Source organism: Crinia signifera, chromosome 2, assembly GCF_055691185.1.
Source record: "Crinia signifera chromosome 2, ASM5569118v1, whole genome shotgun sequence".
In the NCBI taxonomy this organism is placed as follows: Eukaryota; Metazoa; Chordata; class Amphibia; order Anura; family Myobatrachidae; genus Crinia; species Crinia signifera.
The window spans coordinates 385,146,369-385,218,457 of NC_139218.1; the positions used below are offsets into that span (position 1 = coordinate 385,146,369).

Sequence of the window (72,089 nt, forward strand, 5' to 3'; positions counted from 1 at the left end):
TGTATAATGGGCATCACGGTGTGTGGCATATGTATAATGGAGCATCACGGTGTGTGGCATATGTATAATGGTGCATCACGGTGTGTGGCATATGTATAATAGTGCATCACGGTGTGGCATATGTATAATGGGCATCACGGTGTGCGGCATATGTATAATGGAGCATCACGGTGTGTGGCATATGTATAATGGAGCATCACGGTGTGTGGCATATGTATAATGGTGCATCACGGTGTGCGGCATATGTATAATGGAGCATCACGGTGTGTGGCATATGTATAATGGTGCATCACGGTGTGGGGCATATGTATAATGGTGCATCACGGTGTGGGGCATATGTATAATGGTGCATCACGGTGTGGGGCATATGTATAATGGTGCATCACGGTGTGTGGCATATGTATAATGGTGCATCACGGTGTGGGGCATATGTATAATGGAGCATCACGGTGTGGGGCATATGTATAATGGTGCATCACGGTGTGGGGCATATGTATAATGGAGCATCACGGTGTGTGGCATATGTATAATGGAGCATCACGGTGTGGCATATGTATAATGGAGCATCACGGTGTGGGGCATATGTATAATGGTGCATCACGGTGTGGGGCATATGTATAATGGGCATCACGGTGTGACATATGTATAATGGTGCATCACGGTGTGGGGCATATGTATAATGGTGCATCACGGTGTGTGGAATATGTATAATGGAGCATCACGGTGTGGGGCATATGTATAATGGTGCATCACGGTGTGTGGCATATGTATAATGGGCATCACGGTGTGGGGCATATGTATAATGGAGCATCACGGTGTGGGGCATATGTATAATGGTGCATCACGGTGTGGGGCATATGTATAATGGTGCATCACGGTGTGTGGCATATGTATAATGGGCATCACGGTGTGACATATGTATAATGGTGCATCACGGTGTGGGGCATATGTATAATGGTGCATCACGGTGTGTGGCATATGTATACTGGAGCATCACGGTGTGTGGCATATGTATAATGGTGCATCACGGTGTGGGGCATATGTATAATGGTGCATCACGGTGTGGGGCATATGTATAATGGTGCATCACGGTGTGTGGCATATGTATAATGGTGCATCACGGTGTGAGGCATATGTATAATGGAGCATCACGGTGTGGGGCATATGTATAATGGTGCATCACGGTGTGGGGCATATGTATAATGGAGCATCACGGTGTGTGACATATGTATAATGGTGCATCACGGTGTGTGGCATATGTATAATGGAGCATCACGGTGTGGCATATGTATAATGGAGCATCACGGTGTGGGGCATATGTATAATGGTGCATCACGGTGTGGGGCATATGTATAATGGGCATCACGGTGTGACATATGTATAATGGTGCATCACGGTGTGGGGCATATGTATAATGGTGCATCACGGTGTGTGGCATATGTATAATGGTGCATCACTGTGTGGGGCATATGTATAATGGGCATCACGGTGTGGGGCATATGTATAATGGTGCATCACGGTGTGGGGCATATGTATAATGGTGCATCACGGTGTGTGGCATATGTATAATGGAGCATCACGGTGTGGCATATGTATAATGGAGCATCACGGTGTGGGGCATATGTATAATGGTGCATCACGGTGTGGGGCATATGTATAATGGTGCATCACGGTGTGTGGCATATGTATAATGGGCATCACGGTGTGACATATGTATAATGGTGCATCACGGTGTGGGGCATATGTATAATGGTGCATCACGGTGTGTGGCATATGTATACTGGAGCATCACGGTGTGTGGCATATGTATAATGGGCATCACGGTGTGGGGCATATGTATAATGGTGCATCACGGTGTGTGGCATATGTATAATGGGCATCACGGTGTGACATATGTATAATGGTGCATCACGGTGTGGGGCATATGTATAATGGTGCATCACGGTGTGTGGCATATGTATAATGGTGCATCACTGTGTGGGGCATATGTATAATGGGCATCACGGTGTGGGGCATATGTATAATGGTGCATCACGGTGTGTGGCATATGTATAATGGAGCATCACGGTGTGGCATATGTATAATGGAGCATCACGGTGTGGGGCATATGTATAATGGTGCATCACGGTGTGGGGCATATGTATAATGGTGCATCACGGTGTGTGGCATATGTATAATGGGCATCACGGTGTGACATATGTATAATGGTGCATCACGGTGTGGGGCATATGTATAATGGTGCATCACGGTGTGTGGCATATGTATACTGGAGCATCACGGTGTGTGGCATATGTATAATGGGCATCACGGTGTGTGGCATATGTATACTGGAGCATCACGGTGTGTGACATATGTATAATGGAGCATCACGGTGTGGGGCATATGTATAATGGGCATCACGGTGTGTGGCATATGTATAATGGAGCATCACGGTGTGTGGCATATGTATAATGGAGCATCACGGTGTGTGGCATATGTATAATGGAGCATCACGGTGTGTGGCATATGTATAATGGAGCATCACGGTGTGGGGCATAAGTATAATGGAGCATCACGGTGTGTGGCATATGTATAATGGTGCATCACGGTGTGGGGCATAAGTATAATGGAGCATCACGGTGTGGGGCATATGTATAATGGAGCATCACGGTGTGTGGCATATGTATAATGGTGCATCACGGTGTGCGGCATATGTATAATGGAGCATCACGCTGTGGGGCATATGTATAATGGACATCACGGTGTGTCGCATATGTATAATGGTGCATCACTGTGTGGGGCATATGTATAATGGAGCATCACGGTGTGTGGCATATGTATAATGGAGCATCACGGTGTGTGGCATATGTATAATGGTGCATCACTGTGTGGGGCATATGTATAATGGAGCATCACGGTGTGTGGCATATGTATAATGGTGCATCACGGTGTGTGGCATATGTATAATGGGCATCACGGTGTGTGGCATATGTATAATGGGCATCACGGCGTGTGGCATATGTATAATGGAGCATCACTGTGTGGGGCATATGTATAATGGAGCATCACGGTGTGGGGCATATGTATAATGGTGCATCACTGTGTGGGGCATATGTATAATGGAGCATCACGGTGTGTGGCATATGTATAATGGGCATCAGGTGTGTGGCATATGTATAATGGGCATCACTGTGTGTGGCATATGTATAATGAGCATTGTGCGTGTGGCATATGTATAATGGAGCATCACGGTGTGTGGCATATGTATAATGGGCATCACGGTGTGTGGCATATGTATAATGGGCATCACGGTGTGTGGCATATGTATAATGGAGCATCACGGTGTGTGGCATATGTATAATGGGCATCTCAGTGTGTGGCATATGTATAATGGACATCACGGTGTGTCGCATATGTATAATGGGCATCACAGTGTGGGGCATATGTATAATGGAGCATCACGCTGTGGGGCATATGTATAATGGACATCACGGTGTGTCGCATATGTATAATGGTGCATCACGGTGTGTGGCATATGTATAATGGAGCATCACGGTGTGGGGCATATGTATAATGGAGCATCACGGTGTGTGGCATATGTATAATGGACATCACGGTGTGTCGCATATGTATAATGGTGCATCACTGTGTGGGGCATATGTATAATGGAGCATCACGGTGTGTCGCATATGTATAATGGTGCATCACTGTGTGGGGCATATGTATAATGGAGCATCACGGTGTGTCGCATATGTATAATGGAGCATCACGGTGTGTGGCATATGTATAATGGAGCATCACGGTGTGCGGCATATGTATAATGGAGCATCACGGTGTGTGGCATATGTATAATGGAGCATCACGGTGTGTCGCATATGTATAATGGTGCATCACTGTGTGGGGCATATGTATAATGGAGCATCACGGAGTGGGGCATATGTATAATGGGCATCACTGTGTGCGGCATATGTATAATGGTGCATCACTGTGTGGGGCATATGTATAATGGACATCACGGTGTGTCGCATATGTATAATGGGCATCAGGGTGTGTGGCATATCTATAATGGAGCATCACTGTGTGTGGCATATGTATAATGGAGCATCACGGTGTGTGGCATAATGGAGCATCACGGTGTGGGGCATATGTATAATGGACATCACGGTGTGTCGCATATGTATAATGGTGCATCACTGTGTGGGGCATATGTATAATGGAGCATCACGGTGTGTCGCATATGTATAATGGAGCATCACGGTGTGTGGCATATGTATAATGGTGCATCACGGTGTGTCGCATATGTATAATGGGCATCAGGGTGTGTGGCATATCTATAATGGAGCATCACTGTGTGTGGCATATGTATAATGGAGCATCACGGTGTGTGGCATATGTATAATGGAGCATCACGGTGTGTGGCATATGTATAATGGAGCATCACGGTGTGTCGCATATGTATAATGGGCATCAGGGTGTGTGACATATGTATAATGGAGCATCACTGTGTGTGGCATATGTATAATGGAGCATCACGGTGTGTGGCATATGTATAATGGAGCATCACGGTGTGTCGCATATGTATAATGGAGCATCACGGTGTGTGGCATATGTATAATGGTGCATCACGGTGTGTGGCATATGTATAATGGAGCATCACGGTGTGTGGCATATGTATAATGGAGCATCACGGTGTGTAACATATGTATAATGGGCATCACGGTGTGTGGTATATGTGTAATGGAGCATCACGGTGTGTCGCATATGTATAATGGAGCATCACGGTGTGTCGCATATGTATAATGGAGCATCACGGTGTGTGGCATATGTATAATGGACATCACGGTGTGTCGCATATGTATAATGGTGCATCACTGTGTGGGGCATATGTATAATGGAGCATCACGGTGTGGTGTCACCTTCCTAACCGTCAGGTAAGTTTCTCCTCAGTAGCTGATGACTTGATTCTCTTATCTCCACAGGTATTCACACGTAAGTATAGTATAACAGGTTTTTATTACAGGCATTCAACAATCATAAATATATCATAGTAATTACATTGACAATATGAGTGGCAAATATATGCCCATTAAATGAACAGTTAGATTACAATTCAATCTTTATTTAACCGGAACGTGAATCCAATATCAGGAACCGGATCCTTCTTCTTATTCCGCTACTCTTAACTCCAACAACCTTACCTTAGTGGCTATAATGTATTAATTTGAACAACAATGCAAAAGTTTCAAACAAATATACTTTTATAAGCTCCTGAATTAAGCTCCACCTCTTTCTAACTGTATTATTGCGCAATAATATTGCCCTTATGTAAGTATATAGTAACTTTCTAACCAACGGTATCACTTTCCTTTAGGCTACGGGTACTACACTTCTACTACTCCTTATTAACAGGTAAGCATCAATACCATACAATCTTATTACACTAAACTATTCCTAAATGTACGTAACTGTTCCTGGCGGTATATATGAGTTCCTATTTAAGTCTTGCTGAATACTTCACTGTGCACAGGCTTTATTAGACAGAAAACCAGAATTGTCCTGCAGAGTGAGCTATGACTTAATAGCTTGCTTTACTGGGTGTTCTGGCGGTACTTTCTCTACGATACTGCGAAACTTGGGTCCTCGGTGGGCGTCCCCTGACCCTTGGGTCGGGTTTAGCCCTGGTTCACCTGAGTTTAAGCAGGGATAACACTGTCCTCAATCTGCTGATAGCTAGGCTAGATGATATCACTCCTCACACTGTCTATGCAGACTCTACACTTCCGGTTGGTTACCTCTTGACACCGCAGGGGCGTCCCCTGGCATACGCCGGGTTTAGCCCTGGTGAGTAACTCCTATGATACGGGAATGCGCTATCCCTAACGTTGAAGATTATTAGCGCTACCTCTCCGTACAATTCTTAAGGACTGCCCATTTATAACTAGCGTAGGCTGTCAGCGTAGATCCTAGCTACAATGTGGCACAGTCTGAACAATATGCTGGGCAGCGTATAATGGAGAGGCTGCTTTGTGTGCCTAGTCTTTTACACTTTCTGCCTCCCTGCAGTATGTGCTCTGTGTTAACTCCGTTAGCCTGCCTCTAGGGGTCGCTGTTACTATTTCAATGGCAGGGAGAACTGGGCGGGACTCACCACACTGGAATGTCTGCCTCCATAAGCCTCCGGCCTGTCAGGTCGCTGCTGCGTCACTCCGACTCAGCCCTCAGATATGGATGCCGCCCAACGGTGCTACTGCTGCTGTCTCCGGCCTAGCTCCCGGCTGCCGGTCCCGCCTCCTTGATGACGCCGCGTCGTACTCCGGATTCCTCGGCACCGCTGACCACAGGTATATATGGAAGGAACCGGCGGACTGACCCACGTAGCCGCGGCGGACTCCGAGCCGGTAAATCTGTTCTGCTCCCCGCTCAGCAACGCTATCCAGCTGCGTAGCTCTGCCCGGTAAGTCTTTCTCCGGACCACTGCGCCAGAGCTCTCAACGGCTGCTCCCTTAACCCCTTTCACGCGCACAGTACACCACCGTTGTCCCCTCGCGCTCAGTAACTTTATTGGCCAGTGTCCCCGGCATCACAGCCCATCCTGCGCGCGGGGCAACAGTTCTCTGCAATGTCATTAAATGTCTCTGCTGTAACTGGGACATGTATACCACTCGAGTCTATGGCATTATCAGCACTATAATCACGTACACCAGTTCACCTTAAAACATCTACATATACAAAGCTATATCTACAAGGCACTCCCTAGGGCTGTCACAGTGGCATATGTATAATGGAGTATCACGGTGTGGCATATGTATAATGGAGTATCACGTGTGTGGCATATGTATAACGGAGCATCACGGTGTGTGGCATATGTATAATGGAATGAATATAGATAAGAAAAGAAAATAAGAAGATTAAAATCTGTAAACTGTTGTTTTAATCAGGTTTGCTCTGATAGTTTGGTGATAGCTATCAGTGGTATTGTACCAGTGAGTACTTGTATGGTCAGGGGTATATAGTCACTGAATGTGTGGGTTTATATGTATTCGCAACTATTATTGTTGCTAAAGGACACTGTTGCCTTCCGAAGTAATTATTCTACACTTGTAACAGTAGCTACTGTGCAATTCATGAGAACACTGCTATTAATTACCCCGTCAAGAATATTGCGGCTACAGAAACGGGCTACAGTACATGTGTGCCTGCTGAGTCTGTATGAATATATAATTACCGCTACGACGGTTTAATACTATTGTTTCCGCTACTGATGTAGAGATAGCGTTGCCAATGTGCATGCAGGGTATCTGTGTCAGACCATAAGGTGTGCTTTCATATATATGTGACTTTAAAACACTGATTGTGCTGGTATGGCTGGTTTTAAATATTGCGCTAGTATGGCTTAAGTCCACATATATTATTGCACCTTATAGCAAGCACTGTTTAGTGGTTATGCTTTGATGCATATATCGACAATGTGGGATGCCTGATTATACACATTCACAGTATGTCATCTATTATACATGCATCTGCAGGCTAGCTGATAAGACAGATAAAGTAGTTAGTATAATCCAATAATCCCACCGTACTACTGTTCCCGCAGTATTAATTGTGTGTTTCTGCGTATATGCTCTGCATATCACTCAAATACAGTATTTAATCATGGTAATGTTGTCTCCTATTCCATCCGAGATATAATGGAGTATCACAGCACAATCAGTGTTTTAAAGTCACATATATATGAAAGCACACCTTATGGTCTGACACAGATACCCTGCATGCACATTGGCAACGCTATCTCTACATCAGTAGCGGAAACAATAGTATTAAACCGTCGTAGCGGTAATTATATATTCATACAGACTCAGCAGGCACACATGTACTGTAGCCCGTTTCTGTAGCCGCAATATTCTTGACGGGGTAATTAATAGCAGTGTTCTCATGAATTGCACAGTAGCTACTGTTACAAGTGTAGAATAATTACTTCGGAAGGCAACAGTGTCCTTTAGCAACAATAATAGTTGCGAATACATATAAACCCACACATTCAGTGACTATATACCCCTGACCATACAAGTACTCACTGGTACAATACCACTGATAGCTATCACCAAACTATCAGAGCAAACCTGATTAAAACAACAGTTTACAGATTTTAATCTTCTTATTTTCTTTTCTTATCTATATTCATTACTTTATTTTAATACTTCGCTATCAATATCCCTGCCACAGGGACTCGTTATACCAGGTCACCAGACAATTAATAAAATTGACCAAATGGAATAATAAATGATGGCCTTTTACCTTTAATTGCATACCAATAAAGAACATGTACTAATTTTTTATGTCCCATGGGACAATGTGGATGAGGAGTGCATCCCAGTGAAAACTGATTTCTTTCCTTCTTTTTCTGAACAAGTCAAACGCTAAATCAGTTGAGAGCACCCTAAAACCAAGAGAAACAATATTTATAAAAAGTTTCTTCTTTTTTGAAAAAATCCATCCACAGGGATATATTCCCAAAACATTATTTGGTGCGGGTCATACTGTATGTGTGTATATGTATAATGGAGTATCACGGTGTGGGACATATGTATAATGGAGCATCACGGTGTGTGGCTTATGTATAATGGAGTATCACTGTGGGATATGTATAATGGTGCATCACGGTGTGGGGCATTTGTATAACGGAGTATCACGTTGTTGGGCATATGTATAATGGGCATCGTGTGTGTGTGTGGAAAAAAATGGGGGATGTAGCCTCGCAGGAGTTCCACGGTAGTAGCTGAACCTTCTAATTTTTGGCGCGTGCCTTCGGCAGATGACTCTTCTCCTCTACCTCCAGTGTTGGGAGGTATGTTTTGGGGCATTGCAGTGTGTGGCATAATGTGTCAGGGGCATTACAGTTTGTGGCATTATGTGTAAAGGGCATTTTTTGGGATATTAGGCAGATTTTTTATTTTTTTTTACTTAAGTAGCTCTTCGGGCGGTTTATTTTGTCGCAAGTAGCTCCCGACCCAAAAAAGGTTGGAGACCACTGGTCTAGATGTACTCAGCGCTGCGGTGGTCATTTGGAGAAGGAGGCCACTGCTGGCGTCAGCGGCCCTCCCAATGGCTGGGCAATACCTGCGTTTTCCGGGGCACTTCCAGAAACCACTGGCGTGATGCCCCCAAATGCCCGGGGCGCCTGTCACTCAACTTGCAAACGGCCATCGCTGGCTTTGTTTGCATGGGTGGTTCGTGCATTCACACATGTGCGGTCTTCTGATAATCAACAGGGCTGCAGTGTCTCCACCTTACCGTGGCTGCATGCAGTGACACACCCGCTACACTCTCACAATTCGCCCAAGCTTCTCTTCTTGTGATCCCTTTAGGCCACCTCACGTAGAAAACTTAAAATGTTCCCTCCAAAACGCCTGCCACCTCCTCTAGTATCCTTAATACTTGATTCTCTGAGACGGCGGCCATTTTGGGAGGACGTTTTCAATGGAGGAAGGCGTACCGGGTCTGCAGACAAGTATCTGCAGGTCCCGGCAGGGATGTATCAATAGACCCCCAGCACCCGACCCCAGCTACCCGGCAATTCAAAGCCACCACAGGGTCTGTAGGGGCTCTGAATGAGGCCCAGATAAGTACCAATCTAAAGTGGGAGTGCCGGATTTGTCTTGGGGATATATATATATATATATATATATATATATATATATATATCTATATATATCAGTGAAACAAAATCCTGGAGTATTTTACCCGTTCTGACTTCGTAGACATTCACACCATGGACGTGACATTTAACAGAGAAAAATCATTGAAATAAAAGTTCTAACTACTGTGCCATTATGTGCGAGAACAGTTCTTTCTTTCTGAAGTTTATGAGGGACTTTTAAAATAATGATACAGTCTGAGACAGAATGTCCTAATTATTCATGGAACCGTTATTCATCTCCGAAGGGAGAACTTTTCCTAAAAGTAATTGGTGTCAAAAAGTTTGCTAAATATTTCCCCAATATTAATATATCTTCAGGAGCTCGTGCTTGTACCCTACGTATGAGCCTCGGGGGGACTCACGTAGAGTTGAATGCAAAAGTCATTTGCGCCGTTCTTTTCCACAAGTTGCATGGTTTACTTCAACGAATGCGCAGCTAAAACTCTTCAACTACAGTTCCCATGCCGACGGAGATCCAGGGCCTCATTCAGTTGTGGATGGATTTAGTGCAATGGACACTAGCTATGGAAGCTAAGCCCCTGTATATAACACATGTAACTGTGACAGGGAAGGTGGCCCCTCTAAGCTCTGGCCCCATAGCAGCTGCACTCCCTGCACCTATGGTAGACTACACCCCTGTATATAACATATGTAACTGTGACAGGGAAGGTGGCCCCTCTAAGCTCTGGCCCCATAGCAGCTGCACTCCCTGCACCTATGGTAGACTACACCCCTGTATATAACACATGTAATTGTGACAGGGAAGGTGGCCCCTCTCAGCTCTGGGCCCCTTAGCAGCTGCACTCCCTGCACCTATGATGGCTACACCCCTGTATATAACACATGTAATTGTGACAGGGAAGGTGGCCCCTCTCAGCTCTGGGCCCCATAGCAGCTGCACTCCCTGCACCTATGGTAGTTACACCACTGTATATAACACATGTAACTGTGACAGGGAAAGTGGCCCCTCTCAGCTCTGGGCCCCATAGCAGCTGCACTCCCTGCACCTATGGTAGCTACACCCCTGTATATAACACATGTAACTGTGACAGGGAAGGTGGCCCATCTCAACTCTGGGCCCCATAACAGCTGCACCCCCTGCACCTAAGGTAGCTACACCCCTGTATATAACACATGTAACTGTAACAGGGAAGGTGGCCCCTCCCAGCTCTGGGCCCCATAGCAGCTGCTCTTCCTGCACCTATGGTAGCCATCTTGGTCAGAGAATGAAGCCTCCTTGTTGGAACTACTATGAAGTATGCTCCTACACAAACAGAATTTGTCCTATAGTGAGCAGGTAACAGGTCCCCTTTATTGGCTAATGGCGTATTTAAAGCTATTTATGCTGCCTGTAATACTGTTTAGCCCTAGCTGTAACATTGCTATGAAGTGTGATCATTCATCAAGGCTTTCATGTTTTGGCTTTATTCTTCTGATGTTCTCTTACTCGCGGCAGTTATTATGCTAATAAGCGAACAGCAAATAAATATGTCATCTGAAATAAAATATACAAGGGTCTGTAACAAGATGTGATTTATAATTATGTTTGGAGGACTGTCCCTCATAAACCAAATGTCAAAAGTATATATCAATGTCACTGAACACTCTTGGCTGAGTGGCATCTTTATATTTATGACTGTAGTAACTACAGCATGGAAAATGTAAGCCTTGTGGGGTAATGGGGTCATAATGCTAATTATAATTTACACTTGTTGGGCTGGATGATGAGGATATGACATGAATGTGACATTTTTAATAGTGAATCTACAGTGTGTTCGCCTAATCTTCTCTGTTACTTTCCATCTAGAAGAACCTGTAGAGAAATGGATCTTCTATTTGCATCATACTGTAGTATTAAATACCGGCACATTTACGAAAATGACTTCCTACTGGGAAGTTCCCAAGTAAATATCGGAAAAGAGACGTGGATTGTAGTGTCCAATCAGATGTCTGCTTTTATTCTTTTTGTTTTCAAAATATATCGAACCGGTTAAACGATAAAGAACAATCCAAAAGTAAAAAGCAAATTCTCCCTTCCCCTCTTCCTCCCAGGAATCCCCACAGCTGCCACCCTTCAGGGGCAGTTGAATCAAGAGCTACTGTTGCATCTGACCATGTGTAATAGGTACCTGGAGGTATCATGTGGCTTATCTGGTGCCAGATAGACGGGAACGTGTTCAACAGTAGCAAGGTCAACACAAGTTTTTCATGGGTTTTTTTTTGTTGCTGGTCCAATCGTTCCTACTTTGATATCCACATGGACATAGAGTTAGATTATAATAGTGTGCCAAGCATATCAAGGCACCGTGCCCGAAGCATGTCGAGTGCAACGAGCCATGCAAGGGGACACTGTGCACATATACAATGTCCGTGGAAACCCCTCTGACATTCGGCACCAAAAAAAAACATAAAACTTGTGTTGCCCTTGCTACTGTTCACGTCGATCCTTCACTTGCGTCGATCTAGTGTCACTGTCTTTCTAAATGTGGTCTTCCAAGGTTAGACATCTATCTAGATGCCGTTGACCATAATATTGTTGTTGACCTAAACATGGTTGATCCTCTATCCCGGAACCATCATGTAGACCAGGGTTAGCCAACTCCATTCCTCGAGAGCTACCAACAGTTCACATTTCCAGACCTACTAGCATATGTAATAGATGTAATTATTACTCACTGACACATTTTGAAAGATCCACAGAATGAGCTAATTACTTCACCTTTGAGAGGACCTGTATAATGTTAACTGTTGGTAGTTCTTGATGTGGACCACGGTAGATTTGGCCACTCATCTTAATAGAAAATCTGGAGCTACAGGATAAGTTTCCCACATGTTAAAAAATCATACTATCTTAGACTCCTTTTCCAAGCTCACCTCTACCTAGTCGTTGCGGAACAAAGAGAAAAGCTTGGACCTGCACAAAGATAATGATGGAGATGTTGAAATGAGTTTAACAGTAGCTGGTAAAGGCCAGAGAACACCCGTTCAGCAGTAAAGATCAGATGATCTTCATTGTAGCGCTTGACCTGGAACCAGAACCGTGAAATAAATCTGCATTGTCTTCTTCACACCAGTAGCATGAGTGAGTGGAAGAACATTCCAGAAGGAAACTCCTATGTGGAGATGTGGAAAATTATACACCCAGGGAACAATGTCCAGGAACATTTCAATGAACATAGCCAGTGGGAATCTCTTACAGGAAAACTTCAGTGAAGCCAGAACATCTTCTACCAACAGTGAGGGAAACTATAGTATATAGAAAAAATGGAATGATCCATATTGTCTGGGAGATACTGTAGTCTTTTAAAGGATAAAAGTGTATCTGTGGTTTTTCCAGTGATTAACTATAAACACCTTAATCTCTGCACTATTATAGTGCATGGCCTGAAAAAGGACCACGGGACGACCAGCTAGGTTACATATTTTTCCACAATTTCTGTAAACATTAGTATTTGTGCTCCTATTAGCCAGGCAGCCTATATTAGTAATCTCACCAACCACAGTAGTGTAAAATGGATGTGAGGTCTTTCCATTTCACAATTTGGGATTAATGATGAATGGAAGATATACTATATATAAGTATAATTAAACAATGTTTGTGTGTGTGTGTGAATGTTCCACGATAACTCTCGAACGCTTTAACTAATCGTCTTCAAACTTTGCACACTACTTTATCATCTAAAGAGACAATCTAATTTCAAAGATGGGTTTAATTAGACGAGCCCTTAAGGGTGCTGTCATAAGGGTCCATGCTATTTCTGTTGTTTTCATGCACTGTGATATGTCATTGGAAAGTTTATGAATTTCCGAATACAACACAATGAACAGACTAACTTAATTGGACCCTTAAAGGCCTATACGGATCCATTAAAGAACAACATTTTCACTTTACAAAACTTTTGACAAACTGAAATGAATAAGCGACTCATCGGCAGAGTGGTCTGTGAATCGAACACTGTAGATATCATTGTGAAATCCATGTGAGATCGATCCACAGTCAGTTCTTTTTTCTCTTGATTCATTGAGGGTTTAAGGGATCTTCTGTACTTGCTGCGGCAGTTCCTGCCCTGCTGTTTTGGCAAGGGTAGGTGAATAGTTGGAGACTTGCTCTGGCTGCTGCAGCAGCTTCTGCCCTGTTGTGGATGGGAAGGGTATGTGGATAGTTGGAGACTTGCTCTGGCTGATGCAGCAGCTTCTGCCCTGCTGTGGTTGGCCATGGTAGTTGGATAGTTGGACACCTGCTCTGGCTGATGCAAAAGCTTCTGTCCTGCTGTGGTTGGCAAGGGTATGTGGATAGTTGGAGACTTGCTCTGGCTGATGCAGCAGCTTCTGCCCTGCTGTGGTTGGCCATGGTAGTTGGATAGTTGGACACCTGCTCTGGCTGATGCAAAAGCTTCTGTCCTGCTGTGGTTGGCAAGGGTATGTGGATAGTTGGAGACTTGCTCTGGCTGATGCAGCAGCTTCTGCCCTGCTGAGGTTGGCAAGGGTAGGTGGATAGTTGGACACCTGCTCTGGCTGCTGCAGCAGCTTCTGCCCTGCTGTGGTTGGCAAGGGTAGGTGGATAGTGGATTTTAATAGGGACTTTAATTGAGGTCGGAGAGAAGAGGGATGTGAGAATGGGAGAGAAGAGGGTCCTGCTCCTAGAAGCTTACAGTCTAGGAGGAAGGCAAGATAGACAGACTACATGTGGTGCAGGCAAGGAGGCCTGAAGGCAGTAAGTGAGCGTGGCAGGGATGGTCATGACATGATTCGGCTGGTAGGGAGAGCGGTCTAGGCACTAGGTTATGCGTAAGGGTACGCTTTGCTGAACAGGTGGTTTTTCAGTGCCCGTTTGAAGCTTTGCAAGGTCAGTGAAAGTCTAATAAAGCAAAGGAGCTCATTCCAGTGAAGGCGGGCAGCAAGGAAGAATCTTGTACACGCGCATGGGATACAGTGACCAGAGTAGAAGAGAGGCAACAGTCATTGGCTCACTGCAGAGGGTGGGAGGGAGCATGCTGGGAAATTAGGTTGTAGATGTAGGAAGCAGTTGAGTATTAGAGAGGGCCTTGTACATGAGGGTGAGGAGTTTAATGAGGCCTTATAGACAGCACTAATAAAATGTAGGTAATTATAACAAATGCAACTTAGAAGTCTATTTTTGTATTTCAGTAAGGGAAGAAGCCCAAATGCTGCGCCATGGTAACAAGAACCGGCGTACGGCGTCTGATAAATGCTTCCACTCAGGTTTCTGAGTTCATTTTGGCAAAGTGCTGATCAAACTCTATAATAACTACATGTGTGCCGTAAAGGAAAGCCTTCCTATACGCCCACGTTGTTCGCTGAGCAGCCTGACACGCTGAATAAACACAGTTAATACACGTTACCTGCAGTTTATTCATTATCCCGCTCTAAACGCCGACATTATCATCGTCATCGTCACAGAACCTGCCAAACCGCGAGGAGAGGAGGCAGAAAGTGTTTTGCAAGGGTTTAATCAATTAGGGCTAATAGAATGGAATCTGTAGACAAAGCTCAGTAATCCCCAGTTCCATTCGCGCAGCGGCAGTAATGTTTGCAAAGTCCTGCTTTAAATATATCCAGCGAGGTGTTTGTGACTATTAAAATGCCACCCGTTCGCCTACATGCCAAGGTGAGGTCTGGCAAGGTTAGGGTTTGTAAAAAAGATGTTGATCTCGGGAAAAATATTCTACACCCAGTGTTTCCTACCTGCCCCTCTCCATGAGGGAGAACATGCTCTGCTCCTGGACTTCCCTGGTAATGTAGGATTGCCATCACCTGTAGTGACACCTTTCTTATCAATTACCTAGCTCCCCACAGGTGATGGCAATGGTACATTACCAGGGAAGTCCATGAACAGAGCATGTTCTCCCGCATGGAGAGGGTAGGGATGGCCATCATTCCCTTTGCCATTAATGGTTGCCATCGATGGCAAAATTGAACTGGCCATCGACGATAGTGTATTACTAGACAATGGATGACCATCAACGTTTTTACATAGCGATGGTCATCCATTTTCTTTGATTGATTGGTCAGTGGGCCAATCAAAATATGGGGGCAGGGCTTCACAGTTATGCTCCATGTCCCGGCACCTTGGGGAAATAGCAAAAACAAAACTATTCGTTTAAGCTTGACATTGGACATTTAATTCTGGTATTTGTAAAGTCAAGCGTCAATATACATTATGAGTGATCTTGGGCCTTCTTATAATGGAGCCTACACACTGTGCGATGTCAGAACTCCTACATTGCTCCATTTGTCATAGCGATAGCAATGCAGGGCCCCACGCGCTGCTGGATAAATCTATTTAATCAGCATACCTCCCAACATCTGGGACCCCGGCGGCGGGACAGGGTGCACGCCAAAAGTGCCTGCCGCGAGGCCACGCCCCCAGTTTTTCGCCGCGATGGGGGCATGCCCAGCAGCTCTGTGAGCTGCTGGCCAGCCCCCAGCCCCTCTGCCTGCAAGAATAGACGCTGTGCGCATGCGCACAGCGTCTATTCACGGACTACAGGGGGGGACTCCCAACTGCCGCCCCCCGCCGCGGGACACTGCTGGCGGTGGGAGGGATGCGGGAATGTCCCAAAATATTGGGACGTTCCCGTGATAAGCGGGACAGTTGGGAGGTATGGGTCAGGTGTTCTCAGCGGAGAAGGTTTAGTGCACTAAGCAGCTAGGAGGGGGAACTGAATCCCCCAGGCACTCAGGGCCTTATTCTAGTTCACTCTTTCTGACAAAATCCTTCTTAGATGGACAAAACCAAGTGCGCTGCAGGTGGGGCAGATGTAACTTGTGCAGAGAGAATTTGATTTGGGTGAGTTATTTTGTTTCTGTGCAGGGTAAATTCTGGCTGCTTTATTTTTACACTGCAATATAGATGGGTGTGGTATGGGACTCCGACAGTCGGGATCCCGACAGTCATTATACTGACGTTGGGATCCCGACTGCCCGGAGTCAGACAGCATGGCGAGTGCAAAAAAGCCCCTTGCGGGCTCGCTGCGCTCGCCACGCTGCGGGCACGGTGGCTCGCTACGCGAGCCACCTATTCTATTCTCCCTCTATGGGGGTCGTGGACCCCCACGAGGGAAAATAGCGGGTGGCCGTCGGTCACCCGGCTGCAGGCGTTTTGATAGTCGGGATGCCGACGTCGGGTAAATGACTGTCGGGATCCCGACTGTCGGGAACCCATCCGGCACCCATATAGATCTCATTTTGAAGTAAAACCCCACCCAAATCTAATTCTCTCTGCACATTTTACATCTGCCCCACCTGCAGTGCACTTGGTTTTGTCCATCTAAGAAGGATTTTGTCAGAAAGAGTGAACTAGAATAAGGCACTGAGCGAGGTTACGGTAAATTGTTGGGTTAAGATTTTGGGATTCAGACTGCTGGGATCCTTGTGTTGTTTTTTTTATGGGATTTTGACCACATCCCGCATATATCTCCCTCAGGGCCATATGTACTAAGCTTGCAACGTGATAAAATAGAGGGGGTGATTCATTAAGACTCGGACGGGGCCGAATTCAACCCTGAAATGGTTGAATCGATGTTGGGTGGCCTGTGTATGCGCAATCGCTTATTTGCGCATATGGAGACCCCGGCATACACACTCCCAGGCCATTCGTTGCGGGGAGGGAGGGCCGGGGGCAGACGGTGCGGAAACTGGGCTCGCCCATGGGAATTGGCGGAGCGGTGTTCAGTGATTTTTGCTGCTTACCGATCCAGCAAGAATTAGGCCCAGAGTGTGATAAACCCAGGACCGCCGACAGGGGGATGCTGTGGGTACAGCGGTCCCAGGCCCCGGCCTCTAGAAGGGCCCGGGCAGCTCATTGTGCCTACCGCTGCCTGCGCTGCGATTGGTCCTCGGGACTCAGCATGTTCCGAAACACAGGCTTCTTCACTGCAGGACGCCGGTGGCCAATTAAAATGCTGCACCGGATATTGAGCCAATCAGAGCTAGTGTACCGTTAGCCAATCAGAGTGGCTGCCGGTACACAAGCTATGATTGGCTCACCAGCCGGTGCTACATTTTAATTGGCCACCGGCGTCCTGCATTAAAAAAGAATGTGCTTCGTGGGCACAAAAAAAGGGCTCCCGGACTGGAAATCAGTCCTGGGCCCCACCAGTCAATCAGCTACTAAAAGCCAGGTTATAGGCTGAGTTTGAAAAGTGACAGGAGCTGATTGGCTGGGCACTATTTCACGCTCCATTTGAACACTTTTCAAGCATAGTTAATGTTAGACTCCATGTTTATATTTATATACCTTATGACGGTCTCTTGAGTTTTCTGTTATTTCTTCATAGACTACTAAATTGTTTCAAATTGGTTTCTACGCAGGAAACAACGATATTACGGGAACCGAGCAGTAATTATCTCCACATGTTACAGTCACTAACAGACATCAGGACAGCAGCGAATGTTATCTAAAGTAGTAATTAACAAGACGAGTGGGAACAAGGTATGACAATGAGTCAATAGGTCATTTTTTGCCTTAAAGAGAACCTTGCTCTGTATATAACGAATTACATACTTAAATATAATGAAATACATTTTCTAAATCTATAGGGTATTTGCTACGTTATAATAGAACGGGGAAAAAAATAGAAACTGGCAACGGAGAAAATATTCAGCTGCAAACTTAGCGTTGGTTTGGCGCTCATAAATAAAACTAAACAGAAAGCACGTCTTTTAAATTAAATGTGTTTGTTAATTTATGTATTCTGTTAGGTGCTGTGGAACCCTTGTGACGCCAGATTAATATTTACTTTTTATTTATTACCAGTAATTTATATAGCGCACACATTTTCCGCAGCGCTGTACAGAGAATATTTGAACATTCACATCAGTACCTGCCCCAATGGAGCTTACACTCTATATTCCCTACCACATGTACACGCACACTAGGGTTAATTTTCTTGGGAGCCAATTAACCTAACCTCCGGGGGACGGCCAATCCCCCGGTTTGGAGGAGGAGCCGCAAACATTTGCGGTTCATCCTGTTCAAGGGATCCATGTTCGTTTTCTTATTTTGTATCCCGTGGATGTTACTTCGGATTGAAGGAGACGTGATTTACAATACGCCGGAGACCTCAATCCCTATAATTTCCCTGCGCAGGTACTGATCGGATTTGTACTGGAGAAGGGGACGGGCCATCGTTTAAATCCATAGGTGAGTATGTATGAATGTTTGTAGTGTAAATTAAAGTTTTATTACTCGTATGTGTCACTATTTGTTCTGTTGTACAGTGGGACCTTTAATACCCCGCATGCTGGGACTTGTGGTTCTGCAAGTCCCTGCATGCGAAGTAGGCTTGCTGGGACTTGTAGTTCCACTACAAAACACAATAGTTTATTCTATTTTTTACACCACCACAAATCTGCCTGGTGCCCACTGCCCTGGAGTACCGGGGGACAGCCCCGGGCTTCAGCAAGGTCAGGGGGTGTCCTGGAGGGGGGAAACCCCTTGATTGAGGAGGTCCCCACTCCACCAGGGTCCCTGCCTGGGCTGACCAGTCAGGGGGATAATGCTTTGGCCAGGGTAACTAGTAAAATAGTTTCTTCCGGCTGTGGCATTACCCTGCTGGCTGTTTGGGCCCAGTGCTGGCTGTGAAAATATGGAGGACCCCTACTGACTTTGTCCCCGTATTTTGGGAACCAGGCCTCTCCCTAGAGCAGGCATGTCCAACGTTGGCCCTCCAGATGTTGTGAAACTACACATCCCAGCATGCTTTGCCACAGTTTGGCTATTAGAGAATCATAAAACTATTGCAAAGCATGCTGGGATGTGTAGTTTCAAAACATCTGTAGGGCCAACGTTGGACATGCCTCTCCCTAGAGCCTGGTGCTGTTGTTAAAAATACCAGGGAACCCCAATTTTTTGGGCCCCTGAAACCTGGACCAGCTCTTTGAGCCTGGGGGTGATTATAGCTGTGCAGGGGGACCTCGCGCCATTTTTTTTATATTATTTATTTCTTTTTTCCATTTTTACACATGGCAGCATTGCACGGATCTGAGTGATCCGTGCAAGGTTGCCGCAAATATGAATGCATACGAATATGAATGCATACGACCGACTAAATCAGGTGAATTTATAAACTATTCACGATTGGCACTTTCCCCGGGATACGGCCGATTGCGGTCATATCCATTCATACATAGGATCGGTGGTATCCCGGGAGGTTAGCAAATTTCCTCCATTGCGTTTGTATGTCATCAATTATGTAGTGAGGGACAAGATTTGATTCTGTTTGTCCATATAGTTTATGATTGGCAGCCACAAACACTGATTTTGCCTATGACACAGGCCATAATTAATAATGGTATAGACTTGGGGTAGCCAACTCCAGTCCTCAAGAGCTACCAACAGTGCATGTTTTCCAGATCTCCTCACAGAATCACAAGTGAAGTAACTAGCTCCACCTGTGGATAATTTTACATGTTTCAGCTAGTAATGAGTACACCTGGAAAATGTGAACTGTTGGTAGCTCTCGAGGACTGGAGTTGGCTACCACTGGTATAGACCACCAATTATTTTAATTGGTCCTGGACATAAGGCACCCCTGCAAGTACCCCACAGCACCCCAGGTTGCCACGGGGCACAGTTTGGGAATCACTGGTGTAGAGGAAGGTAAAGTCTAGCCACACTGTGGTGACTATAAGTTACTAGTTACTCTTTTATTGGAAAAAGTCACCTGTGGCAAGCAAAGTGAGCCTGCAGGTGTACAATGCAGCCTAGAGTATATAAAAGACAGATCACTGAGGGCACTAACATGTAGCAGAAGCGACATAAACCTCCTGGCAGTGGCAGAAATGCAATATGCAGGGCTTAAAGTGGTAATGCAGAGGAAGGGGGAACTCATTTCTCTATGCCACCTAATTACCTCCCCTCCCCATCCCCCATTAGGCAGAGACGGGGCCAGTGGTAGGGTTTTGGCATCCCCCTGCAAACTAGAATGCTTTTCTGTGAGAATTACTGTGCAGGGCCAATGTGGAGGTTAAAATGTTCCACCTCACCATTTGAGGTGGTGGAACTGAGGGGTAGATTTATTAAGCTCGGTGAAGTGATAAAGTGTCTTGCCTTTATCACCGGCCATTCAGCTCCTAACTGTCACTTTTCTAACACTGACTCATATGTATTAAGCCTGGAGAAGAGATAAACTTGAGATAAAGTGGAAATAAGGTAAAAGGAGATAAATCGCCAGCCAATGAACTCCCAACTTTCATTTTCAAACACAGCTGATTGGCTGGTGCTTTATCTCCTTTCACTTTATCTCCAGTTTATCTCTTTTCCAGGCTTAATACATCTGCCCCTAAGCCTGTAACTTCACAGTTAGGAGCTGATTGGCCGGTGATAAAGTACCAGCCACATTATCACTTCACCAAGCTTAATAAATCTGCCCCTCAGTTCCACCCCATTCCCCCTCACTTTAACCCCTGGCAATATGCAATAGCCAGGCAACTGGGGGGGTAAAAAATCTGGTGAGGAACGCACCATTATGTTGATGGTAGCTGATTGGTTGAACACAGTAGGTAGGAGCCATAGGGTTTAGGTCAAGGGAGTCTTGATAAAGCACCACTACTTCTTCTTTGTCAAGAACAAGGCTTAAAGTTGTCCTGGAGAGGTGGTGGAACTCATTTCCCCTGCCACAACCTTACCACCACCCTCCCAAATTAGGCGGAGCCCGGACCAATGCCAGGGGTTTCCGGACCATCTGCAAACTTCAAAATTTGTGCCCTAACTCCCATACTTTATAAATGGACAGTAGTCTCACAAGTGGTCACATAATAGTATTCCCAATTCAAATTATGCCACAAAGTAGCACAATCATACATTACACCGCATGTAGTGCCCCTGATTTATATAACACCACATAGTATTGTCCCTTTTTCATGTTCTGACACACAGTAGTGCCCCTTATTCAAATTATGCTACACAGTAGTGTTGCTTACCTATAAAGTCCACAGTAGTATTGCTTATACACATATTGCCCACAGCAGTAGTTCCCCTTACACAAAATGTTTACAGTAAGTGCCCTTTATGCACATATCTGTCTCTTCAGCAACTTCCTCTTCTCTTACCTTCATGGTATGCCATTACATATGCCATCCCAAAAAAGGAAGCCGCTGGGACAGGGTTTTGTGTTGGAATTACTGTCCAGGGCTGTGATGGAGGTGGAACTGAGTTCCCCCTAAGAGCTGTCTCTTAAGTTGAATGGACGGTTGGACCATAATGTTCAGTTAGAGTTATCCCATTAAGTGCAGGACGAAGAGTTGGGCACTTACAAGTTGCTGATGGTAGTGGGGATGGAGGCAGTACACCTATCCTGGTGCTGAAGGCCAGGAGGCCCTGAATATATTTTTATTTTATTTTTATTGATTACATTTTGTTCTATTTTTCATCGATAACTCTTTTGTTTTACAGTCTATAATTTTTCATGCAACCATTCTTCTCCCCGCCACCATTAGATAGAGGAGAGAATTGTTTAATTCACGTTTAGTATTAAATAGGTCTTCCTCACAGAATAAATAAGATAAAAACTCCAGACCCCTCCTGGGCATCCATATCTATAGACACGGCAGAAGTTGTGGCCACATCTTATCAGCTCTTGCAGTAAGAAAAAAACCACAGAATTTGTGTTTTTTTGTTCCTACGCTATTAATAACCTTAATAACATTCCTCTCCACTCATATCCAGTCTATTCTGAACAAATCACACCTGACAATTTAGTTTTTAAGCCAAAAGGTTGCACCAAGGCAGCTGGATGACTATTATTATCACCCCTGGGATGAGATGGCAAACTTAGCATCACCCATAGACTAAAACAGTATACTTAGCATTACCCCCCCCCCCCCCCCCCCCCCCGACTGATATGGCACACTTAGCATCACCCCTGGACAAATACAGCACACTTAGCATCACCCCTGGACTGATACAGCACACTTAGCATCACCCCTGGACTGATACAGTACACTTAGCATCACCCCTGGACTGATACGGCACACTTAGCATCACCCCAGGACTGATACGGCACACTTAGCATCACCCCTGGACTGATACGGCACACTTAGCATCACCCCTGGACTGATACGGCACACTTAGCATCACCCCTGGACTGATACGGCACACTTAGTATCACCTCTGGACTGATACAGCACACTAAGCATCACCCCAGGACTAATACAACACACTTAGCAGCACCCCTGGACTGATACAGCACACTTATTATCACCCCTGGACTGATACGGCACACTTAGCATCACCCCTGGACAGATACAGCACACTTAGCATCACCCCTGGACAAATACAGCACACCTAGCATCACCCCTGGACCATAGTTGCCTACCATCCTGTATTCAGCAGGAGACTCCCTGAAATAACAGCAGTCGGTACTTGTTTCCTAGCACGGCGCACATCGAGGGTCATCGCATAACTTAAGTTAAGGTATGCGATGGACGCAACCGACACGATTTTTTGGCTATTTTAAGCCTTTCCCCCGACAATTAAAAAATCGCCTCCATCGCATACCTTAACTTAAGGTACCGATGCGACCGACGCGATTTAACATTGAATGCATTGTATTCAATGTTAAAATCCTATGTAAAATCGGGTCCATTCTATGCCATTATAATGGCATACAATGCGACAGATGCGATGGACCCGATTTTACATAGGGAACAATGTTAAATGGCCCAATGGACCCGATTTTTGATTGTGTACCCACCCTGATGGGTAATTTGTATGTGAAATGGCCCCCCATTGTTAACGCCACCCCACGATGTACGCCAACCCGAAGCGTGGCGAGCGGCGGCAGTACGCGTCTTCCGACCTTTTCATACCCCCACTATCCACGTCGGCGTGGAGTTTACTTTTTATAGTGTGGTGAGCGCAGCGAGCCACCGAGCCCAAAGCGTGGCGAGCACACGCGTAATACCTGTGAAGTAATGCGCGTCCCCCCGCGGGGCTCGCTGTGCTTCGGGCGCGGTGGCTCGTTGTGCTCGCCACACTATATAAAATCAACTCCCCGCTCACGTTGATAGTGGGGGTATGAAAAGGTCGGAGGACGCGTACCGCTGGCGTTCATCGTGGGGTGGCGTTAACAATGGGGGGGCATTTGACCCATCAGGGTGGGTATACAATTAAAATTGGTATACGATTAAAATTGGGGTCTAGGGGGCATTTTACATTGGGTCCAATGTAAAATCGGGTCTCAGGAACCATTTTACATTGGTTCCAATGTAAAAAAATTGGGTCGGTCGCGTCAATCGCATCACATGCGATTTGGTTGCATGCGATGCGATCGACGCGATTTTTTAAGACCCGATGGATACCAATAAAATCGTCAGTGCCGTGCTAGGAAACAAGTACCGAGCAGTCTCCCTCTCTCACTCATTAGTCTAGCAATCTCCCTCATGTCACCTAGCCCACATTACACGGTTACATCATAGTTACCTCCCCTCCTGCATTCTGCAGGAGACTCCCTGATATAGCAGCAATCTCCCTTTCTCCCTCATTAGTCTAGCAATCTCCCTCATGTCACCTAACCCACATTACACTGTTACACCATAGTTACCTCCCATCCTGCATTCTGCAGGAGACTCCCTGACATAGCATTAATCTCCCTCTCTCCCTCATTAGTCTAGCAATCTCCCTCATGTCACCTAACCCACATTACACTGTTACATTTTTGGGTAAAAGGAATGAGAGACAGATACAGTTACATTGTATCATCAGCACCATTTCCCATCACTTTACCAAGTATAGTAGCTCTTACTAACTGCTCTGGGGATCATCTACATTTGGATAGAAGTCATTTTAGATTCCTCTCAGATGTAGCAGTGCACACCCACGCTTCTAGGTGCCACGTTCACAATCTCTTTTAACAGTCTCTCCATATATGGAACTAGACACGCCCTTTGGGTGGAGCATGACACGCCCCCTCAATGGGTTGCTGTGCAAAATTCTACTACCAACTATAATCTCCCTGAAACTAGTTTTCAAAAGTAGGCAAGTATGCCCTGGACTGATATGGCACACTAAGCATCACCCCTGGACTGATATGGCACACTTAGCATCACCCCTGGGCTGATATGGCACACTTAGCATCACCCCCGGGCTGATATGGCACACTTAGCATCACCCCCGGGCTGATATGGCACACTTAGCATCTCCCCCGGGCTGATATGGCACACTTAGCATCACCCCTGGACTGATATGGCACACTTAGCATCACCCCCGGGCTGATATGGCACACTTAGCATCACCTCCGGACTGATATGGCACACTTAGCATCACCCCGGACTGATATGGCACACTTAGCATCTCCCCCGGACTGATATGGCACACTTATCATCACCCCTGGACTGATACGGGACACTGGGCAGCTCCCCTGTACTGATACGGGACACTTAGCATCACCCCTGGACTGATACGGGACACTGGGCAGCTCCCCTGTACTGATACGGGACATTTATCATCACCCCTGAACTGATACGGGACACTGGGCAGCTCCCCTGTACCATACCTCCCAACTTTTTATGCGAAGAAATAGGGACACTCGCGCGGCGAAGCCGCGCGAGCGACCGAAAAGGGGGCGTGGCGTATGCAAATGAGGGCGCGGCTTATGCTAATTAGCCGCGACCTCATTTTCATACGAGAATAGACGCTGTGCGCATGCGCACAGCGTCTATTCTACTACATTGGGGGGTCTCCCAACTGCCACCCCCCCGCAGCGGGACAATGCCTGCCGCGGGTGGGACGTCGGGACAGGACCCGAAAATCGGGACTGTCCCGACGGAATCGTGACAGTTGGGAGGTATGCTGTACTGATACGGGACACTTAGCATCACCCCTGGACTGATACGGGACACTGGGCAGCTCCCCTGTACTGATACGGGACACTTAGCATCACCCCTGGACTGATACGGGACACTGGACAGCTCCCCTGGACTGATATGGGACACTTAGCATCACCCCTGGACTGATACGGGACACTGGGCAGCTTCCCTGTACTGATAAGGGACACTTAGCATCACCCCTGGACTGATACAGGACACTGGGCAGCTCCCCTGGACTGATGCGGGACACTGGGCAGCACAGCTGGACTGATACAGCATGTTTATTTGAAACTCTCTCTGGCTTTTTAGATTGCCCACCACACTATCAATAAAAGGTTATATAGAAACAAATAAGCCTGCTCATAGCAAATGCTTCGAAGGCTAGTCTGCTACCTTGTGATAGCCTCTTTGTGCATGTGTGTGTGAGAGATAGAGATGTATTTTCACTCACTGCCAACAAATGGAGACACACAAATGGACACTAGACACACACACACACACACACACACACACATATGATATAAATAGATAGACAGATGTAAGATATATACAGTATGTTTCCATTACTACCTAATGTACATTGCATCCTTGGGTTAGAAACATTACCAATAACCTTATATAAAAAAAAGTCTAATTTCCAAGTGCACATACACAGCAGATTGCAATCTACTGTAGGTAACTGGTGCTGAGCAGGTTAAATGTCCTTCCCTGACTGCCACTGAGCCTACAGCTGTAACCTGAGAGGCAGCACCCGCCCCGCCCTCTGTGTTTCCTGATTCGTGGAGACTTTCACTTTCATTTCTCCCTCCTGCTGCAGTGATGGCGTCTGCTACTGATCTGAGAAAGGAGCTGGACTGTTCCATCTGCCTGAGCATTTATACAGATCCAGTGAACCTGAGATGTGGCCACAACTTCTGCCGGGTCTGTATTGAGAAAGTGTTGGATGCCCAGGAGGGTTCTGGAGTTTATAGCTGCCCTGACTGCAGAGCAGAGTGTCAGGAGCGTCCTGCGCTGCAGGGGAACATAACTCTGTGTAACATAGTGCAGGGTTTCCGGTCTACTCAGCCAGAGCAGGACGAGACTGGAATCTTCTGCACCTATTGTATTCATACTCCTGTACCTGCTGCTAAGTGCTGTCTGATGTGTGAGGCTCAGCTGTGTGATAATCACCTGAGAGTACACAGCAAGTCTGCAGAACACGTCTTCTCCGATCCCACCACTGCCCTGGAGAACAGGAAATGCTCCGCCCATAAGAAGGTCCTGGAGTATTACTGCACTGAGGACGCGGCCTGTATCTGTGTGTCCTGCAGTTTGGCTGGAGAACACCGGGGACACCATGTGGAGTTGCTGGATGTGGCCTTTGGGAAGAAGAAAGAGAAGCTGAGGAATGTTCTGCAGAAACTGGCAATAAAGAGAGAGGAGGCTGAGAAAAGAGTCCAGAGTCTGCAGGAGCGCAGGATGGGTGATCAGGAAAAAGCAGCTGGTGTAAAAGAGACAGTCACTGCCCTGTTTAGAGACATCAAGAGACAGCTGGAAGACATGGAGAAGAGAGTCCTGAGTGAGATCTCCAGGCAGGAACAGCGCGTTTCTCTCTCAGTCTCCGATCTGATCCAGCAGCTGGAAATAAAGAAGGGCGAGCTGTCCGAGAAGATGCACCACATTGAGGAGCTGTGTAACATATCTGACCCAGTGATTGTCTTACAGGAACCGGACACAGGTGACTGGTGTGATGCTGAGGACAGAGACAGACGAGATAACCAGGTCCGTGGTGCAGGAGAGCTGAATGTGGGTCATGTCTCAGAGACATTACACATGTTATATGATATAATATCTGGTATAAAGAACGGGATCTATGTGCAGGAATCTACTGACCACCCGCAGGATGTAAGCCCAGCAGGTGATGCAGAATCTGGTCTAGTCACGTCTTTAGGGAAGGGAAACCATGTTCTAGATGCTACTGAAAAGGCTCTGGGTGGAAACCCAGCGTCTAATACAGAATCTGATGTAATTACAGCTGTAAAGAAAGGAAACCAGGTTCCAGAGTGTACAAACCTAGCACCGGGTGTAATTCCAGCTGCTCATACAGAAGCTGATATTCTAACTGGTGTAAAATTAGGGCTCTTTGTGCGCGGATCTACACCTATAAGACTGGATATAAACACAGCTGCCAATAATATAGGTGTGTCTAGTAACAATGCAAATTGGTCAGGAGGAAGCCAGAGACATCCAGAAACATCAGGGAGATTCCAGCATTATAACCAGGTGTTAAGCACCACAAGCTTTTCCTCAGGGCGACATTACTTGGAAATGGTGGTCAGTAATGGCGGGTGGTGGAGTGTTGGGATGTGCTATCCCAATATAGACAGGAGAGGAGAACAGTCACACATTGGTTATAATGACAAGTCCTGGGCTTTGTGTAGCGGGTGGTATAACCGGTGGTCACTGATATATGACAGCAACGAGATCCAGTTGCCTGCTTTTCCTTCTGCTATGGTGGGTCCTTCTACTATGGTGGGGATGTATCTGGACTATGAGGCTGGACAGCTGTCCTTTTATGATCCATATGAGCAGATGAGACACATACACACGTTCACTGCCACCTTCACTGAGCCCCTTCATGTTGCATTATGTATAGGGAGAAGTGCAAGTGTATCTCAGATAGTCGCGCACTCTGAGATATTATTATAAAACGCCCGAGGCTGTATGTAATGAGGTGCGAGTTCGGCAGCTATGCCGGATTCCAGATGGCTGCCTTATTACATCCGGCCCCTGTATGAGTCCGGTAACATCACAGGGAGGGACAAATAATGGGTTTTATTTGAACTCACAAATTGGAGTTGCAAAAACGGGGTATATGTAATAGTGTTCAAGCTCGCTGAGGTCGCGGGATGCTGGCCGAACTGAAGGCATCTTTTTAAAGTGGCAATTATTTTACAACGCAAATCCATGCCTTGTAATTGTAAATGATTGCCGGTTTAAAAAATGTCCCAATTTGTCCGGAATCCCGCATCTCTGGGGAACTTGGACGCTATTACTTAAGCCCTAATTAGGGCGACTAAAATGTTTGGCGAGTGTCTTTATATACTTTTACCTAATAATAAAGGTGTCCTGTTAGGATAATTCCAGTTACGTTTTCTTAGAAATGTTGGTGTTATTGGAAACATAAGACTTATATATAAATTCCTGTATTTGCTAATAATTATATGTACTAAGACGAGCCTCCTGTATCACACAATAAATTTTGGATGGGGAATGATGTCAGTGTATTAACTGATTTCTTGTTTGCTAGCATCTATATCTGTTTATGTACGTTTGCTCTGTCCGTCTCTTAGTACAATGCGCTTGGGCCCTCATTCAGACCCGCCCGCTTAATAGCGAGTTCAATCTGGGGACCGATGTTTCGGATCTGAACGCCTTTGGGCGTAGAGAGGGGCAGGCAGGGGGCGGAGCCGGGGATGGCGCATGGGGCCGCCCAATGTTTCCTCGGCGTGCCCACAAAAATGGTGTGTGCGCCCAGAAAAACGCTGGGTGTCCCCATGCGAGTGCAGGTGTAGTGAAGCCTGTAAGGGGTGGGAGGCTGACATCACACAAAATCAGCGCCCGCCCCGTTCTTGACCATATTTGCGAACGGGCAAAAAAAATGTGATGGTCATGACCATTGTATGATTTTTTTGCCCGTACGCTCGCGAATGGATTTGTAAGCGCATAGACCCTTTTGCATGCCACCGAGGGAATTTGCAGCGGGCGGGTCTCAACCAGGCCCTTGGTGAGAAGCCAGAGTAATTTGCTGCTGTACTTAAATAAACTTGTATCTTTATCACAACTCTTGGACAATCTAATTGATTTATTGGCGCTTGATTAATAACTTTATCAGGGTCCATCTAGAAGTGCAGAGCAGAGATTCGTCATTAGCCCAGTAGCAGCTGCATCACCTGCAGTGTGGTGCCACCCTCACCCGCTACACAGTCCTCATTCTCTCGGGAGCTGCCATCTCAGCAGTCAGTTCGCAGTACACATAAGTGTAACTATAGGGCATATGTCACAGACCTCTAGCGCAGCGGTTTCCAACCTTTTTTTCCCCTCCCGTACCCCTTGATTAGGCTTTTAATTTATGAGTACCCCTCCTCTCAATGTGAAATATCCACAGTACTTACGAGTAGAGTGGGAGTGAGCGGTATGAGTGTTCTTATATTAAGGAGTAGCGGAGGAGGAGTGTGCGCTCAGGAATCGGGACCCTCTGTGCAGTGTCGGACTGGGGCATGAAGGGCCCACCAAGGAAATGCACTCACAGGGGCCCACCAAGGGGCGTGGCTTTTTTGAAGGGGTGTGGCCACCTGACCAGAGAGGAGTGGCTATACACTATGCGATTTTGGGCCAATTTCATCCGATTTCGGCACTTTGGGCCGATAATCAGGCAAAATCGGGCCAAAATCGCAGGTGTGTAACATCTGATCCGTAAATCCCCCACTCTGATAATAAAGCAAATAGGTCCCACAGATAATAATACAGCAAATAGCCCCCCCAGATATTACAGCACATAGGTCCTCCACACACAGATGATAGTAGAGCACATAGGTCCCCCCACATATAATACAGCACATAGGTCCAGGGCCGTTTCTAGACAATTCAGCTCCCAGGGCGAAGAAATAAAAATGCCGCCCCCCCCAAATACATAACATGGTAGTGAAGAAATTGCGCGTGCCGCAGGCGCGCCAAAATAGGGGGTTTGGCGTAATTCCAAAAGGGGTGTGGCTTAATATAAGGGTGTGGTCTAGCAGGATAACAATTCCCTTACAGCTCACTTTTGCAACCTGCATGACCAGACATTGGGGTTTCCGCAGGAATTGTCATTGTCCTCCCGCACTTAAGTTGGTGGGCTGAAGGCCACACAGTGACTTAGAACGCCTCACAGATAAAGACCAAACAATGACAGGCTACTTAAATCATTATACACTGTTTATCCCTGATACCAATTACACATTACGCCGCACACTGTGATGACAATTACACATTACGCCACGCACTGTGATGTCAATTACATATTACGCCGCACACTGTGATGACAATTGCACAATATGTCGCACACATGATGCCCATGACATACTATATAACACTCCGCAATGCCCATGACATACTAAATAACACACCGCAATGCCCATGACATACTAAATAACACACCGCAATGCCCATGACATACTAAATAACACACCGCAATGCCCATGACATACTATATAACACTCCGCAATGCCCATGACATACTATATAACACTCCGCAATGCCCATGACATACTATATAACACTCCGCAATGCCCATGACATACTATATAACACTCCGCAATGCCCATGACATACTATATAACACACTGCAATGCCCATGACATACTATATAACACACTGCAATGCCCATGACATACTATATAACACACCGCAACGCCCATTACACATTTGACACATAAGTGCCACTTACCTACATGCTCAATGCCAGGGGCTTCATGCTCAATGCCAAGGGGGTCTGAATTTGCTCGTTGCCAAGGTGGACAGAACTGTGCAGCGGCCTGCTCCCGGCCGGTATTTTCAATTCAGCGCACCGCCGGTGGTGTGCAGCAGGGAGGGAGGATGGTGTGCAGCAGGGAGAGAGGGTGGGAGCGGTGGTGTGTGCAGCAGGGAGGGAGGGTGGGAGCGGTGGTGATGTGCAACAGGGAGGGAGGGTGGGAGCGGTGGTGGTGTGCAACAGAGAGGGAGGGTGGTAGCGGTGGTGGTGTGCAACAGGGAGGGAGGGTGGGAGCGGTAGTGTGCAGCAGGGAGGGAGCGGTAGTGTGCAGCAGGGAGGGAGGGTGCAGCAGGGAGGGTGGGTTGCAGTCATGTGCAGCAGGGTGGGTGCAGCAGGGTGGGTTGCAGCAGGGTGGGTGGGTGCAGCAGGGTGGGTAGGTGCTGGGTGGGTGCAGCTTGGTGCAGGGTGGGTAGGTGAGTGCAGCTTGGAGTAGGGTGGGTGGGTGCAGCTTGGTGCAGGGTGGGTAGTTGGGTGGGTGCAGGGTGGGTAGGTGGATGGGTGCAGGGTGGGTAGGTGCAGGGTGGGTAGGTGGATGGGTGCAGGGTGGGTAGGTGGGTGGGTGCAGGGTGGGTAGGTGCAGCAGGGTGGGTAGGTGCAGGGTGGGTAGGTGGGTGCAGCTTGGAGCAGGGTGGGTGGGTGCAGCTTGCAGCAGGGTGGGTGGGTGAGCCAGCCGCCGGTTAGCTGCTCACTTCACCTCTCCCCCTGCCTGTGTTGCATGCTGCGTGCTGGGTCCTGAATTCCCCCGCTCCCTGCTGTGTCTGGGAGAGACTCAGTGAGACGTGCTGCTGCTATGTAAAATTCACATCTCCCGCTGGACCGCTAGCCAATAGGCGCTCGCGGTCCTGCAGCCACCAGTTGATTGGCTGCTGGACCGCAAGCGCCCATTGGCTAGCGGTCCAGCGTGAGACGTGAATTTTACATGGCAGCAGCACGTCTCACTGCCCGCACCCTCCGCCTCCAGCTGCCCGCCCCGCCGCCTCGAGCTGCACGCCCTCCGCCTCCAGCTGCATGCCCCCCACCCTCCGCCTCCAGCTGCCTGCCCCGCCGCCGGGTAAGTCATCCGCTAGCTATTGACTACCCGGCGGCATATCATGTGAAGCGTTAGGCCCCGCCCCACTGTAAAAGTGACAGGGGCCCACCGGGGAATCCCCGGTTCCCCCCCAGGCCAGTCCGAGCCTGCCTCTGTGTCTGGCCGCTGGCTGTGTACTGTCTCCGGTAGCAGAGGAGTAGTGTGCGGTCAGGAATCGGGCCCCTCTGTGTCTGGCTGCTGGCTGTGTACTGTCTCTAGTAGTGGAGGAGTAGTGTGCGGTCAGGAATCAGGTCCCTCAGTGTCGGGCCGCTGGCTGTGTACTGTCTCCGGTAGTGGAGGAGTAGTGTGCGGTCAGGAATCGGGCCCCTCTGTGTCTGGCTGCTGGCTGTGTACTGTCTCTAGTAGTGGAGGAGTAGTGTGGTCAGGAATCGGGTCCCTCTGCGTCTGGCCGCGTGCTGTGTACTGTCTCCGGTAGTGGAGGAGTAGTGTGCGGTCAGGAATCAGGTCCCTCTGTGTCGGGCCTCTGGCTGTGTACTGTCTCCGGTAGCAGAGGAGTAGTGTGCGGTCAGGAATTGGGTCCCTCTGTGTCTGGCCGCTGGCTGTGTACTGTCTCCGGTAGCAGAGGAGTAGTGTGAGGTCAGGAATCGGGCCCCTCTGTGTCTGGCTGCTGGCTGTGTACTGTCTCCGGTAGCAGAGTAGTAGTGTGCGGTCAGGAATCGGGTCCCTATGTGTCTGGCCGCTGGCTGTGTACTGTCTCCGGTAGTGGAGGAGTAGTGTGCGGTCAGGAATCGGGTCCCTCTGTGTCTGGCTGCTGGCTGTGTACTGTCTCCGGTAGTGGAGGAGTAGTGTGTGGTCAGGAATCGGGTTCCTCTGTGTCGGGCCGCTGGCTGTGTACTGTCTCCGGTAGTGGAGGAGTAGTGTGCGGTCAGGAATCGGGTCCCTCTGTGTCGGGCCGCTGGCTGTGTACTGTCTCTGGTAGTGGAGGAGTAGTGTGCGGTCAGGAATCGGGTCCCTCTGTGTCGGGCCGCTGGCTGTGTACAGTCTCCGGTAGTGGAGGAGTAGTGTGCGGTCAGGAATCGGGCCGCTGGCTGTGTACAGTCTCCGGGGTTCCCACTAACGCCTGTACGATTTTTTTCCACCCATGTCAGCACGGGGCAGGCGATCGCTGATGTCAGAGGAAAAAGCACGAGGAGACGCTGATGACGCTGCCGACGGAAGTGACACCACTTGTTCATCTCCACAGCATCGTGAGACTTCTTCTTCCGCCATTAGAAAAAAAAATTGAAGTACCCACAACAGGTCTGCAGTGTACCCCAGTGGTACATGTACCCCTGGTTGGGAACCACTGCTCTGTCCATTTAGCTACAGATCTCCCAAAAGGCCTCTCGGGGTATGATCATATAAGCCCTTATTCTGATGTCGGCGGTACGGCCCGCGTGCGGCCGTACCGCCGATGTTTTCACTCTGCACATGCGCAGAGGTCACTCTGCGCATGTGCAGGCGAAATCGCCGCACAAAAATTTTATACGCCGCAAAGGGGGCGTATAGGGGCGTGAGGGGCTTAATAGCCTCATTTCCCTATGCATACGCCCCGCGTTTCATGGGCGTTCCCATGCAAACGCGGGGCGTATGCATGGTAATGAGGCTATGACGCCAGTGATGGGGGCGGAAAGCTGACATCGCCGGATGTCAGCTCTCCGCCCCCATACAAGCTTTCACACGGACGATTGTCCGTGTGGTCTAAGCTTGCGTGAGCTGGTGGAGCGTGCGGCCCTGCCTTCGATGGTCGTCGACCATCGAATGCAGGGGCCAGCTCCCACCATGGTGGAGGCGTACGCCCCACCATTTTCATGCGGATCGCCAGCCGTCCGCGTACGGACGGCCGTGGCGATCCGTCTTGTAGGCGGGGATTGGTTTGTGCGGCCGGAGCAACGTATGCGGCTCCGGCCGCACAGATCAGAATAAGGGCCATAGTTATGGTATTTTGTTGGGGCAGCATGAAGGGGGTGTTGGGGGTGGACCCAAACCATTGACATCACAATTATAGACAGGTCCGGGCCTCTGATGTCATCATAGGGGGCGGGCCTGGCCTGGCCCTGCCGAAGTCTCTGACGGGGCATTGGTGGGGACAGACAGCAGGCTGTTCCAGTATGGCTCTGCTAGAGGGGAAGGGCTCATTTTGCCCTTTAAAAATCGGGCAGGGCGCAGTGCCCTGCTAAAACAGCCTGGCATGAACACTACATTGGGTCGATATGGTCAAAAAAGGTCAACACGATCAAAATGTCAACGTGGAATAAAGTCGATTGAGTTATTCGCCTGTGTGTCTATGTTGACATGAACACTATTAGTGTACCGTATCCATTCGCAGTATGAAGGGTGAGTCCCTGAGCACTGAAACGTGTGTATTAGCCTAGAGCACCTGGAACCTTTATCCGGTCCTGATTGCTAAGCTGCACTGCTGGGAACCTGTAGAACAAAATGTAACAGTGCCCCCAGATCTAGGGCGTGACTGAGCAGCTCTGGAGCGCTTACGGATTGATGTGGTGCTATTGGTTAGTGGGACAACTTGGCCATTTTATATGTCTGCATCCGCAGATTCCTGACTGTATTATAAAGTGTAATTTTGGGGATATATTTTATCTCACCTTTAGCGCTAAAGCAGATCTGGAGAAGGGACAGAGTAAAGGGGGTGAATAGGCCTTCTGGTCACGCTTTACCTCTAATGATAGTCCTTTCATGCTTACCATGTCGGCAGTTGCTGGCTTTGTGTGTAGATTGTGACCCTGTCCTTGTGTCCTGAGAGTCTCCGTTATCTCTTGATGAGCTTCAGGAGAGAAGAAGAAGCAGTAATGGGTAATACAGAAGCTACTAGTCCATAAAGACGTCCATGTAGTGTGGTACGCAGACTTATAACTGTGTTACCTCACGTATCATGTTGTCAGCTATTGAGAGTGAGCTGTAATAGCTTTTTTAGTTAAAACAATGTCCTTGTATTAGAAGTTGAAGCATTGGCCATGAGAACATTAGATATTGGTTTATGCATTCAAGTCCAGGAGATTTATGGCTAAAAATAAAGAAATATCAACATTGAAAAAATTATGGGCCTGTTTACATTCTCACTTATTGTGAAAAAAAAAAAAAAAAGATAGTAGAAGCCATATTATTACAAAATATCTGTATGGTGCAATTGAAAAATTGGAAGGGACAGGAGGACAATATGGTGACTAGAAGGTAGATGAGGACAAAATGGCGACTGTGGAAGGAAGAGGAGGACACAATGGTTATTATGGAAGGGAGATGAGGACAAAATGGTGACTATGGAAGGGAAAGGAGTACAAAATGGTGTCTATGGAAGGGAGAGGAGGATACAGTGGTGATTACGGAATGGAGAGGAGAACAAAATGGTGACAATGGAAGGGTGAAATGGACAAAATGAGGGAGATTAGGATTAAATAAATGGCGGGTACACACATTCACCACCTTAATAACATAGTGGTGAAGCGGATAAAAACAACCTAAAATATAGAGATGGAGCCCCTCTCATGCTTGCAGGGACTGGCGATAGAATCGCCAGGCCCCGCCAGTCGTCGGAAGGGGGTGCATGCGCACATGAGACACGCGCGACCCATTCCGATGGAGCTCCCCGCTGCCATCCACCGCCTCCCCGTTCTCTATCACCAGTCCCCACCACCTCCCCAAATCCCCCGCCCAACCCTGCCCGCCTCCCTGAAGCGGAGACGGGCAGGCTCCCACCGCCATGCCACCGACTGATTGGGACGCGTGTGCATGCACCGGCAATGAATGAGAGGGCATCCATCTGTAAGTGTAAAATGCACTTTTTCTGACAGACCGTTTTCTGTATGCAAATAATTCGTGTAACTGCCGTAAATGAACTAGCAGCAAAGTATTTACCATGGGGGCAGTCATTTTTATCTTATTACTAATGGAGCACGGGCACTTACTTACTCATGTACACACCTGACAGGGGCCGCAGGAAGAACCAGGACTCAGCATTGTACCTACACAATCTAGGTGCAGGATAATAGATGGAAAGTGAAAAGGTCAATAGTATCTGGGTTGATCCCGACAGCGTGAGGTACTTATGTATTATCTGGGCTCCCATGTTAAATGCACCCCATTTTTTCATACCCCTACTATCCAACTACGCATGGAGTTGATTTTATATGGAGTTGATTTTATATAGTGTGGCGAGCGCAGCGAGCCACCGTGCCCGAAGCGTGGCGAGCGCAGCGAGCCCCGCAAGGGGATGCGGTCTCATAAGAAAAACGGGAGCCCAGATATTACATAAGTACCCTTCAGGGAAATGGCCTGGCTTTGCTACTGTAGCACTCTGCATACTTTACCACTCCTATAGGGTTTTTAAAAAATTAAGTCATGTCAACCTTTTCATGTATTGACTATTGCAATGTCAACCATTAAGCAACACAAACCATATGCATGTTGACCATATGGTGTCGACCTATTGACTGTCCACCTAGACACTTCTGACCTATGACTCGAATACCTCAGGGGTGGGGCCTGGTCATTTTCTTAGATCCGCCCTAGAGGACTGAGCTGTTGATGTATTGAGCAGAGAGGTAGATTACTGGAGAAGTTGTCGATAGCAACCAATCAACATTTATCTAACATCTCATAGTGTACTATATAAGTGCTTATTCAAAGCAGTTTGGTTGCTATGGGCAACTACTCCATTGGTCCACTTCTCCACTCTTTACTGCTTGATATAGCAGCCCCTGAGTCTCCCAATCCGATATTCTGTGAACAAATCAGTCCACACTACTAAAGCTGGGGACACCTTAGATGATATTGTCCATAAGCCATGTCCTTAACGATTTTCCGGTGAACAGCCTAGAACTCCTAGACCAGGCAAGAGGAACCTTTGGCCCTTCAGCTGTTGTTGAACTACACATCCCAGCATGCCCTACTACAGTTTTACTATTTGGCCATGCTAAATATGTTGCAAGACATGCTGGGATGTGTAGTTCAACAACTGGAGGGCCGAAGGTTTACAATCCCTGTCCTAGACAAACGATATAGTGCATACACACTGAACGATATCGCTAACAATATTGTTCAGCGGCCACACCCAGAAGCATGCTGTCATTGACAATGGCTGGTGTAAACTTTCTGTGACCTCACCGTCCATCCCACCCATAGAACACCGCCATGGGGGTGACCATGGGCCCCAGCCACTGTAAAGGGCAAATTTGTGGTCTCCCCCAGGGCAGACATCCTGTGGAGTCAAGAGGACCTGGACCAATGAGGCCCATACATGCCGACTTTTTAAAACTCCTCTCCGGGAGAAGCCAGGAGAGGAGTGAAACGGTGGCTGACGAGGCTTCATTTTTGGGGCGGGGCGAGGCTGACATCACCAAGCCCCGCCCCACGAACGGCAGCTGAATTAATTTGTGGGTCCGTGGGTGGGGGAGAGGCTAAAATGACGTGATTCGCCCCTCCCCACGGACCCGCGAAATTCAGAAATTCCGTGGGGAAGGGGGGTGCAGGGTCTGTGGCTACAATGCGGGAGACTTGTAGGCAAGGGTAGGCAAGTATGATGAGGCCTATTGTAAGAATTTACTGAGCCCCTTAATAATGAATAACGTGCTTGTGTTTAGTGACTTAAATGTATACAAATTTTAACCATTTATAAATTCCATGAAGTTATAGAATAGAATAGAATCAACTTTATTGGCCATGTGAGCTTGCGCACACTAGGAATTTTTTGTGGATTACAGTGCAGCATCAAGCAGGGATGAAATTACATGCATTTTATTGAGACATTATACGCATTACATTGAGAGCATTTAGACATCACTTGCGGGGATCACATGCCCGCCGAGCTGCACAGCGCCTAGGCAGCCATCAGCGGCGCCACTGGTCGTTGCAGCAGCCAGGTAGGTATCAATATAAGCAGGGACAGTACATTTATCACATAAGGGACATGTACCCGCCGAGCTGTACAGCGCCTAGGCAGCCATCAGCGGTGCCACTGGTCGTTGCGGCAGCCAGGTAGGTAGCAATATAAGCAGGGACAGTAGATTTATCACATCGGGAACATGTACCCGCCGAGCTGCACAGCGCCTAGGCAGCCATCGGCGGCGCTACTGGTCACTGCAGCAGCCAGGTAGGTAGCAATATAAGCAGGGACAGTACAGTTAAGCAGGGACAGTACAGTTAACACATGATACATATGCACAGTTCCTAGGCAGCCATTTGCGGCGCCATCTTGAATCTTCCTGTGGGAGAGCCGTGGGTGGTGGTGGTGATGGGGGGGGAGGGGGTAAAGTCAGTGAGGCCGGGGGAGAGTCAGTGGAAGTGGAGGTGGGGGGGGAGGGTGCGGAGCTGCCACAGAGTTACCCTGGGCTGGTGTGGCCTGTTGGGGGGGGGATCCTACCGGCCTCTGGATGAATTGCCGGGGGTCCCCCTGGCTGATCTGCCTCCTGTCCTAGCTGGCGGGGGGGGGGGGTCCCTTCTCACCGGGTCTGCTGGTCTTCTTTAGCCCGGCACCGTGTCCATAGGGCAGTGGAGGTGGTCCTAGGGTGTCCCCCCTGGCCGGTGGTGTTGCCGGGGGCATCCGTTCACTTCTCAGCCACGGTGTGCCGGCCGCGTCACCCGTGATGCAGGGGCCGCATCAGAGCCGGCAGGAGAGGCCGCGGCTGCGCCACTTGGTCCAGGCCTCAATTTTCCGGAGGCCGCAGTCAGCTCGGCAGATGCGTCGGAATGCTTGGCGGGTCCCGGGGGGAGGCGAAGGGGTTGAGTGGCGCCTGGGCTGATTACACACCTGCCCAGTGCAGGTGAACTGCGGCGGGCGCGTGGGTCAGCATTCTCCCAGCTCCGGCCACATCCGTCCTCGGATTGCGGTGCACGCTTTCTCCTCTTCCACCATCCACCACTGCCTGCCCGCCTCCTCTGCCTCTGTCCCCTCCGCCGCACGCTGCTCCTGAGGCCGGGGATGGTGGAAGCTCCGTGGATGGGGACGGAGCTCCACATGCATGCGACCATCCCCGGCCTCTTCCGGAAGTACAAAGTCATCAACACGATCGCGGCACCATAGTTATAGCCATCAGAATCGATCATGTGGTTTGAAATTCCCAGCTAGCATTTGGAGCCTTCTGACGGAACAGCAGAAGTCTACTTTGCGTGCGCAGGTCTCCGGGAGCATGGAACCCACGCCGCGTTCCGGGGACACCTCATGTCTCATTATCCCAGTGATTTTACCCACTGCACTGGACTGAGGAGAGGTGAGTATGATTAAATAGATGCAGGGTGCATAGTGTGTGGGCCCCACTAGACTAAGGGCCGTAATAGATAAACCAGTGTATCAGGAGCACTGTAATGGGCAATATAGTTATGACACCTTGCATGCCAATGGGGCTCTCATAAACCTTCTGGTGCTGCAGCCCTGAATATACTGAGGTGTAATTATATGGGTTGGCATCATTGGGTTGGCATCATTGGGTCGACCAATGATGGTCGACCGTCATCAGGTCGACACCGTTGGGTCGACATACTGCAAGATTAACAGGGGTCAACAGGGGTCTGCACTGTAGGTGTGCCTTGAGGACCGTGGTTGGGAATGCCTGCAATATGATCACATTTGATATAATTAATTAGTTTATTACCATCGATGGCTGGTTGCAGTATCGCCATCAATGGTGCTGCACCGATGACCATCCCTACGCCGGTATAGCATACCGCCACTTCTGCACAGACATACTCCCAACATGACCCATGCCAGGAGGGACAAACCATTCTGCTCCTGGACGTTTCTCCTTATGATTGCCGTCACCTGTTTTGAACAGGTTAACTAGTAAGAAAGGTATTTCACCACAGCTGATGGCAATCATAAATTAAGGGGCAGTCTAGAAGCAGAGCATTCTGTCCCTCCTAGAGAGGGTCATGTTGGGAGGTATGCACAGAGTCAGACTGAGCCCAGCAACTAATACTAAAAACTACAACTCCCACAAACCCTTGCCAGGCACAGAACGGGTGCATTTGGGAGTAAGCTGCGTGCCTATTGGCCCTTTCGTACAGAGTAGGCGGGCCGGGTGCTGTGCTCGGCAGCAGCGGGAACTTCAAGGCACTGCAGCTGTGAGTGACTCAAGTGATCCCTTGTGTTGTGAGTACTGACAATGTAAATGCATTGAGCATTGGTAGCATCAGGGTTAATCCCCGGGTCAGAGGTTAGCTCCGCCCAGGAGTGGATGACACATAGCAGCCTGTGCATATCAACACATCAGGTCAGGTGACGACGGATGGTGGCAGCGGCAGCGGCAGCGGCAGCAGCAAGTGTGTGCTCTGCTGCTGCTTTATTACTAGTCAGGAGGAGACCACCCAGCCCCCGCTGCCTGGCAGGGAAGGGGTTACAGGGAAGCTAATCTTCTGGCCAGAGCGTTCTAGCATCCCCTATCAAGTACTCAGGACAGGCCAAAGGGGGTCCCTAGTGTGGAGCATTGCATGCATTGGGGTGAGGGGAATGGTAAAGTGGGGAATTGGGTAGGGAGATAAATGACAGTTGGAGGGAGCGTCCATCCTGCGACACCTTGTTTAAACAGTTACACAGTCCCTGCACAGGCCACACAGGCCCCACTCTCTGCGTTAACTGTTTCTATACAATCACATTTGTTTCCCTCCATAGTGCAATATATCAGCTCCGGTCCTAATAAGTTGGTGTCATGCCAGTGACTTTCCCTGTTTCTTTCTTGTAATAATACTAGAGTCTAGGAATAGTAACCCATTCCTTACCAGATACTGGCTCATTTCCCAATAGTCCCTACATAGCCCCTGTAGTGTACATGGCTCCTGTTGCACTGTACATGGCGCCTGCACTGAAGATAGCTCCTGTAGTGTACATAGCTCCTGTTCTGTGCACACAGCCCCTGTACTGCACATAACTCCTGTAGTGTACACAGCCCCTGTACTGCATATAGCTCCTGTACTGTGCATGCAGCCCTTGTAGTGTACATAACTCCTGTACATAGCCCCTGTAGTGTACACGGCCCCCGTAGTGACTATTTACGTGCCACAGACAGCTGTAAAGGATATAGATACATTATTGTCTGACTACTCACCTTGCAAAAACCATCATTTACTTCACAAGGGCCAGCAGTGTTTGGCCACAGCTTTTATGAGTCCCCTCTAATAGCCACTTACTACCTATGCCGCCCCCAGCCTGTGCCTCGTCCTCCCTATGCCCCAGCCTGTGCCTCGTCCTCCCTATGCCCCAGCCTGTGCCTCGTCCTCCCTATGCCCCAGCCTGTGCCTCGTCCTCCCTAGGGATGGCCATCGACCATCGATGATTAGAAATCATCGATGGTTTATGGCCGATGTCGAATAGTTTTGCCATCGATGGGGGAGAACCAGATGGTTTCCCACCATCGATGTAAATCTTAAACAAATAGTTTCGTTTTGGCTTTTTCCCTACAGTGCCGGGACACGGAGCATAGCTCCGCCCCCGATACCTGCAAAGCCCCGCTCCCACATTTTGATTGGCCCACAGGCCACTCAGAGAAAATGGATGACCATCGATATGCAAAAATATTGATGGTTATACACTATCGATGGGCTGTTGTACTTTTGCCATCGATGGCAACCATCGATGGCAAAGGCAACGATGGCCATCCCTAGTCCTCCCTATGCCCCAGCCTGTGCCTCGTCCTCCCTATGCCCCAGCCTGTGCCTCGTCCTCCCTATGCCCCAGCCTGTGCCTCGTCCTCCCTATGCCCCAGCCTGTGCCTCGTCCTCCCTATGCCCCCAGCCTGTGCCTCGTCCTCCCTATGCCCCAGCCTGTGCCTCGTCCTCCCTATGCCCCAGCCTTTGCTCCATCCTATGCCCCAGCCTGTGCCTCATCTTGTACTTCATTATATGCCCCATTATGTCGCAACTGGTGCAACAGCCCATGCATACCCATCTTATACCCCATCCTGTTCCCCAGACCATGCCTTATTTTGCCACATCCTATGCAACAGCTTGTATCCCATGTTATGTCCCACATCTTATGCCCCCAACCTGTACCCCATCTTATGCCCCGGCTTGTGCCCCATCTTATGCCCCAGCCTATGCCCCAGCCTGTGCCCCATCTTATGCATGTGTAGTATCCTGTACTCCATCGTACAGTATGTCCCATCTTATTCTCCAGCCTTTGCTCCATCCTATGAAATATAGACTGTACCCAATGTTATGCCCTATCCTGTGCTACATCATGTGCCCCATTGTATGCCCCATCCTATGCAGCAGCTGGTATACAGTGTTCTACCTCAGCCTCCCCTCCTGTGCCTCATACTGTGCCCTAGAATGTGCTCAATTCCATACCACACTGTGCCTCAAATTGGATGTAGTGTTCATTCTAGAACCCGCTAACTTTGAAAACCCATGCAGTTCCTCCTCCCTGCCTGGGGTGTCGCTGTCTGCTGTAGTGCACAGTGTGGACTGTATATCAGCACTGATATGCAAACCAGACCTGTGCTAGAAACCCCCCAGGCAGGGAACAGGAACTGCATGGGTTTTCAAAGATAGCGGGTGTTAGAATGAACACTAGGATATTGGCTCATACAACAGTCTACATCCAATTATATGATGGCAGCCATAGGTGGACTAGAGGGAAAGGGGGGACTTACAGCTAGAGCTGCACCACAGGCCTCTGCCACAGCAGAACACAGCCACCTCCTCCGCATAATGTGAATTTTTGCTCAGTCTGTGTGGCATAATATGTAAGGGGCTCTAGTACTAGAGAGTATAAGTGATCCTATTATTGTGGTGAGTAATGTGTATAAGGGGATATGGTGTGGTACACTACACTTAAGGGCATGCCCCCTTTTGAGTGGCCACACCCCCTATTCTGGAGCTTGTGCAAAAGTACACTCTTCACACTTCCATACACCTACTTCAGAATTTCCACTTCGACCACTGTTGGTAATGGTCAAAGAAATAAAATACACACATTCATTCATATATTTATTAACTGTTTATTAGTATAATGCACACATATACCGCAATGCATTGCAGTGAATATTAGCCAGTCACATCTGCCCCTGCTCCAAGTGGAGTCTATAATCCACATTTGCATTATATTTGCCTTCTTGGATTTCCATAAAAAACAAAAACATTATGGGTAAATTATCTTTCTCTTTCGTCCAGTCCGGTGACACAGCTTCACGATGGGATGTAGGAGGGTCCGCCAGGAGCCAGGCACCTATGCTTCAAATCTTTGGGAGCAGGCTCCTCCCTCTGCATCCCATAATGCTTCAGTTTCGTTTTAGGTGCCCACAGGAGATTAGGTTTTTATTATTTTATAACATTAGACTTAGTAGCAGGTTTTTACCGGTGTGTAACTTCTGGCTGAAGTCAATGCACGCTGAGAGCGCAACAGAACACTGACAGAAGCAAGTCCTGTCAGTTTTCTGTGTGCAGAGAGATGCATTCTGCAGAGGAGTGCGCTCTCTGCACAGCGCTTACCTCCGCTTGAACTGAGGTTTCTCCTGGGCTCTGGGGGACCCCATCCAGCGCCTTGCTTAGAAGGGGATCTTGGGGACAGGTCTCCCAGCGATGGCAGCCGCCATCTTTAAGAGCTTAGAAGCGGAAATCCCCTGGGGGAGTTGAGGCTTCTTACAGGACGTCCAGCGTTTCTGGACACCTCCAAGTGGTCCCTGGAGGGGGAGTTACTGGAGGGGGAGAGACACATTTGGGAGCGCCTGAGGGGGAGAATTGGCACCAAAAGACAGCAGCTGCCCCCGCTGTGACAGAGACTTGGTCTCTTCCAGACTTCAATCTGGCGCCATTTCTGTGCTTGCTGCGGAGCTGAAAGTCAGAGATCCTGCTCAGAAGTCTCTCCGGATAAGCGCTTCCCGCGCTGATCACTGGATCGCTGAACACACAGATAAGTACACTGGTGCATTACTCTGTGTCTTTGCCTGAACGTTTAGCAGTGTTTTCTGATATTAACATGGCTGACGAGTGCAGTTCTGTTCATGGGGAGGGAGCGATTGAGATGTTTTACCATTGCAAAAATTTTTATTTTAATTTATCATGTGAACAGTTGGACCAGGGGGAATTGTGCCCTTCCTGTGAAGCTGTTCCCTGTGGGTCACGAACCCAGAGTCCTGAAGGGACTGAGCCTGCGTGGGCTGTGGCTTTGGTACGATCTGTTAAGGCCTTAACAGAGGCTTTAACTAGGCAAAAGAGCTCTTTGGTAGGTTCTCCTGGACCTATTCCCTCATCTCAAGCTTCTGGAGGTTCTCTTACCCCTGCACAGGGAGACCCTATCTTACTGCAGGCTATGCAGGATACTGCACAGGGTGTGCATAGGATGTCGTCTCTTTTGGAACAATTTACCAAAGTTTCAGAAGATGTGGCTTATAGGCAAGGGTCTTCCATGGCCCCTCCATTGAATACAGACACAGATGATGGTGGGGTGGATGAGGAAGATTTGAGTTGGTCACAGGGTGAGGAAGCAGATTCTTCAGCCTCTGGTATCGAAGATTTAATCTTGGCTGTAAAACAGGCTCTGGATTTGCCTGCTGAGGAAAAGGCTGCTGCGCAGTGTGTGTTTAAAAGGAGCCGTAAGGATCCGGTGTCCTTCCCGTCAGATAAAGGCATGGTTGCTTTGTTAGGGGAAGCAGGCAAGTCCCCAGACAAGAGATTATTAATGTCTAGGAAATATGCAATCATGTACCCCATGCCTGAGGATCATGTTAAGGTATGGGAGAAAGTTCCTTTGGTGGATTCTTCTGTTGCCAGATTGTCTACGGCCACAGCGCTGCCAGTGCAGGGTGGCGCGGCTTTTAAGGATCAGGTAGATAAAAAAAGTTAAAGGCAATTTTTGAAGGTGTCGATTTCACTATGCATCCCATTAGGCTTTTTCTGTGGCAGAAAAATTGAGATGTGCTGCGGAATATATATGTGAAGCGGGCGCCAAAATGGCGTCCAAGCTGTCCGTCACTTCTGTCACTGCCAGACGGGCACTCTGATTAAAGGCCTGGGAAGAAGACAGTGAATCTAAAAAGTCGCTGGAAACTATTCCGTTCAAAGGCGAGCTATTGTTTGCAGAATTGGATGAAATCATCAAGCAGGCTACTGGGGGAAAGAGTACCTTTCTCCCCATTACTTCAAAATCGTCTGGTTCTAAGTTTGGAGTCTTTAAGCCGTCCTTTTGTCCCTCCTTTCGTGGGGGAGCGGCTAACAGAGGACAGTCAGGGCGTGGAAGATTCCAGGCCAGCAGAGGTAGAGCGACCAAATCTAAGTTTGGCGCCTTTACAAAGAAGCATGCAGCAAAGGGGGACGACAAGCCCTCTGCATGACGGGGCGGGGACTCCCTGTTATGGGATCAGAGTAGGGGGTCGCCTCCTGCAATTTCGGGACAGATGGAAGGTATCCACAGAAGATCCTTGGATATTTTCCATTGTTTCAGAAGGATACCAGATAAATCTCAGGGGTTCTCCCCCTCGCAGATTTCTTCCCACTCCCACCAAGGACCACGTCTCTCAGGTCTTCTCTTCTGGGAGCTGTCTTGTCTCTCGAAAAAAGGGGTAGTTATACTGGTGCCTCGGGAGGAGAGAAGGAAAGGATTTTATTCAATCCTTTTCTTAGTTACAAAACCAGACGGGTCGTTCAGACCTATTCTAAATTTAACATTTTTGAATGTTCATCTTTGGGTGGATCACTTTCGCATGGAATCCCTGAGATCAGTGCTGTTGAGCATAGAGCCAGGGTAGTTTTTGGCATCAGTGGACATTCAGGATGCTTACCTCCATGTTCTGATCCACAAAGACTTCCAGTCCTTACTCAGGTTTGCAATCGGGGAAAAACATTGGCAATTCCAGGCGCTCCCATTTGGTCTTGCCACTGCCCCAAGAGTGTTCACCAAAGTGATGGCAACCATGGCTGCAGCTCTCAGACTGCAGGGAATAATTATTATTCCTTACCTGGACGATCTGCTTTTCAAAGCGGAGTCGGCGGAGAAGCTGCAGGTTCACCTGAACTTAGCGACACAGTTTTTGAGAAACCAGGGCTGGATATTGAATTTGCCCAAGTCCCACTTGACACCAACGCAGACTTTGAAGTTTCTGGGGGTGATCATAGACACACACCGTCACAGGGTCTTTTCCCCAGAACCCAAGGCAGTGGAGATTCGGCAGATGGTGTTAGAGGTGGTGGGATGTGTCCAGTGTTACGTTTGCTTGCCATTACCAAAGTATATATAAATAAGGATATTTGGCAAGCAGCGTCTAAAACATTTTCGCACCTAAATTATTTATAAACTATTAGCCGCAATACCGGCAGGATATATGTATGTGTAGACTTTAAAAGTTATCTACAGGGTGTGTCCACAGCAGTTATAAAACACATTCTATTTTAAAGCTTAACATTAAAAGTTATATTTTATTTACTAACATTCATTCATCTATATGATTACTGTATAAAGCGTGCCCCAAAAAACCTACCGGTTCCCTTTTAGTCTTTCTTGTTAGACTATTTCTTTCGGTGTTAGAGATCCTACAAGCACTGGCTCCATCGGTGTGGCAAGGGGTAAGGTTGCTGGGAAAGATGGTGGCAACCTTCGAAACTCTCCAGTTCGCCAGATTCCATTAGAGGTGTTTCCAATGAAACATCCTGTCTTGTTGGTCGGGGAATGCAAAAACAATGAAACAGGAAGTTTTAGCTCTGTCTCTGGAGTCCAGAGAGTCCCTGCTCTGGTGGATGGATGTGGAGAATTTGCAGCTGGGAAGATCTCTCAGGTCTTGGGATTGGCTGATCATCACGACCGACACCAGTCTGAGGGGCTGGGGGGCGGTAGTTCTTCATCTAAGGCTTCAGGGCCTTTGGACAAAGGAAGAATCCAAACTGCCAATCAACATTCTGGAACTTCGGGCAGTTTTGAACGCATTGATACAAGCGGAGGAATTCCTAAAAAGATCCCCTCTGAGGATACAGTCGGACAATGCCACGATAGTGGCTTATCTGAACCATCAAGGCGGGACACGCAGCAGGATGGCAATGACGGAAGTTTCAAAGATTTTCAGTTGGGCAGAGACCAACGTTCCAGCTTTGTCGGCGGTATTTATTCCGGGCGTCAGGAAAGTGGAAGCAGACTTCCTCAGCAGGGAGTCTCTTCTGGAAGGGGAATGGACCCTTCATCAAGAGGTGTTTCAGGAGATTGTGGATCGATGGGGTCTACCAGATATAGACCTAATGGCGACGAGAAAGAACTGTCATGTACCGTGGTTCTGCTCGCAAGTGAGGGATCCTACAGCTACAGTCCCGGATGGTCTACATATTCCCTCCTTTTCCCATGTTGCCAAGAGTATTGAAGAGAATAAAGAGTCAGGGAGTACGGGCAATTCTAATTGCGCCGGATTGGCCCAGGAGGTCATGGTACTCCGATGTACTGAGGTTGTCGATAGATTCCTGGAAGCTTCCTCATCGTCAGGTCTTGTTAGGTCAAGGACCGTTTCTTCACATGGACCCAGTTCATCTCAATTTAACGGCGTGGCTTATGAAACCTCCTTATTGAAGAAAAAGGGATTTTCGGATGAGGTTATCCAGACCATGCTGAGGGCTCGTAAGCCGGTGTCTGCGGCCAATTACCATCGGGTCTGGAAGATATATATTAGATGGTGTGAGAGACAGAAGCTTCCCACGTCTAGATTTAAATTGTCAAGGCTTTTGAATTTTCTGCAGGATGGTTTTTCTACAGGACTCAGTCTGCAGTCTTTAAAAGTGCAGCTATCTGCATTATCAATTTTCTTTCAAAAAAGAGTAGCCTTGTTACCTGAGGTTCAAACTTTTTTGCAGGGGGTTACTAGACCTAAACCTCCCTATAGGCAGCCAGTGGCGCCTTTGGTTCTGTCCATGTTACAGAATCCCCTTTTGAACCGTTAAGATCTGCGGAACTAAAATATGTTTCGTGGAAGCTCACGTTTTTGTTGGCTATTGCCTTGGCGTGTGTCTGAGTTGGGTGCCTTGTCTTGCAAGTCACCATTTTTTGATATTTCATGATGACAGGGCTGTGCTTCGAACAGTGCCAAAGTTCCTACCTAAGGTAGTGTCATCCTTTCATTTGAACCAGGACATTGTGCTTCCAGTGTTTTCTCCTCCGGAAGTAGTGAAAAATAGGGACAAACTAAAGAAATTGGATGTGGTTCGCGCCTTACGAATCTACATTGAGAGGGTAAAGGACATTCACAAATCAGATTTGCTCTTGGTGCTATATGATGTGCATAAGATTGGGTGGCCTGCTTCAAAGCAGACCATCGCTCGTTGGTTAAGGTCTACTATTGCCTTTGCCTACTGTAAAGCAGGTAGACCAGTTCCGTCAAGAATAAATGCACATACCACCAGGTCGGTTGCTTCCTCTTGGGCGGTGCGCCATGGGGCTACGGCGGAACAGTTGTGTAGGGCTGCCACCTGGTCCTCTGTTCACACCTTTACAAAATTTTACAGATTTCATGAGTTTGCGTCGGAGGACGCTTCATTTGGACGGGCAGTGATGAGAACTGTCGGTCTGCGCGTACCCTCAGGACCGGCTCGTGAACGTCCCATCGTGAAGCTGCGTCACCGGACTGGACGAAAGAGAAAAGGGGAATTTAGTAAGAACTTACCGTTCGAACCCCTTTCTCTGAGTCCAGTCCGGTGACACAGCGATCCCTCCCTTACGCTCAGTTAAGTGTACCGTTCATGTGTTGTCATGTTATAGTTCTGTTATGTTGCATATAAAGTGTTCAGGCATTGTTCGGAGTTATGTATCCTAGTGTGCTCTTGAAGTTGAACTAAAGCATTATGGGATGCAGAGGGAGGGGCCTGCTCCCAAAGAATTGAAGCCTAGGTGCGTGGCTCCTGGCGGACCCTACTATATCCCATCGTGAAGCTGTGTCACCGGACTGGACTCGGAGAAAGGGGTTCGAACGGTAAGTTCTTACAAAAATCCCCTTTTTGCTGTGGTAGGTGGGATAAGTCTCTGATGTAAGATACTGATATTTATGATGGCTCAGCACAGGGCTGTAAATAGACTCAGCAGCAAAGGTTGCCTACCCTCCAGGAATGGCCCGCAGGCTCCCGAAAATCGAGTCCCCCTCCCGGCCCTCCGGAAAGATGAGCAACCCTCCTGGATACCGCTGGACACACCCCCCCCCCCCCCCCCCCCCGGTAGCGGTAATTTACCGAGCTGTGCAGGCAGCTTTTCAGGGGATGGGCCAAATATGCAAACGTGTTATTTTAGCCCCGCCTCCTCCTTGAAGACCCGCAAATTGCGGGATTTGCCGTAATGGAAACTGTCAGCAGCACTTATGGGGGCGGGGCTTGATGTAGACCTCATCAAGCCCCGCCCCCAGAAGTGCTGCTGACAGTTTCCTCTCCTGGGTTCTCTCAGAGAGGAAGATTTGAAGGTAGGCAAGTATGGATTAATAAATTCTAGCACCGCTGATTGCAATCTACAGTAGGTAACTGGTGCTGTGCAGGGTAAATGTCCTTCCCTAGTTCCCTGACTGCCACTGAGCCCATAGCTGTAACCTGAGAGGCAGCATGCGCCGTCCTCTGTGGTTCCTGATTCTCATAGACTTTCACTTTCATTTCTCCCTCCAGCTGCAGTGATGGCGTCTGCTGCTGATCTGAGAAAGGAGCTGGACTGTTCCATCTGCCTGAGCATTTATACAGATCCAGTGACCCTGAGATGTGGCCACAACTTCTGCCGGGTCTGTATTGAGAAAGTGTTGGATGCCCAGGAGAGGTCTGTAGTTTATAGCTGCCCTGACTGCAGGACAGAGTATCAGGAGTTTCCTGCGCTGCATAGGAACATTCTTCTGTGTAACATAGTGCAGAGATTCCTATCTACTCAGCAAGAGCAGGACGAGTCTGGGATCTTCTGCACTTATTGTATTCATACTCCTGTACCTGCTGCTATGTCCTGTCTGATGTGTGAGGCTCAGCTGTGTGAGAATCACCTGAGAGTACACAGCAAGTCCACAGAACACGTCTTATCCGATCCCACCACCTCCCTGGAGAACAGGAAATGCTCCGTCCATAAGAAGGTCCTGGAGTATTACTGCACTGAGGACGCGGCCTGTGTCTGTGTGTCCTGCAGTTTGGCCGGAGAACATCGGGGACACCATGTGGAGTTACTGGATGTGGCCTCTGTGAAGAAGAAGGAGAAGCTGAAGAATGTTCTGCAGAAACTGGCAATAAAGAGAGAGGAGGCTGTGAAAAGAGTCCAGAGTCTGCAGGAGCGCAGGATGGGTGATCAGGAAAAAGCAGCTGGCATAACAGAGACAGTCACTGCCCTGTTTAGAGACATCAGGAAACAGCTGGAAGACATGGAGAAGAGAGTCCTGAGTGAGATCTCCAGGCAGGAACAGCGCGCTGCACTCCCAGTGTCTGATCTGATCCAGCAGCTGGAAATAAAGAAGGACGAGCTGTCCGGGAAGATGCGTCACATTGAGGAGCTGTGTAACATATCTGACCCAGTGACTGTCTTACAGGAACCAGACACAGGTGACTGGTGTGATGCTGAGGACAGAGACAGACGAGATAACCAGGTCCGTGGTGCAGGAGAGCTGGATGTGGGTCGTCTCAGAGACATTACACGCATTATATGATATAATATCTGGTATAAAGAACGGGATCTATGTGCAGGAATCTACTGACCACACACAGGATGTAAGCCCAGCAGGTGATGCAGAATCTGGTCTAGTCACGTCTTTAGGGAAGGGAATCCATGTTGTAGATGCTACTGAAAAGGCTCTGGGTGGAAACCCAGCAGGTAATTCAGAATCTGATGTAATTACAGCTGTAAAAAACCAGGTTCCAGAGTGTACAAACCTAGCACCGGGTGTAATTCCAGCTGGTCATACAGAAGGTGATATTCTAACTGGTGTAAAATTTGGGCTCTATGTGCACAGATCTACACCTATAAGACTGGATATAAACACAGCTGGCAATAATATATATGTAAATGATGACAAAACCCGTGCACGTTGGTCAGATGAAAATCAGAATCATCGAGAAACGCCAGAGAGATATCAGCTTTATAACCAGGTTCTAAGCACCACAAGCTTTTCCTCAGGGCGACATTACCTGGAGATGACGGTCAGTAATGGCGGGTGGTGGAGTGTTGGGTTGTGCTATCCCAGTATAGACCGGAGAGGAGAACAGTCACACATTGGTTATAATGGCAAGTCCTGGGCTTTGTGTAGGGGGTGGTATAACCGGTGTTCAATGATACATGACCGAAAAGAGATCCAGTTGCCTGCTTTTCCTTCTACTAAAGTGGGGATGTATCTGGACTTTGAGGGTGGACAGCTGTCTTTTTATGATCCTTGTCAGTGGATGAAACCCATACACACCTTCACTGCCACCTTCACTGAGCCCCTTCATGTTGTATTATGTATAGGGAGAGATGCAAGTGTATCTGGGGTAGTCAGGAACTGTGAGAAATGATCATTAAACACCCCAGGCCGAATGTAATGAGGTGCGAGTCCGGCAGCCTTGCGGGATGCCAGTTGGCTGCCTTATTACATCCAATCCCCCCCGTATGAGACCGGTAAACATCACAGGGAGGGATGACGAATGGGTTGTGTTTGAACTCACAAATTGGATTTGGAAACAATGGGGCATATGTAATAGCGTTCAAGCTCGCTGAGGTCGCGGGATGCTGGACGAACTGCGGCGGTCTTTTAAAGCGCCAATTATTTTACAACGCAAAAACATGCCTTGTAAATTATTGCCATTTTAAGAAATGTCCTAATTTGACCAGAATTCGGCAAAAACTCTGGCGCTATTACTTAAGCCCTAAGAACTGCGAAATGTTTGGAGGGTGTCTTTATAAAGGCGTTCTGTTAGGATAATTACAGTTATGTCTTCTTAGAAATGTTGGTGTTATTGGAAAACATAAGACTTTGGTAAGTTCCTGTATTTGGTAATAATTCTATGTTCTAAGACGAGCCTCCTGTATCACACAACAACTTTTGGACAGGGAATAATGTTTAGTGTAGTAACTGATTTCTTGTTAGGTAGCATCTATATCTGTTTATGTACGTTTGCTCTGTCCAGTTCTGACGGGGGGGGGGAGGTCTGAAGCCAGAGCCAATTACTGCTGTACTTAAATAAACTTGTATCTTTACCACAACTCTTTGACAATCTAATTGGTTCTTGGCGCTTGATTGGCACTGCCACTCTGAGTCTGCACAAGAAGGAGAAACGTGGGGCAGGGTTCCCCCAGCTGGCACGCCTGCTCCCAGCCAGCAGCCCATCCTGCTGCTGGAGGCTGATCGGGGAGGTGGATGCAGGAGCAGGACTGATGTATCAGCTCCCCGCACACAGCTGTTTACTGCCGCATTTACTAGCACTGGATGCCAGGTAAGTGTCAAGGTTTAATCCTGCCTGGTGCACTGTATAGCTGAACAAAACAGCTGACTGCCTCTTACTCCAAGCCACTCTGGGAGCACCACTCTCAGGTATCGTCTCCCAGTGTTTCTCTGCTGCAGTCACAAATACTGTTCACCAGATAGATATTAACTCTTACTCCGGCCATGCGCACTAAACACATTGTACTTAGTTATTATGACTGCACTGTTACCTCTGACCAACATTGGGTCACAGGTAATAAATGTTTGACTGCAGACTACATTCAATCGCAAACTGCTATATAACTGGCACAAATTCATATGTAGTGTTCATTCTAGCACTCGCCATATTTGAAAACCCATGCAGTTCCTCTTCCCTGCCTGGGGTGTTGCTGTCTGCTGTAGTGCTTCTAGCACAATGTGGTGTGTATATCAGCACTGATATGCAAACCAGACCTGTGCTAGAAACACCACAGCAGACAGCGAGACCACAGGCAGGGAAGAGGAACTGCATGGGTTTTCAAAGCTGGCGGGTGCTACAATGAACACCATCGATGGCTTTTTAAGCAGGAACAATCGATGGCTCTAAAATATTCTATCACTAGCCATGGATGGTTCCTGCAATCGCTTAGCTGTGCATGCACAGAGGTACGAGGCAGGCTGCCCCGCCGGGTGGTGAAGTTTCTTCTGCGCATGTGCCCAGCCGCGGCGGCGCCAACAGGCAAACCGTACGTAGTCCAGTCTTGGGTACCCAGCTGGGTAATGGGGGGGGGGGCGAGCCGAGGAGGGAGACGAGTGGGACAGACGGTGGACCTTGACTGATGGACGGGGGGGGGGGGGGGGGGTCTGGGGCGGGGTCCACCGTCCTGGGGGTGTTTTATATGAACACATAGAGCCAATTGGCAGCCAGCGCATGTGCAAAAGGCCATCATCACCATCGGATGCCACCCATTGATGGTGTAAATCTATTGATGCACAAAACATCGACCATCGATGTTTTAGGAACATTGATAGTTAATGGCCATCTGTATTGGGAACCACTGCTCTAGCAAGCAGGCACTGTCCATTTTGCTGAAGATCTCATGATCATATGGTTACGGTATTAATGGTCAACATTGTCTAGGTCAACAGTCACTAGGTTGACCACTAATGGTCAACAGACAGAAGATCGACCGACTAAAGGTCTACATTCATTGGTAATGTTCTTTCTAGGAACAGGGCAGGGCAGGACGGTACTGTATGTGGGCAGCCCAGGCCGCCGACGTCACAATTGGAGGCAGGCCTGGGCCACTAAAAGTCTCCACAGGGGGCAGGACTGGCCGCAGATATCACCTTAGGTGGCAGGCCTGGCTCCGCCAAAGTCACTGCCGGGGAAGCCCTGGGCATCGGCGGGGAGAAAAAGCAGGCTGCTCTACCAGGGCGCAGCAAGAGAGGCAGGGAGCATTTTGCCCTTTAAAAATCGGGCAGGGCATGGAGCCCTGCTAAAAGAGCTTAGCATGAACACATACGCCTAAAAAATTAGTATTTACTATCCCAAAAATACGCCAGTTCGTATTCGTATTGATGGCACATTCGTATTAGCATTTACAAATACGAATGTATACGAATAGGAATCACCATCCAAAAGAATACAGCCGCTAATTATCGTCAAACTGCCGATATTTGCCGGCCAAATACGCCAGGAAAGTAGACTTCAATTTATAACCAGCACCGGGCTCAAAGAGCCAGGGCTGGTTTTGAAAAATCAGGAAACCAACAAATAGGGCTCAGCTGAATTTTTAAAATCAGCCCCAGGCTTCAGGGCCGGGGCTGGTTCCCAAAATACGGGGGACAAAATTAATAAAGGTCCCCCGTATTTTAAAAACCAACCCCTTGCCCAACCAGCCAGCAGGGTAATGCCACAGCCGGGGGGAGACTTTATACAAGTCCCCCCACCCAAAGCACTCATCCCTGGAACCTTGATCCGGTTCTGACTGGGGAGCTGCACCACTGGGAACCTTTAGAACAAAATGTAACAGTGATCACTCGGGCAAGTGTCTGCTGGGAACATAAGTTGCCTGTCTCTCTTCACTCTACCTCTAATGAGATGCTTACCATGTCGGCAGTTGCAGGCTTTGTGTGTAGATTGTGACCCTGTCCTTGTGTCCTGAGAGTCTCCGTTATCTCTTCATGAGCTTCAGGAGAGAAGAAGAAGCAGTAATGGTTAATACAGAAGCTACTAGTCCATAATAACGTCAATGTAGTGTGGTACGCAGACTTATAACTGTGTTACCTCACACATCATGTTGTGAGATATTAATATATAATACCTTTTTTTTAGTTAAAACAATGTCGTCGTATTTGAAGTTGGAGTAATGGCCATGAGAACATTAGATATTGGTTTATGCATTCAAGTCCATATCATTTATGGCTAAAAACGGTACTTGTTTCCTAGCACGGCCACAACGATTTAGATCGTTGTGGTCGTAAGATAAAAAATCGGATCGATCGCATCGCATGCGATTTGGTCGCATACGATGCGACCGATCCGACCGACCGATTTTTCACCCGATTTTTTTTTTTTTTTCACCAGATTTGTTTCAATTGCCCCCCCAAATGTTACTAAGTGGGCTAGACCCCACGATAGATGTCAACCCGAAGCGTGGCGAGCGCAGCGAGCCCGCGAGGGGCGGCGGTGCGCGTCCTCCGACCTTTTCATTCCCCTACTATCCACTAGGGCGTGGAGTGAGAATAGAATAGTGTGGCGAGCGCAGCGAGCCACCGAGCCCGAAGCGTGGCGAGCGCAGCGAGCCCCGCGAGGGGACGCGTCTAACTTCACAGGTATACGCGTCCCCTCGCGGGGCTCGCTGCGCTCGCCACGCTTCGGGCTCGGTGGCTCGCTGCGCTCGCCACACTATTCTATTCTCACTCCACGCCCTAGTGGATAGTAGGGGAATGAAAAGGTCGGAGGACGCGCACCGCCGCCCCTCGCGGGCTCGCTGCGCTCGCCACGCTTCGGGTTGACGTCTATCGTGGGGTCATGGCGGGCACATAAAAAATGTGAAATGGGTCATATTGGGCCATTTCACCTTTTTTATCATTTTACCCTATGTGAGATGGACTTAATCAAGTCCATCTCATCTTGTGCCATTATAATGGCACAAGACCGACGCGATCCTCCCGATTTCAATGTTAAAAGATTTTTTAACATTGAAGTCTATGGAAAAATCGGGTCAATCGGTCGGTCGCATCGCGGCCGATTTTAATTGGTCGCGACCGACCGATTGACCCGATTTCTGTCATTCAAAGTGAAAAAATTGTAAAAAATCGGCCACATCGTGAGGATCGTGTCCCTTAATTAAGAGCCACGATCACTCACGATTGTGGCCGTTCTAGGAAACAAGTACCCTAAAAACAAATAAATAACAACATTTAAAACATCATAGGCCTGATTATATTCTTAGGTACTTGTGTACTTTCACGGCTCCCATTGCATGCCATATGTAGTGGCATGCGATGCGATTTTCCCGTGTTTTTATGCATTTTTGCTAAAATCGCATGCGATCTGATGCGATGCGATGTCATTTTTCACAGAAATTATGGACATGAGTTGACATCATGTAAAATGCACCCCAAATGTCATTTTTCATACTGTACCAACCCCACTCTCAACGCCAACCCGAAGCGTGGCGAGCGGCGGCGGTACGCGTCCTACGACCTTTTCATACCCCCACTATCCACGTCGGTGTGGAGTTGAGAATAGAAAGTGTGGCGAGCGCACGCGGATACCTTCACAGGTATCCGTGTCCCCTCGCGGGCTTCACAGGTGTCCGTGTCCGCTCGCCACACTTACTATTCTCAAATCCACGCCGATGTGGATAGTGGGGGTATGAAAAGGTCATAGGACGCGTACCGCCGCTCCTCGCTGCGCTCGCCACGCTTCGGGTTGGCGTTGATAGTGGGGGTGGTACAGTGTGAAAAATGACATTTGGGGTGCATTTTACATGATTTCAATTCATGTCCATAATTTCTGTGAAAAATGACATCGCATCGCATCAGATCGCATGCGATGCGATTTTTCCCTGTACGATGCACATCGTGGGTGCTGTGAAAGTACACAAGTACCCATTCTTATTGTAAAAACAAAAACATAAAAAGACAGTGGAAGCCATACTATTACTAAACATCTGTATGGTGCAATTGAAAAATGAGACTGCTGAAGGAAGAGGAGGACAAAATGGTGACTGGAAGGTAAAGGAGGACACAATGGTACCTATTGATGGGAGAGGTGTACAAAATGGTAACTACAGAATGGAGAGGAGAACAAAATGGTGACAACGGAAGGGTTAAATGGACAAAATGAGGGAGATTAGGATTAAATAAATGGATTAAATAAATGGACGCAAGTCTTGGTACTTATGTACTAACTGGGCTGCCAATTTTGAAATCGGGTCCATCGCATCCGACCATATCGCATGGACCCGATTTTTCCATAGGATTCAATGTTAAAATGGACTGATTCCATTTTAACATGGAATTCAATGGGAAAAGGGGTCCTTTTCATACCCCTACTATCCAAGTGGGCATGGAGTTGGATATAAACCTGTGGCGAGCGTAGCGAGCCACCGAGCCCGAAGCGTAGCGAGCCCCGCAAGGGGACACAGAATACCGTTCGCTCGCCACGCTTCGGGCTCGGTGGCTCGCTACAGGTTTATATCCAACTCCATGCCCACTTGGATAGTAGGGGTATGAAAAGGACCCCTTTTCCCCATTGAATTCCATGTTAAAATGGAATCAGTCCATTTTAACATTGAATCCTATGGAAAAATCGGGTCCATGCGATATGGTCGGATGCGATGCGATGGACCCGATTTCAAAATATCGGATATCGCATTGCATCTGATTGTATGCCTTAAATTAAGGCATACAATCATAAAATCAGCAGCCCAGATAATACATAAGTACCCAAGTCTTTATTCAGCCTTACCTACTATGTAACTATGGGACAGATGTATTAAGCCTTAACAAGAGATAAATGCAAGGGTGATAAAGAGAGATAAACGTCCAGCCAATCACAGCCCAACTGCCATGTTACAGGCTATGTTTGAAAAAAGTCAGTAAGGAGCTGATTGGCTGGACGTTTATCTCTCTTTATCACCCTTGCATTTATCTCTTGTTAAGGCTTAATACATCTGCCCCTATGGGCCTTATTCTAGTTCACTCTTTCTGACAAAATCCTTCTTAGATGGACAAAACCATGTGCACTGCAGGGGGGCAGATGTAAAATGTGCAGAGATAATTAGATTTGATCACATCTGATATAATTAATTAGTTTATTACTATAGATGGCTGGTTGCAGTATCGCCATCGATGGTGCTGCACTGATGACCATCCCTACGCCGGTATAGCATACCGCCACTTCTGCACAGACATACTCCAGGGTTGCCGACCCTCCCGGAATTTGCGGGAGTCTCCCGAAAATCGGGTCCTTCCTCCCGGCCCCCGGAAGGGTGGGCAACCCTCCCGGAATCAGGGGGACCCCCACTGAGCCCCCCGATCGCGGCATTTATATGCCGCATTCCGCGGGTCTCAGGGGAGGGGGCGGAGCTAAAACGGCACAATCGTGACGTTTTAGCACCGCCCCCTCCATGGATAACTGTCATTTCGGCTATTTCTTGTAATGGGGGCGGGGCTTAATGACGTCACATTTAAGCCCCGCCCCCAAAACGAGTATTGCTAGATTCCTCTCCGGGCTTCTCCCGGAGAGGATTTCTTCAAAGTCGGCAACCCTGACATACTCCCAACATGACCCATGCCAGGAGGGACAAACCATTCTGCTCCTGGACGTTTCTCTTTATGATTGCTGTCACCTGTTTTCACCACAGCTGATGGCAATCATAAATTAAGAGGGAAGTCCTGGAGCAGAGCATTCTGTCCCTCCTAGAGAGGGTCATATTGGGAGGTAGGATTTATGCACAGACTGAGCCCAGCAAGCAACATACTAAAAACTACTACAGGCACAGAATGGGTGCATTTGGGAGTAATCTGCTTGTCTATTGGCCGTTTGTACAGAGTAGGCGGGCCGGATGCTGTGCTCGGCAGCAGCGGGAACTTCAAGGCAGCTGTGACTCAAGTGATCCCAGTTTGCTGACAATGTAAATGCATTGAGCAGTGGTAGGGTTAATCCCCGGGTCAGAGGTTAGCTCCGCCCAGGAGTGGATGCCACATAGCAGCCTGCATTTCATCAAAGAGGTGAGGACGGATGGTGGTGATAGCAGCAGCAGTAGTGTGTGCTCTGCTGCTGCTTTATTACTAGTCAGGAGGAGACCACCCATCCCCCGCTGCCTGGCAGGGAAGGGGTTACAGGGAAGCTAATCTTCTGGCCAGAGCGTTCTAGCATCCCCTATCAGGTACTCGGGACAAAGAGGGTCGCTAGTGTGGAGCATTGCATGCAGTGGCGTGAGAGGGAATTGGGGAGGGGGATAATGATGATTGGAGGGAGCGTCCAAGCCTGCGACACATTGTTACACACTGACCTTGCACAGGCCCCAATCACATTATTCTATCCCTCCATTCATAGTGCAATATATCAGCTGCAGTCCACATGAGTTAATATCATGCCAGTGACTTTATCTGTTTCTAGTAATATTACTAGAGGCTAGGAATAGTAACCAATACATTACCAGATACTGACTCATTTCCCAATAGTCACTACATAGCCCCTGTTGTGCACACAGCCCCTGTACATAGCCACTGTAGTGTACATAGCTCCTGTGGTGTACATAGCTCCTGTGGTGTACATAGCCCCTGTGGTGTACATAGCCCCTGTGGTGTACATAGCCCCTGTGGTGTACATAGCCCCTGTGGTGTACATAGCCCCTGTAGTGTACATAGCCCCTGTAGTGTACACAGCCCCTGTATTGTGCATAGCTCCTGTAGTGTACATAGCCCCTGCAGTCTACACGGCCCCCGTAGTGACTATTTCCGTGCCACAGACAGCTGTAAAGGATATAGATACAGTATTGTCTGACTACTCACCTCGCAAAAACCATAATTAACTTCACATAGGCCAGCAGTGTTTGGCCAAAGCTTTTATGACTCCCTTCAAATAGCCACTTACTACCGGAAGAGGGTAAAAGCCGGAAACATAGTAAATGCATTGAAAAAGCCGGAAACCATGTAAAGTGTATTGGAAAAGCCGGAAATCATAGTACATGCATTGAAAAAGCCTTAGCTGACAGGTTCGTGACCCTATACAATAAACATATTTGTTTTTCTCTAGCCAATGCTATATACAAGAAGCTGCTGCTGCTCAATACAACAGGGCCCATTTACCATAGATTGCATATGCTTTATCAATGCATTTACTATGTTCTGGCTTTTTCAAATCATTTGCAATGATTTACAGCTATTCTACTACACATTACATGGTGTTTGGCTATTTCAATATATTAACTATGATTTCCAGCTTTTTTTTAATACACTTTACATGGTTTAATGCCTGTATTGACCTAATGACATGTCGACCTGACCCACGTCAACATTCAGTCCTGTCAACATTCCTGCATGTCGACCTTCAGTCATGTCGACCTAATGCTTGTTGACCTACTTGCTGTCTATCCAATGATCACAACCCAATACAATTTACATAGTTTCCGGCTTTTTCGATGCATTTGCTATGATTTCCGGCTTTTCTAATACACTTTACATGGTTTCCGGCTTTTTCAATGCATTTACTATGTTTCCGGCTTTTACCCACCCCCGTACTACCTATGCCCCAGCCTGTGCCTCGTCCTCCCTATGCTGCAGTTGCTGCCCCATCTTATGCCCCAGCCTGTGCCCCATCTTATGCCTTTGTAGTATCCTGTACTCCATCGTACAGAATGTCCCATCTTATTCTCCAGCCTTTGCTCCATCCTATGAAATAACCTGTACCCAATATTATGCCCTATCCTGTGCTACATCATGTGCCCCATTGTATGCCCCATCCTATGCAGCAGCCGGTATACAGTGTTGTACCTCAGCCTGTACCTAATGTTATCCCCTCTTGTGCCTCATACTGTGCCCTAGAGTGTGCTAAATTCCATATCACACTGTGCCTCAAATTGGATATAGGCTCATGCAACAGTCTACATCCAATTATATGATGGCAGCCATAGGTGGACTAGAGGGAAAGGGGGGACTTACAGCTAGAGCTGCACCACAGGCCTCTGCCACAGCAGAACACAGCCACCTCCTCCGCATAATGTGACTTTTAGCTCAGTGTGTGTGGCATAATATGTAAGGGGCTCTAGTACTAGAGAGTATAAGTGATCCTATTATTGTGGTGAGTAATGTGTATAAGGGGAAATGGTGTAGTAGCTACACTTAAGGACCTGCCCCATTTTGAGTGGCCACATCCCCTGCTCCGGAGCGCCTGCAAAACTACATGTTTTACTTTTCCATAACACACACACACACACCCCCCCCCCCCCCCCCCACTTCAGAATTTCCACTTCGACCACTGTTGGTAATGGTCAAAGAAATAAAATAAACGCATTCATTCATATATTTATTAACTGTTATTTGTATAGTTCAGACATATATCACAGTGCATTGCAGAGAATATTAGCCAGTCACATCTGCCCCTTGCATTTCAATAAAAAAACAAAAACATTCTGGGTAAATGATCTTTTTCTGTGTTTAGGTGGGATAAGCAAAGTCTCTGACATAAGATACTGATATTTATGTTGGCTTAGCACAGGGCTGTAAATAGACTCAGCAGCAAAGGGGCACAGGGTTGCCTACCCTCCCGGAATGGCCTGGAGGCTCCCGAAAAAGTTGAGCAACCCTCCCGGATACCGGAGGTCCCCCCCGCATCTCCCCTGCGGCAGCGTAATTTCCTGTGATTTGCTGCTTTTCAGGGGAGGGGCTAAATCTGCAAATTTATTTTAACCCGCCCCCTCCTCGAAGACCCGCAAATTGCGGGATTTACCGTAATGGGCGGGGCTTTATGATGTCTACATCAAGCCCCGCCCCCAGAAGTGCTGCTGACAGTTTCCTCTCCTGGGTTCTCCCAGAGAGGAGGCTTTAAAAGTAGGCAAGTATGGGTTAATAAATTCTAGCACCGCTGATTGCAATCTACAGTAGGTAACTGGTGCTGTGCAGGGTAAATGTCCTTCCCTAGTTCCCTGACTGCCACTGCGCCCATAGCTGTAACCAGAGAGGCAGCATCCACCGCCCTCTGTGGTTCCTGATTCTCATAGACTTTCACTTTCATTTCTCCCTCCAGCTGCAGTGATGGCGTCTGCTGCTGATCTGAGAAAGGAGCTGGACTGTTCCATCTGCCTGAGCATTTATACAGATCCAGTGACCCTGAGATGTGGCCACAACTTCTGCCGGGTCTGTATTGAGAAAGTGTTGGATGCCCAGGAGGGTTCTGGAGTTTATAGCTGCCCTGACTGCAGAGCAGAGTGTCAGGAGCGTCCTGCGCTGCAGGGAAACATAACTCTGTGTAACATAGTGCAGAGTTTCCTGTCCACTCAGCCAGAACAGGACAAGTCTGGGATCTTCTGCACCTATTGTGTGGACTCTCCTGTACCTGCTGCTAAGTCCTGTCTGCATTGTGAGGCTTCTCTTTGTGACAAACACCTGAGAGTACACAGCAAGTCAGCAGAACACGTCTTATCCGATCCCACCACCTCCCTGGAGAACAGGAAATGCTCCGTCCATAAGAAGGTCCTGGAGTATTACTGCACTGAGGACACGGCCTGTATCTGTGTGTCCTGCAGTTTGGCCGGAGAACACCGGGGACACCATGTGGAGTTACTGGATGAGGCCTCTGTGAAGAAGAAGGAGAAGCTGAAGAATGTTCTGCAGAAACTGTCAATAAAGAGAGAGGAGGCTGAGAAAAGAGTCCAGAGACTGCAGGAGCGCAGGATGGGTGATCAGGAAAAAGCAGCTGGTGTAAAAGAGACAGTCACTGCCCTGTTTAGAGACATCAAGAGACAACTGGAAGACATGGAGAAGAGAGTCCTGAGTGAGATCTCCAGGCAGGAACAGCGCGCTGCACTCCCAGTGTCTGATCTGATCCAGCAGCTGGAAATAAAGAAGGACGAGCTGTCCGGGAAGATGCGTCACATTGAGGAGCTGTGTAACATATCTGACCCAGTGACTGTCTTACAGGAACCAGGCGCAGGTGACTGGTGTGATGCTGAGGACAGAGACAGACGAGATAACCAGGTCCGTGGTGCAGGAGAGCTGGATGTGGGTCATGTCTCAGAGACATTACACATGTTATATGATATAATATCTGGTATAAAGAACGGGATCTATGTGCAGGAATCTACTGACCACCCGCAGGATGTAAGCCCAGCAGGTGATGCAGAATCTGGTCTAGTCACGTCTGTAGGGAAGGGAAACCATGTTCTAGATGCTACTGAAAAGGCTCTGGGTGGAAACCCAGCGTCTAATACAGAATCTGATGTAATTACAGCTGTAAAGAAAGGAAACCAGGTTCCAGAGTCTACAAACCTAGCACCGGGTGTAATTCCAGCTGGTCATACAGAAGCTGATATTCTAACTGGTGTAAAATTAGGGCTCTATGTGCACAAATCTACACCTATAAGACTGGATGTAAACACAGCTGCCAATAATATAAGTGTGAGTGTAGACCAAACCTATGCAAGTTGGTCAGGTAAAAGCCAGAAACATCCAGAAACATCAGGGAGATTCCAGCTTTATAACCAGGTTCTAAGCACCACAAGCTTTTCCTCAGGGCGACATTACTTGGAAATGACGGTCAGTGATGGCGGGTGGTGGAGTGTTGGGTTGTGCTATCCCAGTATAGACAGGAGAGGAGAACAGTCACACATTGGTTATAATGACAAGTCCTGGGCTTTGTGTAGGGGTTGGTATAACCGGTGTTCAATGATACATGACCGCAAAGAGATCCGGTTGCCTGCTTTTCCTTCTACTAAGGTGGGGATGTATCTGGACTATGAGGCCGGACAGCTGTCCTTTTATGATCCATATGAGCAGATGAGACACATACACACCTTCACTGCCACCTTCACTGAGCCCCTTCATGTTGTATTATGTTTAGGGAAAGATTCCGGTATATCTCAGATAGTCATGCTCTCTGAGAAATTATCATAAAACACCCCAGGCCATATGTAATGAGGTGCGAGTCCAGCAGCTATGCCGGATGCCTTATTACATCCAATCCCTGTATGAGACCGGCAACATCACCGGGAGGGACAACAAATGGGTTGTATTTGAATTCACAAATTGGAGTTGCACAAATGGGGCATATGTAATAGCGTTTGAGGTCGCGGGATGCCAGCCGAACTGGGGCGGTTTTTAATAGCGGCAGTTATTTTACAACGCAAAACCATGCCTTGTAAATGATTCACGTTTTAAATAATGTCCCAATTTGGCCGGAATATTGCATCTCTGGTGCACTTGGATGCTGTTACTTATTCCCTGATATGCTTGGGTGTCTTAATTTACTATTAGCTAATAATAAGGATCATTACCGTTATACTGTCTTTGAAATGTTGGTGTTATTGGAAACCGTAAGACTTTGATAAGTTCCTGTATCTGGTAATTATTATACGGAATAAGATGAGCCTCCTGTATCACACAACAACGTTTGCGTGCTCAGTGTATTAACTGATTTCTTGTTGGGTAGCATGTATATCTGTTTATGTACATGTGCTCTGACTACACCGCGCTTGATGAGAAGCCAGAGCCATTTGTTGCAGTATTTAAATAAACTTGTATCTCTTTACCACAAATCTTGGACAATCTAAGTGGTTCTTGGCGCTTGAGTAATAATAACTTAATCAGGGTCCATCTAGAAGTGCAGAGCGGGGACTCGTCATTAGCCCAGTAGCAGCCGCATCACTTGCAGGGCGCACGTAACTTCATGACATCACACAGCAAGTAAAGTGCAACGGAATATGCTGCGCTATATAAGAAACTGTTCATAAATAAATAAAAATAAGAGTCATGGAAGCACAAGGAGCAGGAAGATGGGCATAGCCCACAACCTAAGGATACAATGTGCAACTTTCTTTGCAGGCACTCTGCAAGGTGTAATTGGGTGACCAATCAGTGGTGCAAGTAAAATATTTTTCTTGGTGTGCATGCCAACAATGGGTGTTGCCACATGACATGAGGGGGCGTGGTCACACAAAGCTATAGGAGTGTCTACGACAATAGGGACATGGCCACGTTAAGCTACACACGGTAATGCCAATTACGTCACACAACGTAATGCTCATTACACATGATGCCACACCATATTTCCCATTACACATGTTGCCATACACAGTAATGCCCATTACACATGACACACCATACTACCAATTGTCAGAAACCACAGTGCGCGTTCGCATCTGCGCATGCACCCGCGTTCCTTACCCACTAGCTGGTGTGTCTTGTGGTGCAGGCCCTTGTCCTGTGCCGTCCCCGGGTACTCTCCATGGCAGGATCTGAGTGGCTTTACCCTGGACTGTTACCAGCGTCCCACTCTGGTCCCGGGCCAGGCCCACGCCACATGGGCGCTGCCAGGACACCTGCAATCACATGACTCTGTTGTCCAATGATTTCTCTGTGACCTTGATACTCTTACCTGTGCACTGACCCATGTGACCAAAGGTGTGCACAGGTACTTCCTGGACTTAATTGGTGTTACGGTTTGCAGCCAATCCCAGGCCAGCAGGGGGGATATAGCTGAGGCCTCTGGCCCATTACATTCTTAGGCATTTGAGTATCCTGATTGCTTTATCAGGGTACATAGAAAAGTTATAGCATTGTTTATTTGACTTTTGGTCAAAATCCTTCTCAAATAATAAAAGTGAAATCATTTTTGTCAAAGAGCTGGTCATTAATTGTGTCGGAGGGGAAAAAATTATTTGGCTTGGCTTGCCTCATGCTGTGGTGTGTATATAAGTGAAAATCACACCTTGAACCATGCCTATGTAAGAACCAGTGGCTGTTTTTACACCCCCCCCCCCCCTCCCCCCCAGGTAAAATCTGACACTGTGCTCAGAACTAGTAAAGCCAGATGCAGTCTGTGAGACTGCACTGGCTTCACTGTGACTGGCAGTGATTGGAAGTCCGACCTGCCCATCACCCACGGTAAAGGCAGTCCCATTGGGAGGTTTTCCCTACCTCCTGGACTGCTAGTCTGGGCTGCAACAGGCAGGGAGCTGGCTTCCTGTAGGAAGCTGCTCTCTACATCGCTGTGCAGTCCAAGCCTGCTTCTATGGGCTGCAGCCTATGCAGTCTATAACTGCATTCTACAGGAGCCAGGTCCCTGGACAGCAACAGTGGCAGCAGCATGGAGCGGGACCTGCCGGCTGGGAGTGGGACCCATTGATGTGGCCAGCGGCAGCCCCCCTCCTGCAGAAAGGTAGGAGCCGCCTCTGGTAAGAACCCACATCATTGTCACAAGTCTTAAATGGATAATAATTGGATTATATAAATATATAATTATTCCTGAGGGTATTATTTATGCCTGCAAATGGAATTGAGGGTAAAATGTGCCTTTTTGTAGATGACACAAAGGTATGCAACAGGGTAGACACACCAGGAGGGGTAAAACAAATGATTGATGATCTAGGTAGATTAGAGGAATGGTCAAGAGCATGGCAACTACAGTTTAATGCCAAAAAAAAATGCAAAATCATGCACTTGGGTCTCAAAAATCCAAAGACTAAATATAGTATAAATGGCACTATAATGGAAACTACTGAGGAAGAGAGGGATCTAGGTGTCACTATTTCAGGGGACTTAAAAGCAGGTAGGCAATGTAACAAAGCAATGAAGAAGGCAAGTCAGATGCTTGGTTGCATAGGGAGAGGTATCAGCAGTAGAAAGAAAGAAGTAATAATGCCACTGTATAGGTCATTGGAACGGCCCAACCTAGAGTATTGTGTTCAGTTCTGGAGGCCATATCTCCAGAAGGATATAAATACATTAGAGACTGTACAAAGAAGGACAACTAAAATGGTGCATGGCCTACATCACAAAACGTACCAGGAAAGACTAAAAGATCTTAATATGTATACTTTAGAGCAGAGAAGGGAAAGGGGGGACATGATAGAAACTTTCAAATATATCAAGGGCTTTAACAAGGTACAGGTGGGAGACATTCTTCACAGGAAGATGCACTGACACTAGAGGGAGGAAGATTCAGGGGAAATCTGAGGAAGAATTACTTCACAGAAAGAGTAGTAGATAAGTGGAATAGCCTCCCATCAGAGGTGGTAGAGGCAAATACAGTACTACAATGTAAACATGCTTGGGATAGGCATATGAATATCCTTACAAAAAAAAATAAGGATCAAATATGGTTTGAGGTAACATGTTTAAAAAAGAAAAGGGGCGGACTAGATGGGCCAAGTGGTTCTTATCTGCCGTCAAATTCTATGTTTCTGTGTAAAAATATGCTTGGTGGAGAGAACTGGAGGGATTTCGACACTGTTAAACAGTACACACTTGTCCGACAAGATTAATATCCTTGATCAAGATAAATTGTCCTGCTAAGCATAAGTTGCTTAATTGTTGGAAACATGAGCAGCTCAAAATTCTGGCATGGAATTCTGTACATTTTCTGTGTAAATGAGAGGAAAATAAAGTTACACTGCATTGCCTCACGCTGCACTTTGCCGTAAATAGGATTATAAAAACCTCTGCAGTTTCTTTGCAAAGTGTAAATTGGTGAATATATCTCCACTCCAAAGAAATAAACTGAACACAAATTTAAAAATAATACAGTTTATGTAGCAATAAATGAAATGCCATTTAAACCTACACTTGAGATACTTCCTAATTTAAGTAGTGAAAGCAAACCTATCCTAAGCAATTTAATACTTTCAAGTTAAACTTTGCTGTCGTCTGATTAAGTAGCACAATTTAACTAAATTGCTGTACCAAAAGAAAGAGAGATCAGTCTTACAAAGTGGTTTATTGCTTATAACAGGAAAGTGGTGAAACCATATAACTCCGATACGCGATAAATAAAATTTGATTCAATAGATTTGTCATTTTAATAAAACATTGTGTATTTAGTATTAGAGCAAAAGTTTAAGCTGGTAATAGTCAAAATAATTCTCTTTTCACTCAGCGTTGAGAGGCCGATAACAGATGTGCATTGTTCAAAACTAGTTTGACTGCTGTATAAGGCACAATACTCAGGCCGTGTTTGAAATGTGGGCCTCGCTTTCATCTGTCAGGGCCAAATGTACTAAGCCTTGAAAAGTGATGAATAGGAGAGTGATAAAGTACCAGCTATTGAGCTCCTAACTACCATGTTACAGGGGGATGCGGACAGTGGTCAGGATGGCCGCGTACATTATACCGATGCCTGCATCCTGACTGCTATTAGAAGACCAGCGCTGGAACTTCTAAGAGGATCTAGATGCCGAGGCCGGAATATCGCTAACCGGCATCCCAATTGGTGAGTATGAGGAGCGGCCTAGAGTGTGGCCAGGGAAGGAGGGGTTAGATTTATGAACTAGTGGGGGGACTTAGGCTAGGCTGCGGGGAAGGTAAGGTTTAGGCAGTAGTGGGGGGACTTGGGCTCGGCTGTGAGGAAGGGGTGGTTAGGGTTAAGCTGTGGGAAGTTAAGGTTAGGTTTAGGCACTAGTGGGGGGACTTAGTTTAGGCTGCGGGGAAGGGAAGGTTAGTTTAGGCACTAGTGGGGGGACTTAGGCTAGGCTGTGAGGAAGGGATGGTTAGGGTTAAGCTGTGGGAAGTTAAAGTAAGATTTAGGCACTAGTGGGGGGACTTAGGTTAGGCTGCGGGGAAGGGAATCTTAGGCTGCAAAAAAGGAAGGTTTGGGTAAGGCTGGGGGAAGGGAATTTTAGGGATAGATTTAGGCACTAGTGGGGGGGACTTAGGCTAGGCTGCAGGGAAGGTTAGGGTGAAGGAAGGGAAGGTTAGGTTTAGGCACTACCAACGGTTACGCATAGGTAGGGGGGGCATGTGGTTAGAATTTTGTGGCCGAGTGCGAGGGCTAGCATTATGTACTAGCGCAGAGGGTTAAGGTCAGGGAGTGGGAGGGAGTGTTAATATTAGGGAGGGGTGTGGTATGATGCTCCAGCGGTCAGTATACCGACAGGAATCCTGACTGCTGGTACTTCGACAGGGGGCAAGCACTAAGTTTCCGAGTACGAGGGAGAATAGCCCCTATCAGTCGGGATCCCGACTGTTGGGCATTTAACTGTCAGAGCATCATCTGGCACCAGTTAGGGAGGGGGGAAGGGTTAGCTTTAACCCCCTATTGGGATTCTCTGCTTTGGGATGCTGGGTCAGACTTTTCACCGCTGCCATCCCCACCGCCGGGATAACAGGTATTAAGACTTTCCTGTTTACTTAAGCATTTCCGTAATTCCTTTAAGTATAGTTTATGAAAAGCTTTTCTGCACTACATTGTTCCTGTACTGTATTACATTCATTCTATCTGTTAAGTGACTTGAGTACTATTGGAGAAAGAGCTCTATATAAATAAATGTATTATTATTACTATTATAAATTATTATTCCATTACACAGGGGTGTCAAACTCAAATTCATCGGGGGCCGCATCAGCAGTTTGGTCACCCTCAAAGGGCCGGTTGTATCTGTAGGTCCCCCTGTATAATTATAATGCCATGACACCACAGGCTGCTCCCCCTGTATAATATAAAATGAATGCCATGACACCACAGGCTGCTCCCCCTGTATAATAATAATAATGCCATGACACCACAGACTGCTCCCCCTGTATAATATAATAAAAGTAATGCCATGACACATAAATGATTATACAGGAGGAGCAGCCTGTGATGTCATGGCATTATTATTATTAATATACATGGGGACACCTCAGGAAACAGCAGATATATATTTTTTTATTGTGAGTGTGATCCTCATCCTCACTTACTGTTTCTCCGTCTGTCCTGCAGCTGCTGCGGCTTCCAGCTTTTCTTCACTGCTTGCTGCGGCCACACTGTCCCCGACTCCCGGTCCAGCTTCCCTGCCTGCTCCTACTTCTCTACAGACGCATGGGCGGGCGGCGTCATCGTCATGACGTCCCCACCCAGTGTCTGTCACTGTCGGGCATCAGAGGGAACAGGCGGCAGGGCCCTCCTCCACATAGCCGTGGAGGCCGGCGGCCATGTTTCTGTAGCCGCATACATATGTGCCTACAGGAACATGGCGCCGACAGTGGAGGAACAGGTAAGGCGGACGCGGCCCGCAGCACTCCTGTTTTAGACACACTGCCCCTGCGTGCTATCTCCTCATGCGGGCCACATGACAAGGTCTGGCGGGCCGGATTTGGCTCGCGGGCCTTGTGTTTGACACCCGTGCATTACAGGGTGTGTTTGATAGGAGCTGGTTGGTTGGAGGTTTTATCATCTTTCAAGGATTAGTACATTTGGCCCAGTATGAGATCCTTAACATTGAAATGGCTTAATATGGGGAGAATTATAAAGAAATACTGGGCTTGTATTCTTTGGAAAAAAGAAAAAATATGACACAGAAAAAGAGATTACTGTACTTTAAATCAGGTGTTCCCAACCTTGGCCCTGAGGGCACACCAACAGTGCAGGTTTTAGGGACATTCAGGCTTCAGAATAGATGGTTAAATCAAAATAACTGATTGAGGGATCTTTTTTCCGGATATCCCAAAACCGAAATATTCCTTGGGACAGGGGATGATGCTGAAGATGAATTTGCTGTTCGCCATGGACACCAGGGGACACCGCTGCACTCTCTATGCTTCAGGCTCGGTGCCTCGCTACGCATGGCACACTATTTTATTCTCCCACCACGCCTTAGTGGATGGTAGGGTATGAAATATCGCCCGTCGTCTCAAAAAACAGTGAAAAACCCCATGTAGACCTTTTGACTATCAATTTTGCCCATGTCAACCTAATGCTTGTGTCAACCTAATGACCCTGTCGACCTAAACCCATGTCGAGCATTTCTGCATGTCGACATAATGGTGTCGACCCAATGCTTGCCGACCTTCTTGGGTAGACCAAATGACCGTATCCTGTTCAGTCACCATATCTGGTCAGCACATTCTTCAGATTCAGCAGCATATGTAGGTCAATCTTCTGGTAAAGTCCATACAGGCCATGCTCCAATGCCTCTGTCCGGTGCCTCTGGAGGTTGCTGAAGGACCCAGTGACCATCGCTGGCACACCAAGACAGCCACTGCCAGCCAGGAGCAGGAGAGAGCCCCTGGGCCTGCCCAGGCGGGACCAACCGATCCTGTCCAGAGGTTAGACCCAGTGGCAGACAGGGTAGGAGGAGCAGCTGGCCGAGGTAACAGCAGATGGAAGGAGTAGGCGGAAGCAACTGCAGATGAAAGGGCGGGTGTAAGCAGCGGCAGGTGGGAGGAGCCAGGTGTGGATGCCCCACTAGCTCTCACCCAAGTTGCTGCCCTACCATAGCGTAGACACTGCTTACCAGTGTGGGTGGTGGGCCAGCATCTAATTTCTAAGCCCTGCCCCCAAATTGCAGTCGTTTGTAGGTCCGCGTGGAGGCGACGCGGCTAATTGATGTGTCATTTAGACTTGTCCCCTCTACACAGCACCATAATTCAATGTATGATCTTTATCTCTTTTCAAGGCTTAGTAAATAGGCCCCACCTTATATGACAGCTGATGTACAGTATTTCGCTCAGGAGTACTATTAATTTCATTCATCTATAAAAAGGCCTCCGTCGGTTGCCCTCATTCAAATCTATAACTATCCAAGTTTGAAACAAAAAGTTTTCTAGAGATTTTTTTTTTAGCCTAAACAAACACTGGAAGACCTGGCGGAAATTCTTGATTTTGTGATTGATTATAAAAATCTACAGTAGCAACATCTGAGAAACTGGAACAGATGTAACCCGAAATTTAAGGCGGCATGAGCCAATATGCCCATGTGTGAGCCAGCTCGAGTGTGCACAAGATTAAATAAGTATGTTTTACGTGCTTTTAACGCTGGGCGGTGATCCTCAAACTTTGGACTACTGCAATAATCACTTATTAGTTAAAAAGCACTTTTTTCATTGTTTAAAAGTATTAGTTTTGTTTTAAAAAACATGAAAAAATACAGTATTAACGCAAACGACTAACTCCGCACACAGACGTCAAACAGCTGACGGTGACTGCCAATGGCGTGCTGGAGTGTGAACTGCGAACGTGCTACGTTATCGTGAACACGAATGTCTAATCCGAATTTTCAAAGGAGAAACTAAATCCACAATAAATGCCGTTTTCCTGCGGCCGCAAAACAAATGATCCAGGAAGTGATCACAGTTCCTGTGTTTTTCAGACAATAGCGGTTACATTTTACCATGTAAAAAAAAAGGAATCAATTGAATTGCCCGATAAAATCACTGGGCAAAAATTGTGATAACGGCCATTTTTATTTTGGTCATTTTTTTTGGGGGGGGGGGGGGGGGGGGAGGAGGGTAATTTTTTTCCAAATTTTTTTTTTTTAATTGTAAATTTTGTGACAGCATGCATGATGATGTAATACAGTAGATTAATAAAGGCAAAGCCCTGTAGCAAATGCACCATGGTCCTGTGTAGTATAAGGTAACATATGTATAATGCATAATTCAAGAACACAGTTTGGTGCCTGAACACTAGAGGAGGAGGAAGGGATCCAGGCCCTCTGGGGGTTTCTCCTATTCCCC

The 72,089-nt window shown here is 47.7% G+C and overlaps 3 protein-coding genes across 8 annotated transcripts; all 3 read left to right on the top strand.

The window, feature by feature from the left end:
* Positions 1–26,326: 26,326 nt before the first annotated feature.
* Positions 26,327–28,195, top strand: LOC146058572 (E3 ubiquitin/ISG15 ligase TRIM25-like). Its single transcript, XM_083170853.1, has one exon. The coding sequence runs from the start codon at positions 26,327–26,329 to the stop codon at positions 28,193–28,195; it is 1,869 nt and encodes a 622-aa protein (XP_083026979.1).
* An 11,944-nt stretch (positions 28,196–40,139) lies between these two features.
* Positions 40,140–50,833, top strand: LOC146058171 (E3 ubiquitin/ISG15 ligase TRIM25-like). Of its 3 annotated transcripts, none has more exons than XM_083170248.1 (2): positions 40,140–40,200; positions 49,684–50,833. In XM_083170248.1, exon 2 carries the CDS (start codon positions 49,692–49,694, stop codon positions 50,691–50,693), a length of 1,002 nt encoding a protein of 333 aa, XP_083026374.1. In that variant the 5' UTR covers positions 40,140–40,200; positions 49,684–49,691; the 3' UTR covers positions 50,694–50,833. The 3 variants fall into 3 exon arrangements, with proteins under 3 accessions (XP_083026374.1, XP_083026372.1, XP_083026373.1); XM_083170246.1 differs by having other exon boundaries at positions 40,154–40,228; XM_083170247.1 differs by lacking the exon at positions 40,140–40,200 and adding an exon at positions 40,382–40,522.
* A 7,685-nt stretch (positions 50,834–58,518) lies between these two features.
* Positions 58,519–64,126, top strand: LOC146058170 (E3 ubiquitin/ISG15 ligase TRIM25-like). 4 transcript variants are annotated; one of them, XM_083170244.1, is made up of 2 exons: positions 58,519–58,670; positions 61,690–64,126. In XM_083170244.1, the coding sequence occupies exon 2, from the start codon at positions 61,698–61,700 to the stop codon at positions 63,552–63,554; it is 1,857 nt and encodes a 618-aa protein (XP_083026370.1). In that variant the 5' UTR covers positions 58,519–58,670; positions 61,690–61,697; the 3' UTR covers positions 63,555–64,126. The 4 variants fall into 4 exon arrangements, with proteins under 4 accessions (XP_083026370.1, XP_083026371.1, XP_083026368.1 ...); XM_083170245.1 differs by having other exon boundaries at positions 58,546–58,670; positions 61,696–64,126; XM_083170242.1 differs by lacking the exon at positions 58,519–58,670 and adding an exon at positions 58,684–58,828.
* Positions 64,127–72,089: the final 7,963 nt, after the last annotated feature.

What these genes read in the sequence shown, in the direction of transcription:
- LOC146058170 (XM_083170244.1), top strand. Translation starts at nt 61,698, where the DNA reads ATGGCGTCTGCTGCTGATCTGAGAAAGGAGCTGGACTGTTCCATCTGC.
- LOC146058572 (XM_083170853.1), top strand. Translation starts at nt 26,327, where the DNA reads ATGGCGTCTGCTACTGATCTGAGAAAGGAGCTGGACTGTTCCATCTGC.
- LOC146058171 (XM_083170248.1), top strand. Translation starts at nt 49,692, where the DNA reads ATGGCGTCTGCTGCTGATCTGAGAAAGGAGCTGGACTGTTCCATCTGC.